This window comes from Akebia trifoliata, chromosome 8, assembly GCF_017979445.1.
Source record: "Akebia trifoliata isolate Shusen 1 chromosome 8, ASM1797944v1, whole genome shotgun sequence".
Lineage (NCBI taxonomy): Eukaryota > Viridiplantae > Streptophyta > Magnoliopsida > Ranunculales > Lardizabalaceae > Akebia > Akebia trifoliata.
In genome coordinates this window covers 10,654,210-10,726,298 of record NC_141382.1, presented here as the reverse complement: position 1 = coordinate 10,726,298, position 72,089 = coordinate 10,654,210, and the positions used below count along the sequence as shown (strand labels likewise).

General features: G+C 34.7%; 1 protein-coding gene, 1 long non-coding RNA gene and 2 pseudogenes across 12 annotated transcripts; 2 read left to right on the top strand and 2 right to left on the bottom strand.

The window, feature by feature from the left end:
- Positions 1 to 34,309: 34,309 nt before the first annotated feature.
- LOC147396061 (anamorsin homolog) lies at positions 34,310 to 36,144 on the bottom strand (annotated as a pseudogene).
- Positions 36,145 to 44,879: 8,735 nt separating this feature from the next.
- Positions 44,880 to 51,741, bottom strand: LOC147396060 (uncharacterized). 2 transcript variants are annotated; one of them, XR_015180764.1, is made up of 6 exons: positions 51,667 to 51,741; positions 47,721 to 47,855; positions 46,172 to 46,441; positions 45,664 to 46,072; positions 45,087 to 45,564; positions 44,880 to 44,983 (listed from the first exon to the last, which is right to left on the bottom strand). It is a non-coding gene; the product is annotated as an uncharacterized LOC147396060 (long non-coding RNA). The 2 variants fall into 2 exon arrangements; XR_015180763.1 differs by having other exon boundaries at positions 45,664 to 46,441.
- A 688-nt stretch (positions 51,742 to 52,429) lies between these two features.
- LOC147396059 (cytochrome P450 CYP749A22 pseudogene) lies at positions 52,430 to 53,576 on the top strand (annotated as a pseudogene). Its single transcript, XR_015180770.1, has 3 exons — positions 52,430 to 52,659; positions 52,907 to 53,320; positions 53,378 to 53,576. The product of XR_015180770.1 is annotated as a cytochrome P450 CYP749A22 pseudogene (transcript).
- A 10,757-nt stretch (positions 53,577 to 64,333) lies between these two features.
- On the top strand, positions 64,334 to 70,778 carry LOC147396058 (cyanidin 3-O-glucoside 7-O-glucosyltransferase (acyl-glucose)-like). Of its 9 annotated transcripts, none has more exons than XR_015181220.1 (9): positions 64,335 to 64,762; positions 65,933 to 66,091; positions 66,712 to 66,830; positions 67,652 to 68,435; positions 68,529 to 68,614; positions 68,714 to 68,755; positions 68,858 to 69,050; positions 69,283 to 70,165; positions 70,257 to 70,776. XR_015181220.1 is itself a non-coding variant. In XM_086452907.1 (6 exons), exons 3-6 carry the CDS (start codon positions 69,022 to 69,024, stop codon positions 70,318 to 70,320), a joined length of 270 nt encoding a protein of 89 aa, XP_086309033.1. In that variant the 5' UTR covers positions 68,006 to 68,435; positions 68,529 to 68,614; positions 68,714 to 69,021; the 3' UTR covers positions 70,321 to 70,774. The 9 variants fall into 9 exon arrangements, 1 of the variants encoding a protein (XP_086309033.1); XR_015181221.1 differs by having other exon boundaries at positions 68,851 to 69,050; XR_015181219.1 differs by having other exon boundaries at positions 67,652 to 68,303; positions 68,353 to 68,435; positions 68,714 to 69,050; positions 70,257 to 70,775.
- The last annotated feature ends 1,311 nt before the right edge of the window (positions 70,779 to 72,089 follow it).

The following is a 72,089-nucleotide window of genomic DNA, read 5'->3' as shown; positions in this document are numbered from 1 at the left end:
GGGGAAGAATGAAAAGACTCACCTTGTCGATTAAAGGAATTGTAGACGAAAGAATGAAGCTCGTCCCTTAGTGTGCTTTCCCACCGACCAATTAGCTTTATTGGGAACAAGAACCACTCATTGTCCGAGTTGGGAGTTTGAACAAAGACGGCTTCCCTCTCCTTTTAGTTAGATAGAAGAAGCCTTTTTTGTTGGGGGCACCTCTTCAAGGCAAATTATGCCCTAATATCAGGGAGCCCAAGTTGAAAAACTTCTTCAAGCCAGCCATTCATTTGCTTGAAAGCATGGATGAGGCGGAAGAAGTTCTTGTTCATTTGGCCAGGGGCCCTCTGATAGAAGTTCAACACTTCCCGAGTTAACCTACTTAGAGGGACTCGGAAGCTAGCCTTAAGTTACCCCCAGTATACCATGGTGATACCTGGGGAAAAACCTTGGGAAGACGTGGGTTCATCCGTGTAGGACGTACCCATGTCGTTAGGGATAGCATAGGTCTCCCTATCCTTATTCAATTGAGGGCGTGTCGGAGAATAAGATTTCCTCCTAGCCATGGCAAAGGAAAAAAAGAAAAAAAACAAAAGATTTTGAGAGGAGAGGAGAGGGGGTCTTGACCTCTAACCTTGAAGGATAAAACTAATGGGGAGAGCTTGAGGAGTTTGTGAGTACCTTGCTAATGCTGAGCTATGGGAAGTGTAGGAGCAGAGAACGGGAGAGAAAATAAAGGAGTAGAGAGATAACAAAGAGTAAAAAGATAAAAAGGGAAAGTGAGGGGGAACAAAGTATATATAGGCTTAAGAAGCCTTGAGATGCGTAATCGAATCAAAGGCAAGGATGCTATCGAAGAATGAAGCAATAATAAAGGCGACAACGAATTAAATGACATAAAAAACAAGGTGAAATGTATGAACACGCGTGTAGAACTAGCCAACCTCAGAATGCCACTTGTGAACAGTGCATAAATGCGCCGCATAACGAAACAGTCGAAAACATGCATCACGAGGGCAATAATTACATATGTCATTCTTGAAATTTGTACGATCGAACATTTGAAATTTACGTAATTAATGAGCGAGTCAGACGAAACAACCAACTAGAGATAGCCACATGTCAACAGTACATAATCTCGAGGTCCCGGATCAAGATCCAAAACCTCGAGAGGGGATACAGTGGAGGGTATTTCTCGGAGTGATTGACACATGGCAATCTTAGAAAATTTTGCGATCAATTCTCCGAGTCGAGTGAAGAATACACCGAGCTGCATCTAAGCTGACCTTCGCACGCACTCTATAAGAATAAGACAAATGCCTGTGAAACCTGTTAGGTCAGATGTGGCATCTCCACATTAGACTAATCAGATGTGACAACTCTACATCTGACAGATCAAATGTGACAACCCAACCTGATAAATCGGCTAAAACTGCTCCTATCCTAAGAGGTCAAGTGTAGCAACTGCTACAGCTGACAGATCAGGGAGCATGCGCAACGACTTTGATATAAATCATTGAAAGGATCCTAAGAAGTCCACGAGCCAAGAACTCTATAAATACCAGATTGCAACTCACACTAAAGGTTAGAAAAAATCTTCCATGAGAACATTTTATTAGCTTGGCACTAATTTCTACCTTGATCATCGGAGTGGTCCTGTTGCAGGCCATCCACCGAGCTGGAAATTCTTAAAGAGGATTTCGAGGTAGAGCGAAAAAGTGCATCTACAAATGTCATCTAAAAAGAGAATGTGTAAGATATGATTGTCAACCTAGCTAAAGGTTTGGCTAGAAATTGTATGGCTATTTATATTTATAAATTATTGAACATCAATTATCAACTTGTTTTTATATCTTCCCTTACTAGATAAAAATGTTTCATGGGAACCTCGTGGAGAGAGTTGCTTGATTTGCCCTTCTCCACTTGATGAGATGCCAAATTCAAAAAATTGCTCTAAAATAGTAGCTCACTCGGTCGAATAAGATTTTGTAAGAAAGTCGGCTTGGGATACGTGATCAATATTGTTGTATCTCAAGATAATTTTACATGATCTTAGAGATAATTACCATTTGACCTTAAAATATGTACCATCCTATTTGTTATATCTCTTTGGTATGTACACATCTCAAAGTATATTGTATTCAACCAAGATTAAGTGCATGATGCAACAATGTATCATCGATAAAGACCCCAAGCTATAGTCTTGGACCCAAGAGAAAGAGAGAGAGAGAGAGAGAGAGAGAGAGAGAGAGAGAGAGAGAGAGAGAGAGAGTTACAAGGAAAATATAGTTGAACATAACTAATTACATAAGGCAACAAAGTCTTATACCAAATATTTTGGGGATTATATTTTATGACTAATGGATAATGCTAATGATCAAGACCTCATGGGAATCTTAGCATTTTTCAACACACTTTTTTTTTCATTATACCCCTACCTAATTTTTTTTAGTGGAAAATATGAGTGTGTATTGGTCTTTTACATAATAAATGCTTGTTTGCATTGATTGCCAAAATATTTATCTCAAGCAAGAGATTTAATTCTAAAGAATAATGCCCTTAATATTAATATGTTAAAAGACAAGTATTCACTATGTAAAAATACTTATATACCTTATCTTTTTCATTAAAAGATAAAATTGGTAGGGTATTATTGAAAAAAAAATTTGATGGAGAATGCTAACATCCCCATAAGGTCTTGAACGTTAGCATTCCTAGTATATAATACAAGATACATAATTACAATAGAGCCATACATATTAATAAAACTTTGGAAGTTGTTTCTTTTGACAATAATCTACAATCAAGATACCACCATACTTTTGGGCTGCATGTTTGCAATCTATTCCATCTATTGGGGAGGAGGAGGAGGCCTCCCTTTGCGTAACTCGTTGACCAGAGCGAATACTTCCTTCCCCACTGTTACAAGGTTTACCATTCAAAGCTCACTACTCAAATCAATATTAGTAGGCTTCGTTTTGGATACAGATTCAACAGAGGCCTGAACCCTTATTTATATACTTAGTCCAACAACCTCACTAATAACTTAAACCTTTGGGCTTAGCTTTTGTTACACAACTCCCCCTCTGTATATTTGCTTCTTTCGGGTTGGTTTGTGCCTCGATCATAATCAAATCACAGAAAATATACTTTTCTTATCAGGACCAAATACGTCAGATCATGGAAAGCTTTTTTGTAATTTACATTAGATACTATATGCCCCTCACTTTCCACACAATTTGGACAAGTGGAGATATCATATATATCATCAAAGAACACATTCCAACTACATCCTTTTTCTTTTTTTCTTTTTTTCTTTTCTTGAATTGGACCTCTCTTGATGAGAATCAAGTACAACTGAAAAAATATCTGCCACTAGTAAATATTTTGGTGCTCAAGATTCTGAAGATTGTAATAAGGTGTATTGTGATATTATTACATGGTTTATATATATATACTAGTGGATGCCCATGCCTACGCCATGAGTCATTTCGTGCATTTGTTCCTTACACGTTGAATGTTTCTTACACGTAAAAAATTTAATTAAATCTATAAAATGTCAAATCCAATTAAATCAAGCAATTAACAATCAAAAATGAAATCCCTCTAGATTTCTTGTGCATGTATTCCTTACGCTATAAAATATTGAGTCATTTTGGTTAACAATATTTCAAATCTTACAAAGGATCGTTGGCCCACATGGAATGCCACATTGGATATCCCAAACCACAATCCTCTAGATATCATAGAAAAAAAAAATCAGATTTGAAAGAAAATAAAATATAAAAAAATCAGATTTTAATCTTGAACCAAGGTTTTGAACTATAAGGCCAAATAACTCTTAAATTCAATGGCCGAGATTTAGACGTGTCCCCATAACACATTTCAAAGATAATTATCTCGAGTATAAATTTCAACCGTACGATTTTGTGTTTAAATGGTTAACTCCATACTTATTAAATATATTAATTTTTACTATAATTATATAATACACGTATAAAGCAAATGCTGCATATTTTTTGTTTATAAAAATTTTTGACCTAATTTTAGATTGGAATTTTGCAACCCAAAATCGAATAGAACTTGATTTTTCATGAAACTAATTTTTTTCGTATTCTGAAGGAAAATGATGGACTGCCTACATTGGACACTGCATTTGACTGCCAAATATACGATTTTTTAAACTTGTATCTTGAGGAAAGAAATCTATGGTTACGTAAGGACAGTGTTGAACACAATGTCTACTGCAGGCAGTGTATCACTACTCTATTTTGAATTGCTTACAAGGGTGGAAACATCTGCTCTAGACATATGTTATAGCAAATCATAAGGTTTGGACCCAACCTCGTACACAATACCTGTCGAGATTTGAGGTTTGGAGCATTGCTTAAGAGCAACTCCAACGCAAATAGGCATAATTGTGGATATTTTATTGTAGAGAGCACCTATGCCTATTCAAGGGATATGCACTCCAACGGTACGAGCCAGAATTGCTCTTCAAAGATATTTTAATATTTGTTTTAGGTTTCCAAAAAATTCAACTACAATAAATTGGCTCAGAAGTGCCATGGTTTTTACCCAACAACAAGTAGAGAGAGAGAAAGCCACTCTCTTCTTTTGCCTCTCCCACTTTCTCTATCTCCACAAAAATTTGAAGTAACGAGCCAGAGCCCCAAATGCGTTGGAGTCCCCCTTTGAGGCTCTGACTCTTCAAAAAGGCCATTGGGAGGGGATGCCTACCAAGAGCTCGACTGCATTTGAGTTGCTCTAAGAAAATGTTCCATTTTAAAAGTACAATTATTTAATTTGAAATTTAAAATTTCATTTTTTTTTCTTCAATTTCCTTTTTGAAATACATTGACATGCTTGGGCCAACAAGAGTACCCCCTCCCCCACAATCAGGGGATGTAGCGCATCGTGTTGTTCCTTTCAAGGGCCATCATTAAAACAAAAAACATTCATTGTATGTAAATCCACAATGCCACCAAAGAGAATATGTATGATATGATCGTCAACATAGCTAAAGGTTTGGCTACCAATTGCATGGCTATTTATACTCACAATTTTTAATATCAATTACCAACATGTTTTTATCTCTTCCCTTGCTAGATAAAAATGTTTACTTGTGGGAACCGTTGTAGAGAAAGCTCCTTTATTTGCACCTCTCCACTTGATGAGATACCAATTTTCAAAAAATTGGTCTAAAATGATGGTTCGCTCTATGCTGTGTTAGATATATCAGATTTAGTGAGAAAATCGGGTCTGGATATGTGATCAATATTGTTGTAAGTGAGACTTACAAGGAAAATATAGCTGATCTAATCTAATTACATTAGGCAACAACAACTACAACAAAGCCTTATCCCAAAGATTTGGGGACATTATTTTTTCAAAAATACTGCCCAATCACATGTTTGAAATATTTGCCAATGCTTATATGTACCATTTTTGTATGTAATTAGTTTTACCAAAATGATTATCAATATTAAATTGAATTTATCTTTATGCTTTCACTTTGAAATGGGGTCATTATAAAAAATAAATAAAAAAACCTAATTTAAATATTATTTATCAAAAAAGTAACAATTCTTGGAAATTTATCGAAAGGAACCTATTTCGGCACTTAAACAGCTGAAAATTTTTATTTTATTTTTTTAATCCAAATTTTTAGCACTTAAACCGCCAAAGATTTTTTAATTTTTTTAATCCAAATTTTCGGCACTAAAACCGCCAAAGTTTTTTAAATTATTTTTTTAATCAAACTTTTCAACACTTAAAATACCGAAATTTTGGTTTTTTTCTTCCATTTTTCCTCTTCCTCTTCTTCTCTTCTAGTTTTGTATTATTTTTTTTCTTCTTCTTCTTCTCCCACGTACGCTCCATGGGCTCTTTCGAAAATTTAGTTTTTTCCTCCATTTTTCCAAAGGTACTTTGTTTATTTTTATTTTTATTTTGCTAGATCATGATTTTGATCAACATCAAGATTAAGATTTTAATAAAATGATCTCAAGATCATGATCTCAATATCAAGATTAAAATTTTAATAAAATGATCTCGTAATAAAGATCATGATTTAGATCAAGATTTTAATAAAATGATCTTGATCTGATCTATATCTAGATCTCGATCTTGATATAGATCAAGATTTAAATAAAATAATCTCGAGATCATGATCTCAATATCAAGACCAAAATTTTAATAAAATGATCTTGAAATCAATATCGTGGTCTTGATCTTGATTTTGATTAAGATCTCGGATCAAAATTTTAATAAAATGCATCGATTTTAGGTTTTGAAAAATTTTCAATTACAATAAATTGGGTTAGAAGTGCCATAGTTTTTTCCTATCAATAAGTAGAGAGAGAGAAAGTCACTCTCTTCTTTTGCCTCTCCCACTTTCTCTCTCTCCAAAATATTTGAAGTAACGAGCCAGAGCCTGAGTGTGTTGAAGTCCCCCCTTGAGACTCTGACTCTTCAAAAAGGACATTGAGAGGGGATGCCTACCACGAGCTTGAGTGCGATGGAGTTGCTCTAAGAAAATGTTCCATTTTAAAAGTACAATTATTGAATTTGAAATTTCAATATATTTTTATTTTCAATTTCCTTTTTGAAAAACTTTGACATGCTTCGGCCAATAAGAGTATCCCCCTCCCCCACAATCAAGGGACGAAACGCATCATGTTGTTCCTTTCAAGGGCCACCATTATACCAAAAAACATTCATTGTACGTAAATCCACAACGCCACCTAAAAGAGAATATGTATGATATGATCATCAACCTAGCTAAAGGTTTGGCTACCGATTGCATGGCTATTTATACTACACATTTTTTAATATCAATTACCAACATGTTTTTATCTCTTCCCTTGCTAGATAAAAATGTTCACTCGTGGGAACCATTGTAGAGAAAGCTCCATGTTTTGCCCCTCTCCACCACCTTTTTGCATAACTCGTCGACCAGAGCGAACGCTTCCTTCCCCACTTTTACAAGGTCTGCCATTCTAAACTAATAACTCAACCCAGTATTAATTAGTAGCCTTTGTTTTGGTTACAAATTCAAGAGAGGCCTCAAGCCTTATTTATATACTAAACCTCCCACCACCCTTTTTTTTCTTTTAATTATTTAATAAACTGCAATTATTTTCCATGTATGTATATTCTTCTATATCTCTAGTTGGATGAGGCAAGGTCTCTCCTTATCCCGTATACCTCTATCTCTCATGTTTTTTTTTTCTCATCTTGCATAGTTTGCTACTTGGATAGTTGGGGTGTCAAAAGATGGTCAATTTGAACATCCTTTTTCTTTTCTTTTCATTTTCTTCTTGGTGCCATGTTGGGACTGAATATAGTCTGACCCGTTGTGGAGTACATTTTGACAACATTATTAAGCCAAAGCAGAAACTGAATCCACAGCAGCTGAAGGTAAACAATCAACCTGCTCTCGTTTAGTACTGCACTACATTTTGACAACATTATTAATCCCTTTTAAGTTATGGATCGAGTTAGGTCCAATGAATATATAGGTCCTGGCTCAAGTTTGGGAGCCAGGTCCTTCAGTGTTCATCGTCCACAAATAAGTCCAAATACTTGCAGACCGGTTGGCTTTTTATTTAGCCCGACCTTACCATTAGACAGATTGAATTTTGGCATGGATTTTGAAGGTTGATTAACATCAGGTAGGGCTTAACAAGAGTTGGATTTTATCCGAAATTCGAGTAATTCGAATATGAATTTTGTGGGTTTAGTCCCTTTAAGTATATCTGAAATAAAAATAGGCCGGAAATGGGTTGAAGTCCTTTGAGCCGAGTCAGATCCGGATCCATCCCTATATCCACCAAGATCTAAATGATATTTTACTTTGTAAATTCTATTTTTATATTTTTCAAAATATTTTTCTTCAATCAACAAGTGTGGGCACAGTGGTCAATGCCTCTCTCCAAAAAAAGAATAGATTTTGAGTTCAAGTCACTTTTTGGCCAATTTAACTATTTTCCTTGAAATAACTTTTAAGTGTTTAAAATTAGTCAACCCGAATCAATTAATTCGGTCAAGTCAAATCTGGATATGGGTTTAGTGAATGCAAAATGGTTCGGATATGGTTTGAATTAGTTGGATCCAAATATGGATTCAAATAAAAACTTTGAATATGGATATACACATATCCAACCTGAAACCGGCTAGTTTTAAGCCCTACCATCAGGCCATACCCCTAGTGGATTGTTCAACAATAACACTAGCAACATAGGTTTGTTCCATTTAATTGTGCAAGTTTTCAAAAATGGGTGGGCTCCTAATTTTCCCTGTTGCATGATGGGAAACTTCAATGGTATCGGAGCTTGTAACCCATAAGGATAGACCCATCCCAAAACGTGTGGGGATACCCTGTGATAGTGAATAGAAAAAAAAAAAAAAAACTATTGTCTGTCTATGACTCAATCTCATTTGTGATATTTACATGGCTTGCTAGATTGTTCGAAAAGAAAAACATTATCCTGATTTAGAAAAGTTTTCTGACTGTACCTCCTTGTGGCATCCAATACCAGGATTGAGTGCCACATGGATGTAGATAACATTTCAGGATAAAAAAAGAAGAAAAGCTATTTTTCACTGTTGGATTTCAATTTTAATTTGGGAGTTTAGTGACTATCATTTTCAAAATGCCTAATATCAGTTTAATATGGGAGTTTAGTGACTATCTTTTAAAGTGTTGCTTTTCCCAAGACAAACTAATGGTCATGGGAATTACCCAATGCTCGAACTATTGCTTTTGCATGAATGCCCCCGAAAACGAAAGCCACCTATTCCTTGGGTGCGACTATGCCTTCGAGCTGTGGCAGAGATTGTTAAGGAGAAACAACATCAACCACCTAGACAGAGACTAGGACTCTGAGGTAGAATGGCTGAGTAACCACATCAAAGGGAACTCCATAAGCTCTCTCGTTAAAAAGCTTGTTTTTAATGCATTCATATATACATATGGCTGGAAAGATGCAAAAGAATCTTCAAGAATAGCTTCCTCCCCTCAAATATGTTGGAAAACTTCATCGTTAGAGATGTCATCTTTAAAATCAAAAGCACGGACATAGCCACTAAAGACAACGCTACCACTAAAAAACACCGTGAGATGCAAATGGATTAAGCCTCTTCAAGGCGAATGTATACTCAACATTGATGGTTCCTTTAGAGGCAATGTGGGAAGAGAAGGAGCTATAATTAGAGATGACCAAGGACGAACAATAAGAGCCTTGGTAGAAATCACCTATGGGGAATCAGTTTTGTTCCATGAGCTTCAAGCGATCCTAAAAGGTTTGAACATTGCAGATACCTTTCACATTAGATCCCTGAATGTTAGAGCGGACTCAAAAACAACTATCGACTGCATCAATGGCATCAACAAGACCCCTTGGTAAGAAGAGAGGTTGGTCAAAGCCATTAAGTTAAAGCCTCATTGTTCCAAAAGATTGACTTCTCCTTCTGCTTTAGAGAGACAAATCAAGCCGCGGATTTCCTAACTAGTTACCTTACTACCCCTGGTAGAGTTAGGTTGGATCATCTAAGCCTCCCTACTAGTCTCAAGAACATCATATGTAAGGATGCATGTGAGCACGGCTATGAAAGAATGTAAGGGCCTTCTTTTTCTGGTTGGGGGTCTGCTAACCCTCTCATCCCCCTTAATTTTCAAAAAAATAATATAAAATAAAATAAATATTGATTGGGATCTTTTGACTCATGAAAAAACTCATATGTAAAAATTAAGAGGACAACACGAGTGCTTTTTGGCTCACAGTCCAACAACCATTTGATATGTGGTGCAAATGACATCAGCAATAAGAGAGAAATTTTCTCTCCTGGCCATGATGCAAAATCGAAATTTCCTAATCCAATTATCTTGTGGCATTCAAAAACATGATCCGATTCCACAAGGTTCTAGAGGACAAAATTCTACGAAGTTAAAAAAAAAACTAAAGAAAAAATTTTATTTTTCATTGTTGAATTTTAATTTTAAGTTTGAGTACTTGGTAGATGTTCATTTTCAATTCCATGGATCAAGCTTGAAAAACTTTTTTTTTGTTGTGACTATGAGTGTTTTCATAAAATTTAGAAGGGTGTGGTATTAGATTGACAATGTGCTAATCCATGTGGTCTTAATGACTCATTTTAAATCTTAAAATTGAAATTTGTGGGCAGAGGATGACGTGCTTATAGGAGAGAGAAATTTTCTCTGCATTGCTGATGTCATTTATGCCACATGTCAAACCATTTAGGAAAGAATCGCGATAATTTGACTATCCCACGTGGCAAACTCAATCGACTACCCTAACATGACAAGTTCAGGAATCGTAGATCTGTGTTCCTTCAGATACACGATTGCACTTCCCCATAAAAAGTGTATCTCAAGAAACGCAGATCTACGATTCCCAAGCTTGCCACGTCAGGTAGTCGATTGAATATGCCATGTGGGGTAGTCATTATCATGACTCTTCAGGAGAACACTAGCCTCCACACGATTTAGGTTTTCCATCAACCAAACGGTAGAGATGCTTGGAATTCTCAAGAAAACAAATATTCCTAGTCATTTATTTGTCTAATGAACCTCAAACATTGGGGCTAAAGAAGTCCAAAATAAAATTCAGATCAAATATACGAAATCAATATGTTACATCTCCCTAGAATAAGATTACTATTCCTTATGTTACATTAAACTCAACTTCGAATTAAATTTTCAAAAAGATTATCCACACTCCTGTCTCCTCTTGCTCTTAATTTCCTTCTTGCTTAAGCTAAGTACAATATTTCTAATGTTCTTGAAAGGGATAGAGGTCAAGATGGCTTAAAAGTAGATTATTCATCTTTTTATAACATCATCTTTTGATATTATCACGAGTCGCGATAAAATGACGTCATTGACGTGGTATGCACAAAACCATAGATCTTTTTGTTTGGGATACACAAGGAAAAGATCTATGGAAGTCCATATGCCATGTCAACTGTGTCAGTTTTAGCAAGTCAATTTATTCTTATTCTATTATCATAGATGATATCTCATTTTCACGTCATGCCAATGATGCCATCATTTAAGATTGAAAATATTATAAAGTACAATAAATATATTTTACCAAGGAATTATTTTTTCAAAAATACTGCCCAATCACATGTTTGAAATATTTGCCAATAAGAATATATACCATTTTTGTATGTATTTAGTTTTACCAAAAATGGTTATCAATATTAAATTGAATTTATCTTTATACTTTCATTTTTGAAATAGGGGTAATTATAAAAAAGACCTGATTTAAATATTATTTATGAAAAAAGTAACAATTCTTGTAAATTTGTCAAAACGAACCTATTTCGACACTTAAACCGCCGAAATTTTTTATTTTATTTTTTTAATCCTAATTTTCGGCACTAAAACCGTCGAAGTTTTTTAAATTATTTTTTTTCAATCCAACTTTTCGGCACTTAAAGCGCCAAAATTTTGGTTTTTCCTTCCATTTTTCCTTTTCCTCTTCTTCTCTTCTGGTTCTATTTTTTTTTCTTTTTCTTCTTCTCCTACGTATGTTCCCCGAGCTCTTCCAAAAATTTAGTTTTTTCCTCCATTTTTCCAAAGGTACTTTGTTTTTTTATTTTTTGCTTGACCATGATATTAATCCGAAACTAGATCAAATCATGATCTTGATCAACATCAAGATTAAGATTTAAATAAAATGATCTCGATATCAAGATCAAACTTTTAATAAAATGATCTTGAAATCAAGATCATGATCTAGATTTAGAACTCAATCTTGATCTAAATCAAATTTAAATAAAATGATCCCGAGATCATGATCTTGATCGAGATCTCGGATCAAGATTTTAATAAAATGATATAGAAATCAAAATCATGATCTTGATCTATATCTAGATCTCAATTTCGATATAGATCAACATTTTAATAAAATGATCTCGAGATCATGATCTCGATATCAAGTTCAAAATTTTAATAAAATAATCTCAAGATCAAGATCTAGATCATGATCATGAATTTGAGATCAAGATTATTATTATGATTATGATTAAGATAAATAAATTAATTCATAAAATAAGCATTTAAATATTGTATTTATATTAAAAAAATATTATAATAAATGATAGTTAATGATGGGCGTATTCTTGGAGGTTCGACTAGTGATGTTATAACCGGTTGTCAAAGTCATATATCGGGTGATATTTGAATGAGATAGGCTAGAATTTTTATTTAAAAATTAATATTTCAAATTGATTAGAATTATATAATTGTTTAATAATTAATTTTATAATTATGCAGATTAACTACAAGTATTATTTATGAGTGCGATATTATTCGTAATTTTTTAGAGATTGGGACATTAGTTGTTCACGAGAGACCCTTGCTACTACTACTGATTTTGAGCATTACCAACGCATCCAGTGGTTGCATCATAATTCATGTATTTACTATGCATTAGTTGAGAGATTTTAACCACAAACTTCCACGTTCCATCTTCCACTTAGAGAGATGTCCATCACATTAAAGGATACTTTGCATTATCTAGGACTGAGAATCGACGGGTATCCTATTGTTGTGTCACGTACAATGAGAAATGAGTATCCCAATCTTATCTATAAGTGTCTTGAAAGTCTACCTTCTACTGATGGAAGCTCTCCTTACAATTATGTTAGCCTTACGTGACTATGTGATATATTAAGGAGATTGTCATATAGAGAGATGTTTATAGATGAGGTAAAATTTAATTTATTATTATTATAAATATATATTATTAATATTTTACATTTATATCAAGTACATTAATATATCCGTTACATCCTGTTATGTTTGGGGGGGGGGGGTTTGTCGTTTTTATATTTTTGTATTATTCTCTTAGTAAATTTATAAGGAACAAGGTGAAGCGGCCATTGAAACTTATTGGATGTACACCGTTATTACAAGTATAGGCACACGAACGATTACCAGTAGGTATGCCCTTACTTGCTACTAACAATTTTTCATTCTTTCGAGCATGTAGATGGATGATGCATAATAGAACATATATTGGTGATCCGCATCATAATATATTACCATACTGAACCGAGCTAGATTTTCTTTTTTCCTCTATGGTAAATATAAACACTTTTAATTTATAAATTTCATTAAAATGTTATTATCAGCCCGTAATCTAAGTCTATACAGATCTTGTGTAATATTTTTACACACTGTATTATATCATCTTACGGATCGATGTATGCGACAGTTCAGTTTACAACGACTTATCCCGGGTCATGTCCAACTATGAGTTATAATGAAAAAGAGATGAACAATACAACCAATAGTAATGATAGATTGGGATAAAAAAAATTTAGATTTCACGTACATGGTCAATTATGCCAAAACTTGTAAGGTAATTTTAAAAATTAAAGTTCAAGTATGTCAATTATGTTAATTATGTTAAGATTTACATGATAATTTTAAAAAAATTCAACTAATTGGCCATCTGAGGAGTTCTAGAGATGGTATAGTTGCCCTCAAATGCATAATCCGATACTGCATTTTCTTAAATCATGATATATGTCTTGTGATTATACGGATGATTTGTACGCATTACACAAATAGAGATGTTATAATGTGGTAAGTTATAACATTAATTTTAATAATTTGATATTTTAAATAAAAATATATATCTAACATATCAATTTATTTTTCAAGCCAGTGTTCTTAATACTTTGAATCCTTAGATCCGTGAGATGGATATTCATGGACAAGTCATAAATCAATTGAAAGCTACCGTCGCAACCCTGACATTGCTACCACTTTTGTCTATTCAGATACCTATACTGGATGAGCCAATATATAAAGTTTCACAATGTCGGCATTGTCGACGTGAGTCTAAACTTGAGTTGGTACTAGAACCTTAGGATGAAGATAAAGATGAGGAGGAGTGGTGATGAAGAGTTTGAAAAAAAAAAACAAGATGAGGAGCCTTAAGAATAATAGGATAATAAGATTGGATATCACACACAGATCAATCAAGGTGATTATACTCCAGTAGATGTTGATCAAGATAAGGAAATGGTGCATTCAAATCTTGTGATAACTTATTTTTCATTTTTGTTGGTCCCCTTATGGTGTATCACATAAATTTCAATATTTATTTATGATATTATCCAATTATATATTTCAATATTTTATCTCTTAATTAATTCTAATTTTTTTTTATAATTAATTTCAATATAAATTTTAGCTATTTTTTCTAAAAGTTTACAAAATAAATCTGATTTATAAATTATTTTGAAATTTGTCTGAAAATTTTGAATATGAAAAAAATGAAATGATGAAGAAAATTTTTTATCGATGGCAAATATTATTCCTTTTTGTTTATCTGAAATAAATAAAATTTTGTTAAAATCATAAAGTCTAAGTGATATTTCAAAATAATTTAAAAATTATTCTTAAGTATCTTTATTTTCTTGTTTAACTATTGCATATGCAAGTTGAAAATACCATAATTTTAGTCGTAAATAACCGCAGCACGTAATATGCCTTGATATTTATCTTTTAAAAATGCATCATCTAATTCTACAATTGGTAAGCATCTATTTTTAAAACCATCTATACATACAAAAATATAAAAATACGTTGAAAATAACTATTTAGATTAATCTTAAGAAAACAATAACTTCCCAGATTTGTTTCTAAAATAGCTTGACAATGATATTCAAAAAATTTATATGATTCAACTTTACAATCATGTCTTTCATGATTGTTTTTTTTTTCTTGTTTTCCAAACTTTTATATATGTGATATATACATTATATTCATTTCTAATATGAGTTACTATATAATGGGGAGAATAAAATTGATTATTCTTTATGCGAGTTAATATTCTATCCTTTATCCAGATACTACTAGCTTTAAGATGACGTCGTTAGTCCATTCTATCATACATGTGTGGATTGTGTTAAATTTATATAACAAATAAATCATTATTTATAATTTTTTGGCATATATACACCAATCACAATTTGGAACATCGTATTTAACTATAACTTTTTTTATTATTAATAAGATATTTTATAGAAAAATTATTTGTAATAGCGAAAAAATTATTTGTTCTTTTAATTCAATTGGATTACTGAAAATTTTACCAATATAAATATCGAATATATTTTCATCATCATCGGATAACGAACTCAAATTGTTCTCAATAAATCCATTCACATCCTTATCAGAATCATTTTGTGTTACAACATTAGGTTGAGTTATACGGTATACAACATTATGATCTATATCAATGTTTTAATATTGATTCGATGAGCTAGGCCCACCTTGACCATAATTTGATTGATATGTTACATTAATTTTATGTTATATCACAAAAATAATTATACTTTAGAAATTTTCATTATCTAAATTGATAACTAACTTTATTGAAAATTGTCGTTGAATATAACTGATTGAAGGAATAAAAGCTTTTAACTCTGCATATGTAATTGTTAATGAAATCAATAAAAATTGTGTATTTCTACCAATATACGTGATACCTTCAACGTAACCGTTATATCGACAAATAATTACTCTTGAAGATATTAGATGTAATTGTGAGAGAATGAAAATAGTGAAGATTATGAAAGAATCAAAATAGTGAGAATTGTGAAATATATATATATATATATATATACATATAGTCCAATGGTAAAATAACGATGGAAAAACAATGGTTAAATAATGATTGAAAAAATAAAAAAATAATTTTAAAAAATTCAGCACTTAAACCGTCAAAAATTTGGATTAAAAAAATTCAATAGTTTAAGTGTCGAAATAGGTTCCTTTCGATAAATTTATAAAAATTGTTACTTTTTTTTATACATAATATGTAAATTAGGTTTTTTTTTTTTAAACTTTATATAATTACCCCTTTTGAAATTTCATACTAATAAATTATTTTTTTTATAGAAGAATCCATACAATTGAATTTACCTTCAGTCCTATCACTAACCTACAATAAATCTTATGCCCTATTAGTTCTTTCATAATTTTGTAAACAAACATGGGTAAATTCTCAATTAATTACAGCAATTATCATATATTATCAAATTGTTACCAATATTATTGTATTATCAAAACGTTATTGTATTTCTCGTTTGTGGCCAAAATGCCTTCAAAAGTGAGTTGACATAAAATTGATCGATTCACTCATGAACAGGTCTAGCTAGTTGCTAGTGATAGTACGACCAAGGCTCAAAATCCATTTTTTATCTTCATCTACAAGTTTCCTCTTCTTCTTTATTTCTCTCCATTATAATAATTTTCTTCTTCCATCTTCATTCTTCATTCTTCATCATTCTCTTTCGTGTAAGGAAGGAATAAATGTCATTTTGATTTTCATATCATCTATTCTTCAAATTTATCTTCCTCTTCAAGCATTTGAGAAAAAGGATTAAAAGGTGATGAGAAATTTCATTTTGATTTTCATCCATCTAAGGAAATGGAGTAAAGTTTCATTTCATCCATTCATTAACATATTTATGTTGGAAAAAGCTTCTTTCTGTGCAATATGTGATTTTCTTCCAAATATAAATATTACATTCTCAATATCAACTTCATAAAGTTTCCTTCTATTGATTGCATCTCTTTTTACTTTTCTGTCTTCACTACTTTGATCTCAAGCTTTCAACATTCTTCTTATTCATAACCATCGAATATCATTAAAATCAAATTGTCATGCAATTGCAAATATGCATAATAAAGTTGAAAAACATATGTAGAAACGTTGACAAAAATGCTTTAGAGGTTGAAAAATGTTAATAAAGACGCTGATAGATCTGTAACATTCCCCTTTAGCAAGTTTTCCTCAATACGAATTTTTGGTAAAAATGAATAGTACCATGCATTATATCAACAAACCATACACAATATCAATAATTTTCCTAGTATCAATTTTTCACAAATATGCATATAACTATGCATAAATTCAACAAACCATATTGAAAATCAATAAGTTTCTCAATGTCAATTTTCTAAATAATATTTTTGTCATAAGTCAAGATGATTACAATTAAATTACCATGAGATTACAAATATGCAGAATTAGGTTGACAAAAATTTGACAAATATGCATATTTATGCATTAACTTGACAAACAATACACAATCCCAATTGTTGATACACTATCATGTTTATCTTTTGTGAGAAAACATACTTTAATTTTTTTTCTACTAGAAAATAAAAGGCCCTTACATTCTTTCATAGATGTGCCCCCAAGCATCCTTACATATGATGGTCTTGAGATTACTAGGGAGGCTTAGAGGATCCAACCTAATGCTACCAGGGGTAGTAAGGTAACTAGCTAAGAAATCCACAGCTTGATTTGTCTCTCTAAAACAGAAGGAGAAGTCAATCTTGTGGAATAATGAGGTTTTAGCTTTGATGGCTCTGAGCAGCTTCTCTTCTTTTCAAGGGGTCTTGTTTAGGCCATTTTTAAAATAATATTTTTATCAGAAATTAATATGATCACAATAAAATTCTTGAAAAAATATTCAAAGTTGTTAAAATGGTAAATCTGTCAATGTAACATATATAATTATCAACTGTATTAATATATTTGCCAACATAACCAATACATTTGTCAATAACGCGTTATATATTTGTCAACTATTCTTTGTAAAGTTGACAAAATAACGTTAAATGTTTGTTAACATAAACTATATATCTATTAGTCAACTTTACTTTTACTTTGATCAACATAATCTTTGTTGAAAAATCGGATTGTCAAGCTTGTATGTACTTTGTAAATTATAAATTCTGTCTTTATAATTTGATAAATTTATCAATTATTTGTTAAGAAATTTGGATTTGGAGTCCGAATTTAGACAAGAATATAACTACCAACGAGGTATTCAATCAAGCCCTAATCGAAACCAAAAGGATTTTACAAGGAATTAGAAAAGATATGTTTAAAAAAGAAGAAGATGAACAACAAGTATTAGGGCTTAAAAAAAAAAGATTTTTCTTCATATAATTTAAATTAGGATTTAAACACCTTGCCAATTGATTTCAAATAATGAAGATGGTTATTGATAAGGTCCCAATTATTCGATTTTGGGACCATAATTACACTATGATTGTCATTGTATACATGCTAGTTCCTCTAAATAATAATGAATTAGATTAAAATCCCAAATTAAAGTAGCTAATGAAAATTTGTTGCTAATTTCAGGTGAAAAGGTACATTCGGAAACCAACAAAAGATGTAATAATTACTGTTACAACATGCTAGCAAAAAGGAAGCAACCAACCAAAGCTGAGCTGAAAAGGGTGCCACGTCACCGCGCCGCAGCTAGCCCTTGGTACTTTATAGTGATCTCGAGGAATTTTTTCTCGAGATTTGTACAAAATGTTCCAGACACTTCAGTGGTTGTAACTGAATGGTTCTTTCGAAGCAAATCATCCGGAAAATCAACCCAATGATTCGATTACGAATGTTATAAATTGGAGGGTTGATTTCAAAGAAAGTCCTTCTCTTCTTCTGTAATTTTTCATTTCTCTTTGTAATTCTCTGTAATTTTCTCTAGTTTCTTAGGGCCCGTGTGGATACAGGAGCCAGAAGTACTTAAAGCATAAGTACTTCCAGAAGTATTTTTTGAAGTACTGTTTAAAGTAGTTGGATATGTGTTGTACGTTTGGATGTAGGATCTGAGAAGTACTGGCAAAAGTACTTCTCACAGAGTTTTGTGTTTGGAAACTATTCTGAATTTTGTTAAAATGACCAAAATACCCTTATATGTAATAATTACTGTTTTTAACATTATAACTCAACAACTTATGCTAGAAAAAGTAACAGTTACTGTTTTTATTAAATAAAAACATTATAACATCATTTTAAACTCAAAATATACTTTTTTTTATTTTTTAAAAATCGACAGAATCTCCCCTAAATATTGGATATATGAAAAGTAAAACTTGTATAAAAACATGACAGCTATCATATAATAAAACCTGTATCATCATACATAAAATCATATGTAGTAATTACACCAACATATGTAAAATGAAAAGAAAACATTCATAAACAAAATATACATATGATCGTCATACCAATAAATAAAGATGTTCATATAGTAGAAACATACAAGTCATTATCTCAAGTTTTTGGTCGATCTTTCCATGTATTTTAGTCGAAAAATGTTGAAAATTGAAAATGGGTGGGTTTTACGAGAGTAGAATTCACTACTTATTTAAAAAGTGGTGAACTCAACAGTAAATAAAAACTGTCGAGTTCGACAAAAAATAAAAAATGTTAAACTCGACTATAAATAGTGGTGAGTCCGACAGTAAAAATTATGAACTCAACACTAAATAAAAAAAGCGTCGAGTTCAACAATAAATAAAAAGTAGTGAACTCGACAATAAAGAAAAAAGTAGTGAGTTCGCTAATAATGAGGGGCCATTAAGAAATAAAAAATTTACTAAATGTCCAATCAAGCTAACATGCAAAACCTAGAAACTATTTAGAAATTAATCCCTCCACCAAGGTCCTTCAATGGGAGAAGCTATTGGTACATGCCTGTGCCTTCCCTTTGTGCGTATGTGTGCATGGTGTGTATTTTACCTTGAAAAATGAAACTTAGCACCCACTTACAACTAGCAAGTTTTATACTCAGATCCATTATTATAGTTATTTGTGCTTCTTAGTTGGTTCTTATATTTCTCATTCCTTGAAAGATGATCCAACAGAATGGACGTGATCTTGGGTTCTATATTGTATGAAAGAACCCCTAATTTGTTTTTGTCTCCCAATGTCTCTGCTTGCAGACCTCTGGGATGATAAATAATTCATCATAGACTACCCCGGTGTTGTTCCCATTACCGCAGCTCGGGTAAGTGCTACTGCCTACATGAGTCAAACACTAAAGATCTTTCCGTTAGTTTCATTTCCCATGTTTCAAGAATGATCGGATGCAATTTCTATTTTCTGAAGGGAGATGAGCTGAAGAAGCTGATTGGAGCTCCTTACTACACCGAGTGTAGCTCAAAAACACAGTAGGTATCTACGATCTATGTATCTCCTCGTGTTCTTTTATGGAAAGTTGTGATGCAACTTCTTTTTACTGACGGGGTTTATGAAACCTCATGTCATTGTAGAATATGAAAGCAGTATTTGATGCAGCCATAAAAGTGGTGCAACAACCGCCCTAGCTAAAGAAGAAGAAGAAGAGAAATGCACAAAAGGGCTGTCCATTTTGTGATGAAGGAAGGAAAAGATGTGAACAGAAAACATAATCTACTAGCTATTTGCCTTGTGTCCCTCCTCACTCCTCTCGAGGAAGCAACGGGCCTTGGTTTAGTCTCAAACTGCATAAGGGAGTTCCGCAAAATCTTTTTTGTAGGCTTTAGATTTGGTTGTTGTACCGACTGATGCATGTTGGATTTATGATTTTATCTCATGTATCAACCAGATTAACATTACTTGCAATGACATGGTCACATTCATATTTTGGGTGCTTATGTGGAGATACAAGTGCTGGATTCTAGACTATCTGGGTTTCAATTTTTTGGAACAGCTAATTTGTCGATCAAATTGGTTGAGTTTAAAATGATGCCTTTCTGGTCTTAGTTTTTTCTAAATAGCATGAACTTTGATCATTATTTATGCAATATGAATGCTGCTACACAATCCAATTTTGAGTCATCTCAATTCTAAAGGATTTGAATATATTGATGGTAGATCATCCTTGAATATTTCCAAAATTGGTGGTTCAAGGGGGTGAGACTTCTATTTATTTACTTTTTAAATCCAAGGTAGCATGTCAAATACACTACATTTGCCAAGGAAATAGGTTAAAAAACATAAATAATTGGACTTAAGCCATTGCCCATTAGCTAGTCAGCCATTCAAAACAAAAACAAGTTCAAGGTCATCTTGCTGACTTCATATGTCTCAAGAAATTTTACTCTTATCTGGGTCAAAAAGCAAACGGTTCAAAGGAGGATTTGAAAGCTCTAACATCAATTAGGCGATCCTCGAGATGAGAAGGCGGTGGTTGCCTCATATTTGTTAATTCGTCTATGATAACTTGGGAGACTGGGAGAGGTCAGGTTCAGATCTTAATGTGATGGAATGAAAAAGGCCATTATGGAGCTTCCATTATCCACTACAGCAATCAAATCCCAACCAAGAACATTTTCTTAGTTTTATCAATACAAAGGTTCAAGAACAATACAAAGTAATCAGTATTTGCAAGAATGTACAGAGGAGACCTCAAAGTTGCATTCAAGGCATATATTTGGAGCTCTGAAGATGCTGCAAATCTAAGGCACCACATTACTATGTGAAGAAGCTACAGCAGGATACACAGGATCCCTCCTTGGGTCATGAGGCATTCAACATAGACCTTATCTATATTTAGTCCCAAATCAACACGTTTTAGTCCCAAAATGTATATGGTACAGAGATCTACAAGTTTTAGCTGACAGGGAGAACATAAACTGAAGATACTCAAAAAAAAAAAAAAAAAAAGGGGGCCTAGGTTCCAGACCATAAAACTGTCTGTAGTTGGTGAAAAGGTGACACAGGAAATCACTCCTGCTTGTTAAGGGATTCATTTGCTTCTGTTAGAGTTTTAGGGTTTGGGAAAGAGAAACCCAAATCTATTGTGTTGCTGGAATGAAGCCAGACTCCTTTCTTTCTCTTCGAGGGCTCAAACGAGAGACGACTTTATCTCTGTCGAGTTCCAAATGAGCTCTCTCTGTCGAAGTTCTGTGAAGGTTCTCTCGAGGGTTCTGTGGAACGAGAAGAGTCTGTTTTGATCTGTCTCTGTTTCGTATGGTTGGGGTAAAAGAAAAACGATAAAATCTTGAGGGTAAAATTGGAATCGCACGAAAATATTTGACGGAAAAACTGCTCTCCGCAAAAACGAAATTGAAAAGTACCAATTTAGGTATTTCTCATAAAAATACTATTTTGACTCTTTTCAAAAGTTGCTCTTTCAAAGCATTGAATATCCAAACGATAGAGTAAGTGCTTTTGACTCCTTGTAGGAGTCAGAAGCACTTAGAGAAGTCAATCCAAACAAGCCCTTAGTTTTTTTAGAGAGAACTCTTGAGTGGAGTGAGAACACCAAGAGTGATCCAATCTTTTGTTCTTATTGTAACTCTTTTGGAGAGCCATTAAAGAAGGATTAAAGTGCAGCATCATTTTCTTTACCTATCTTCTCCTTTCTTTATTAATTTCTACAACTTTAATTCTTACGATGATTGGCTAAATTCTTATTAAAGAAGTTAAGAAAGCCAAGACAAAATTCATCCCTCTAATGTAGTTTTAGATTCTTACTTTGCTTACATGTTTATTATTCAGAAAACTCTCCTCTGATTAAGGTAATCTAGCTTATATTTCTGATTCAACTTTGATAGTCATTACTTAGATAAGTTCAAGAATGGCTATGCTTTGTGAAGAATCAGAATATAAGTTGGGTAATCTCAATCAGATTAGGATTTTCATGAATAGTTTTTGATTACTTTCAAAGATTTAATTGCTCCACCTTCCGATCCATGAGCATTGACTTGCTCCATGGATTGAGTCATTTTCAGAATTAATCTACATTATGGATGATTTGCAAAGGCTTGATTGACTTCTCTAATCCCTCTATTTTAGATTTTCAATTTCTATTTTCTATTTTGATTTCAAATTACAAGTTGATTTCCATCTTATTTGTGCAACAAATATGTTCTTAAAGAATCTGTTTTCTAACTCTGTTTTGGCATTTAAATCCAAATGAGCATTTGAATCCCAACTGTCCCTGTGGAATGAATTCGACTTACCCAAAGTCCATATCTTAATCTCTCTTTTTGAAATCTACACAGCAAGTTTTACAATTGATCAAAATGGCATCGCTGCCGGGGACAGCGAGTTGATTCATTTTTCAATTCGAAAAGAATCCGAAACAGAACTGAAACTTGTTTTGCTTGAAAGAAAAGCTAAACGAACGGAAAAAAAAATTTAAAAAAATTTCATTACAATCCTTAGGATATCAGAAACCATTTCCAATTTGAAAAATCGATTTTCATCCAAATTTCACCGCTCAGCGGTAGTCCCCTAGTGCTCCGCGGTTACGTGGCAATACTTTTTGCTGATTTTTGTTGAAAACATCTCTAACATCATGGACATATTGATTTTTTCCTTAGCATTCTGATTTGAATAATTTTGTTATTTTCAGGTGAAGGACTCGACAGAAGTTGACGAAAGGCGACACGTAGAACTTTTATCCACTGAATTGGTTCTCTCACCAAGAGGATCAGCAACTTCGAATTTTCTTTGCATTTTATTTTTCTTAGAAAACAACTTGTATTAGGAACTTGAATTTGTATTAAATTTGTAATTTCATCCGAGAGGACTCGGATTGTAATAGATTTAGGGATGGACGATAGTGGGACGAAACTATCTCAGCCCTTCAGGTTCGTACACCAAATTTGGTGTTGGTGGCCCGAGTCGACTCAACTCGATCATCCCTCGTCAAGAACGGGAGGTAAATTTTGAAACACTCACGCATCTTTCGCTAGTGAGTTTTTGTATTACTTTTGAGTGACTAATCTGTACACCTTGGATTCGCACATAGTAATAAGGGCACCCTTACGAGGATGGCACCATAAGATAAGAATCGGATTTCATTACCGATATCTTGCCCTTCTAGGAAAATCAAATTCACAGTCATTTAATTAATTAAAATTTGGTTAGACTGGACTCTAGATTCCATCGAGCTCAATAAGCAAAGCTAATCAAAAGTTGCACCAACTGCACTTCTTGATCGTGAACAGTGCCTAAACGCAATCCTGCCCTGTAGTACTACGTGTATTCGGGGGATAGACACACATCTATTTTAGACGAGAGGTGACTTAAGAGTCCCCTTGCTCAACATTGTGTGCCACCTCTCCCCTGGGAATTAAACTGGTTATTGCGATTTCAGAGATTTGGGTTGGAAGCTTTGATTAAACCTTTGAACCAGTTAGGAGCTGTCTAGTCATAGGCACCCAGTTCTCACGTGTGAATTTCTCCCTCTTATTGTGTGCAATTTGGTAGTATATGTTAAGTAGGAGATCGCAGAAAAATCCAATTGTATTTGATCCAGAGATCACATGGTCTCATCCACTACCTAAGGTTAGACGCGAAGTCAATACCGTTCTCACTCCACCAGTCCCAAAAATGGATTCACATCCACTTCCACCTCATCACATCTAGGAGGATCAACGAACTCTCAATGAGTTGTTCGCACCTATTACTGCCAACCCTCCGTCGTGTATAGCTTTACCTACTGCAAATGTGACACAATTTGAAATAAGGGCAGCCACCATCAACATGCTGCTCAAATTCCACGATTTTGAGAGCGAACAACAGTACAATCACCACAATAAATTCTTAACCTTATGCCAAACATTCAAAATTGGTCACCTCGACGATGAGAATGTCAAGCTTAGGTTATTCCCTCTCTCTTTCGAAGACCATGCTGTGGCTTGGTTAAATTCCTTGGCCTCCAACTCTATCACTACGTGGGATGAGTTGTCGAGAAAATTCATAGCCAAATTCTTTCCAATGGCAAAAACGGAACAATTCAAAAATGTCATTCGGAACTTCAAGGGAAGATCGGATGAAGAGTTCTCCCAGACTTGGAAAATGTTCAATGACCTTCTTGTCAAGTGTCTGCATCATGGGATAGATAAAGCCCAATTAGTTAATTTCTTTTATCGTGGTCTCCCAACAGCCTAACGTATTCTTCTCGAGTCTATGCATCAAGGTAAATTCATGAATCAAACTCCTAATCAAGCATATGAATTCTTAGTCGAGTTGGCTGAGAATGCTCGAAATTGGAGTACAAACTTAGGGGATTTCGATAGAGGAGATTTAAGAGCCAAGAAGCGAGGCATGTATGAGGTTAAGTCCGATCCCGATCTTAAGAATGTCATGACTAGCCTTGTGAGTAGCTTATAGAGTCTCAATAAAAAGTTCGACACTTTCAGTGTCAAATCCAATTTCCAAGAAGCCACTTCAATTCTATAAGTCGCCACAGAGACATTTTCATCGTGTCAACTGTGTGAGAACTTTTGTCATTCTACAGAGAATTGTCCCACCTTGACTACTTAGCAGTCAGAGCAAGCCAATGTTGTTGGAAATTACAGCACGTATAGGAAACCCACTCCTAACTCCTATAGTCAGACGTACCATCCCGATAATAGGTTTCACCCCAATTTTTCATATCAACAAAGTGAACCTATCCAATCAGGAGGTCCTCCAGGGTTTCAGAAAAATTTCAATCGTCAAACTCGTGCCAGTGCGAACCTATCTTTGGTTTCGCAACCATCCTATTCTTCACCTCAAAATTCTGATCAACGGGCGATCGTTGTCGACCATATAACCAATTACTCTCCTCCTATTGCTCAAACAAACTCAGCATTAGAATCAATGATGGCTGAGATATTAAAGCAACAACAGCAACTCATACAGCAACAAATTCAAACTACCTAGAGCCAGTCTCAGACCAACTAGGTCACTGCACAGGTAATTAAAAATTTAGAGGTTCAGATGGGTCAGTAAGCTTCATCCATAGGAGAGAAAAACAAATATCAGTTTCCCAGTCAAACTGTGCCTTATCCAGCAGGAACTGTTCCAAGAGGACAATATGAAATCAATAGTCAGGCAAGTCCCTCTAATTCTGTTCAAGCCGTACACACCTTACGATCTGGTAAATTGGTGGACAATAAAGTTGAAATGCATGATGATGTTCTAACCAAAGAAACAACCTCTAGTGCACCTTCCATAGAAAAAGAAGTCCAGTCCAAGGAAACACCACCTCCTCTCGAGAGTCGAGTGATCATTCCCAAAGCTCTGTTCCCTCATAGACTTATAGATAACTAAAAGAGAAAATAATTGGAAGGAATTTTAGAAGTGTTCAAAAATGTTTGAATCAATATTCCCTTCCTTGACGCAATTCGTCAAATTCCCTCATATGCCAAATTTCTCAAAGATCTTACCACAGTGAAGCGAAAAACTCATGTACCAAGAGAGGCCGTAATGACAACCCAATCTTCTTGTCTGATTCAACAGACAATTGTTCCAAAATTCAAGGACCCAGGATGTCCTACAATTTCTGTGCACATTGGAGATACGATGATTGAGAAATGTCTATTAGATCTTGGGACTAGTGTGAATCTTCTTCCTTTCTCAGTCTACCAGCAATTAGGTTTAGGTGAATTTAAACCTACGGATATAACTCTAAGTCTAGCAGATAGATCAGTGAAGATTCCCAAGGGAATAGTGGAGGATGTGATCATCAAGGTGAAAGATTTCTACTTTCCTGCCGACTTCGTAGTTCTTGACACTGAACCTGTCATTAACCCAAATTTTCATGTTCTAGTCATCTTAGGAAGACTTTTCTTAGCCACTTTCCATGCAGTCATCAAGTGTCGCAATGGTATCATGAACCTAGCATTTGAGGACATGAAGGTCAAAATGAATGTCTTCCAAATAAGTTTCAATCTACTGACATTGATGATTTGGAAGAAGTCAACATGATCGACACCCTGGTCAGTAGTACTTTTGAGAAAGCGGAGAACAAGGATCCGCTAGAAGAATATTTTGGCCAATTCGACCTTGAGTTCGATACTGAGAAATCTATTAGGGAGGTGAACTCGCTTCTTGAATCCGTCTCTATGATAGATTGGCAGCCAAAAATCCAAAGTCTTTCCACTCTCTCGTCATCCCCAGTAGTTGAAGAAAATCCAAAGCTTGAGTTAAAGCAATTGCCTGATACGCTGAAATACATATTTTTAGGTAATGCTGAGACCTTTCCTGTCATTATCTCTCCTACTCTTGAAAAATCACAAGAAAATCGATTACTTGACGTTTTGCACGAAAATCGAGAAGTTATTGGTTAGACCATAGCTGATATAAAAGGCATTAGTCCTTCTGTGGTCATACATCAGATTCATCTTGAGGAAAATTTCAAATCATCGAGAGAACCATAGAGGCAACTCAATCCGGTATTACAAGAAGTAGTCCGAAGAGAGGTCATCAAACATTTAGATGCGAGTATTATATACCAAATCTCTGATAGTAAATGGGTCAGTCTAATTCAAGTTGTCCCTAAGAAATCAGGTGTCACAGTTGTGACCAATATGGATAATGAACTGATACCTACTCATATCCAAACTGGATGGAGAGTTTGTATAGACTACCGAAAGTTAAATACGATGACACGTAATGATCACTTCCCTCTTCCATTCATCGATCAGATGCTCGAATGTTTAGTCGGTCATGCTTATTATTATTTTCTTGATGGATATTCGGGATACAACCAGATCCCAATTGCTCTTGAAGACCAAGAAAAGACAATGTTTACCTGTCTATTTGGGACCTTCGCCTATCGACGTATGCCCTTTGGGCTATGTAATGCTCCTGCCACCTTTCAAAGGTGCATGTTGAGTATATTTTCTGATATGGTCGAAGACTTTCTTGAAGTCTTCATGGATGATTTTTCTTAGTCTGATTTTCAGGATGTGCCCTATCTATGAAGTAAACTTTGGATTGAACATTCAATAGACCACATATACATCAATTAAAAGAGGTATAAACTACTGCACAAAAATACAGCAATTAACCCTCCAACACCACACACACACACACACACACACACACACACACACACACACACACAAATACATCAATTAAAAGAGGTATAAACTACTGCACATAATCATATATACAAATAAAAAATAAATGTGAAAATGTAATGACAAGTAGGAAATCACCAGTATGCCTTGTGGCTATAGGAAAGTGGACAAGGCATAAATCTAGATAGTCTAACAAAAATGCTTTAAACTAGCCTTGGTGGTAATCAAAAGGTCCTCTATTTTCACAAGGCCAAACTGAAATCCTTTAGCAAGTGCTTCAACTTCTACTTCGTTATGGTAATCAATTGTAAGTAGCAATAGTTTATCAGATTTGTTACTTCCTGCAGAATACTCAAAATGTAAATGGAAGAAAGAAAATTATAAAACTATTGGATCAAAGGATCATCCATGCCCCAAGCTTCCTACACTTCATTGTCTATAGCAGCTTCATTACAGCAAGTGTATTTTTGAATAGAACTTGTGATAGTTCATTGAGTTAAAAAAATATATATAGAGCTAACATATTGGATGATTAGGTACATATGTCATGTTCTTTACTGATTTTTCCTATTACAATACATATTTGATTCACATTGCATTTGATGATTGATAGAGAGGTGAATGATAGCTATGATGTAGTACTAGAACTAAAGTACATATGATGAGATGGAGTACTTTAGTCTCCATTTCTTTGTTTGATAAGGCATTTTTTAGTGCCTCTCATCACATATGCTGCCAACATAGTCAAGTAAAAAGGAAATACAATTACAAATATGCTCTCTAGATATAATATGGATATACTGTTTATTTGGTCCTCTATATTACATAATATCTCAGCACTACAACACTCAGATGTCCTCTCTGATCAATATTTGGCACACCAACACACAAACACCACAAATTGATCTAAAATAAACTTCAAAAAAAAGAAATTAAATATGACATGTCTCCAACACACAAACACCACAAATTGATCTAAAATAAACTTTCGATTCCCAAACATAACTGGGGATGAAACTATAAATGTGCAAGACTATAGTCTAAAAACCAATAATTCAAATCAATTCCACTTTATCTAATCAAACTTCCCTACAAGGCTCGCTCTAACCAAACATATTGACCATTTATGATATAAAACTCCATAACCAAACTCCATCTTATTGTTAAAAACAAGGGATCTAATTGCAGCTTGCAACATAACCAAACAAAACCCTAAAACATGCTTTAACATTGAAGAAAACATTTGAAACCCTAAATTAATTAAGGAAAATCAGAGATTCAATAAAAAATTTTAACATACCTGAAGATTCGATCACAAACCAAGCAAAGGGAGGGAGATCGAACAAATCACTAAAACCTTTGATCAAACTCCGATCGATTCTGCCCTAAAACTTGCAAATCAAAATCTAATTGCAAATCGAAATGCGATCAAAATCATAGATTTTGTAGTGAGAGATCGAGCGTAGGTCTTTCGATCAAACTCCGATTGATTTACCTTCTAGATTGAAACTTAGAAGAAGAAGACTTGAAACTTATTGAAATTCGGATAGCGTCGAGTAAGAGAGAGATAGATTCGAGAGAGAGAGAGAGAGAGAGAGAGAGAGAGAGAGAGAGAGAGAGAGTGAGTGAGTGACAGACAGATTCGAGAGAGAGTGAGAAGAGCGACGGATTCGACAGAGAGAACGAGAGTGAGAGTGAGATACAATCAGAGAGAGAGAGACGGTCTGAAAACAAAACTTTTTTTGTTAGAGTGGCTATTGGCACCCCAAATTTTTACTTATTTCGTTGAAACGACGCTTAAACGACAGTTAAAAACTGTCGCAATTAACGACGGCCTTTAGCAGTCATTTTTGGCGCAATTGGGGCGTCACCAAAAACGCAATATGACGTAGTGATATAAACTTATGAGTCGTGATAATCTGACGTTCTTTTTTAAATGCTCCCTTCACAGAACCATACAAAATCATAAATATCTGTTTTTATGTATCGCAATAAATCTACGATTCTATGAAGGGAGTGTACAAAAAAGAGTATCAGATCATCACGATTCTAAACCTATACCATAGGGAGGGCCTAATAAGGCTTACAAAGTGGTTTCTCGGTATGGTAATAGTAATCTACGAACAAGGTACCACCTTACATTTGGGCTGCCTGAGACAAACCAATGGCTTCTTTTCTAGGTGGAATATGTGATCAAAGTTAGAAAGGTTGAGAAGGCCACACCTTCCGTCACTCCTCTACCATACCCAAGCCTTCCATCCTCACCCTTACAAGCTCAGCCATTCTACACATACCAATAACTCAAACTTTGGGCTTAGTTTTTTTTGGTACACAAATCGTCTTTTTCACGTCACTTATCTGATATTCTTTCGGGTTGGTTTGTGTCTTTATCATAATCAGATCACAGAAAATATTTTTTTTGCTAGTCAAGGACGAATAATTCTGATCATGGAAAGTTTTCTGTGATTTATATTAGATACCATATGCTCTTAACTTTGAACACAATTTGGACAAGTGGAGAGAATATCATCAAGGAACATTCCAACTATATCCTTTTTTCTTTTTTTGATCGGACCTCTCTTGACAAGAATTGACATGCTTCATCCAACAAGAGTATCCCCCTCCCCCATAATCGGGGGATGTAGCGCGTCGTGTTATTTCTTTCAAGGGCCACCATTAAAACCAAAACATTCATTGTAAATCCACAATACCACCTAAAAGAGAATGTGAATGATATGATTGTCAATCTAGCTAAAGGTTTGGCCAGTAATTACTTGGCTATCTATACCATAAATTCTTGATCAAGAGTTACCAAGCTACTTTTATCTCTTCCCTTATTAGATAAAAATGTTCGCTAATGTGAACCTCGTGGAGAGAGTAGGTTCCTTGATGTGCCCATCTCCACTTGAAGAAATACCAATTTTCAAAAAATTGATCAAAAATAGAGGTTTGCTCAATTTTGTAAGAAAGTTAGCTCGGGATATGTGATCAATATTATTGTTCGTTCTAACGTCAAGATAACCCTACAGGACCTTAGAGATAATTACTGTTTGACCTTAGAATATGTACCATCGAATTTGGTATATCTCTTAGATATACACAGTTACACACATCTCAAAGTATCTCGTATTCAACCAAGATTAAGTGTATGACACAATATTTTATCAACGATTAACACCCCAAACTATAGTCTTATAACACAGTTACACACATCTCAAAGTATCTAGTATTCAACCAAGATTAAGTGTATGACACAATATTTTATCAACGATTAACAAGCCGAACTATAGTCTTGTAAGAGAGAGACAGGTTTACAAGGTAAATGTCTTGATCATATTAACATAGTTGCGTTAGGAAACAAAGCCCTATCCCCAAGATTTGGGGACAATAGTTTATATATAATACAAGATACATAATATTGCAATAGAGCCTTAATTAATATAAGGCTTTGGAATTGATTTCTTTGGACGATAATCTACAATCAACAAACCACCATACATTTGGGCTGCCTGATAGCAATCTATTGCTTCTATTCTTGGTGGAATTTTTGGTGGAAAGTGATAGAGTTGAGGACGGGGAGGAGGGAGAGGAGGCCTCCTTCTGCGTGACTCATCGATCAGAGCGAACCCTTCCTTCCCCACTTTTTTAAGGTCTGCCATTCTAAGCTATTAACTCAAACCAGTAATTGTAGGCTTTGTTTTGGTTACAGAAGCAAGAATGGCCTTACTTCTTTATATACTTAGTCCTACAACCTCCCCATCACCTTTTCTAAATTATGAAGAAAAAAAATTCAATTATTTTGGCTTTCGGTGGCCTTTTTTCCATGCATGTATATTCTCTATCTCATTTGAAGTGGCAAGACCTCATCTTATCCTAGTCTCTCTCTCTCTCTCTCTCTCTCACACACACACACACACACACATACCCATTGTCTCATTTTGCATAATATCCAACTTGGATTGGTGGGGTTTCAAAGAAAGGTCAATGTGTTCAGCCAATTTCTGTTTTTGTTTTTGACCTTTTGTGGTACCCTTGGGGCTATCTCTGGGCAGGTTTTAGTTTGTAGACCAGATTTGAATACTATTAGTAGGTCCGTTAAGTTATTGGATTGAATTAGACCCAACTAATATTTAGGACTGAGGCCAAGATTGGGAGTTAGGTAAATCCGATTGCCTGTCGCATAAAAAGGTCCAAATACCTGCAGACGAGGGCTTGTTCCATCTAGTCGCATGTTTAAAATAGGGTGGCCTCTTGACTTACTCTATTGCATGTTGATAAACTTCCACGAGATGAGAGGTGCAACCCCCCTTAAGAATGAGTTAGGCCCTTGGGCCTCTACATGATATCAAAGCAAATAACCATAGGAATGTAGGACATGTTACACGTGAGAGGGAGTGTGAGTGATAGTCTCACGTCACCTAGGTAATATGACCTTGGACTATCTATAAACCTGGGGCAATACTCACCTTACAAGCCAGTTTTATGAGGATGAGTTAAGCCCATGAGCTTCTACAAGGGATTAGTCTCATACCAATAGGTGTTTGGATGTCCTGTGATGTCAAAAAAAAAAATAAATAAATAAATAAAAATCGAGCCATCTGCATTTTAAACCATTGGTAGCTCTTCAAGCAATTGAGGAAGAAAGTCGATACTTCCTCAATTGCCCATGACATTGAGTTGTTCAAGATCCACATGACTAGCCACTAGCCAGATATTTTTAGAAGAAGAATGTTTTCCTGAATCTAAATTAGTTAGGGAAGCTTCTTGACAAGATCGGATGTCACAAGAATGTAGACAAAATTTTAAGAATTTTCAAAAAAAAAAAATATTAGAATATTATTATTCACCGTTAGATTTTTAAATTTGGGGTTTAGTAGTCATTCATTTTCAAAGCTTTGGATAAAGTCAAAGAAAAGGTTTTTTTTTTTTTTTTAATCTGCTTTTTGTCATAAACTCTAGAGGGTGGGGTGTTATTACATGGCCCATCCCCAAATAAGGTTTCAAACCTTATTAAGGTAGCCATGTTAACCTCACTCTTTTGAAAATCTCTAATCTAAATATGAGTTGGGATTTGGTGACTAATGAAATATGATTAAATAAATAAAAGGAAAACATTAAAATGAGATGAGATGAGATGCTTGGGATTTTCAAGAAAAAAATGAATCCCTATAAATGTTGGATTAATCCTTAGAAGAACAGTACTAAACAACTCTAGGAAACATGTGCTTTTCCTCATATCTTAAAAGTCCATTTGACAAAGAGCCTCAACCATTATTTGAGATTAGAAAAGTCTTCAGCAAAATCTTGATCGAATGAATGAAATCCAATTATAGGTCACATCTCTTACGAATAAAATTTAGAATCCTTGTGCTACGTTGAACTTGACCTTGAATTAGATTTTTAGAAAGATTATAATTATATCACTCACCTTTTCCTAATTATTTCCTTCTTTCCTAAGCTAAGGACTTTTGCTATTTCAAGGGATTATCAAAGACATGTTTCCTTGATTTGCATCTCTCCATGTGAAATGATGCCAGCATCTTCAAACTTCAAAGATGCTTAAAGTAGATTACTCAACCTTTACAGCATGACGATGACATCATAATGTGATGTCATCATTAAATTTTGTAAGTTTGTGAGTACCCTTCCTATATCGTATCTTATATGTTGTCTTCTTAATTTAAATAATGATTTTCTGAATCCCCCACCACCCGCTCACATATCCCCCTACGCTCCCATTACAGAATCGTAGATCATTTGTCTCGGGATACATAGAATCATCAATCATTTCTTATATATCTCGAGGCAAATGAACTACAATTCTATGATGGGGGCATATGTCAAGGGAAAGAGGGGGAGGGGGAGGGGGAGGGGGAGTTTAGATTATCACAACTCTTTAATGAAATCTGTCTTAATATAAAAGGGGTGTCAATGGCTTGTTTCCATAGGAAAAAAAACCTAGACCTATTAATTTTTCGGGAAGGGGTCCTGTATAAGTTTTTGGTTTGTAGCGGGATTGTGTGGTTGTAAAATTTCCACTTTAACAAGATTTTAAAATTCCACCATTAGACATTGGGGGAACAGTGACCCTCCATTTTAAAAGCTTCAATCGATTTGTACAAAAAATTTAAAAAAAAAAATCATTTTTTTAAAATCAAATCTAAGCAATCAACACTAGACGATTGTATTGTACTTTTTCTTGAACATTGTCATCTCTCCTAGGGTAAGAGTGCTATAGGAAACATAAGTTATAGAGGATCCGCGCCCTAATTTTTCTGGATTATAGTTATAGTTTTTTTTATCAGTATGGTTATTATCATTCTAGTTCTGAAATCTATGGAATCTGAATCAAAATCATGAAAAAAAATCTATTTTAAAATGGTTTCAAGTCTTGATTTTTATCGATTTTGATACACAATCAATTGGTTCCAAGAGACTCAACTCTAATCGGTTCCAATGAAAAGAGATCCAAAACCACTTTAACGGTCTGGTTTGAGTTAAATGGGTTACCCTTGACACCCCAAGTTATAAAGGATGATATAGACATACCCTTCAATGTTTTGGTAAATATCTAAGATAGCAACCTAGTTTTAATTTGATGACAAAACTATCCCTTGAACATTGTCTTCTCTAATAGACTAACGAAAAATAATCAGAACACTCTTATCTTCCATTCTAGCTTCTCAAAAATCCATTATCTCCAAGCTCTATGATAAGTTTTTTTGACCTATCAATGATAGAACTTACATTCCCACAAGCAGATTGAGGGTTATTGAGTAGGTCAACAGTTAGCCCCAGCTTCTGCACTTTCTCCTCTTCCTCAGCTCGTCCACAAGTGCAATTTTTGCACGCTTTCCTCGTATAGTTCCAACTTCGCAATCACCCACTGCACAGATAATATACATTTCCTGATGAAGGACCATATATTAACCAAGAAATAAGATTAACTGGTGCCAATTGCGGTTTCTTCAAATCTTCTTCCATTAAAAGACTATCTTCTTCGTCAATCAGATCAAAATCGCCATCAATCTGAACTTTGAGCAAACTTGTTGCCCTCCTCTTGACGGGAAACGATGAATTAATCTTCCATGAAGATTTATTGGCCTTAACCTGTGGGAATTAGGGAAACAAGAGTACATAAAGGTGGAAGTTTTTAATATAACAACATTGAGGGGCATAGAGAAATATTCTCTCTCTCTCTCTCTCTCTCTCTCTCTCTCTCTCCCTGATAACTAATAAAAAAGAGAGAAAGACATGCAAACAAAAGCAAATAGAATGGAAGGGAGGAAGCAAAACTCACTGTGGAGGATTTGATATCTTCTGGTGATACTAATGGTTTCAGGTCAAGAACTTGCACTTCCAGGAATCCTGCCATCAGTAATTTTCGCTTGAGAGTATAGATTGGCTGCACTCTAGTTAATCTTCCCACAAATTTAGATTTAAGATTACAGTACTGTTATATATTCCACTCCCATTACCTTATCTGTGTTCTCTGTAGCAGGCCGAGGTGTCTGAACTAGAACTAGCCCACCAGGTTTCAACACTCTAGAGATCTATTCAAGCAACTGATCACCAGACAATTCATGCGCTTTCAAGTTCGAGATGACAATATCCACTGAGGAAGACTCAATAGGCAATTGTTCTGTTGTTTGTACATCAAGTCCAACCTCAAATTAAATAGATTATAACCAAATATGAATATTCAAAAAAGTTGGTGATCATGCACGACTCAGTAGGCAGTTGTTATGAGGATCATCATAAATGACGGCATTTGAAGAGAAACCTGCATGTCCCACTGATCTTTTACATATTTTTCCAGAAGTAATTCTAGGTACGTATACCCCCCAAAAAGTTATTCCCTTTTTTGTGTGCACGTCTGAAGAACGATCAAAAAGTGATTTTTGAAAAAGAAAGGGACCTGCAGAAACTCATTTGTAATAAGATTATTTCACTACAAAATTCTCTTTCATATCCACAATTTGTTATTGTGGGGATCCTATTGGGGTTCTTGTTCACTATGAAGTAGAAGATCGGAATTAGGAAATGAGGTGATCCAAATTCATCTTGACTATCCAAGAATTTTCATGTTTGAATCATTTTTTTTTTTCCTCTTTTTTCTTTTTTTATCGAAAACATCATGAATGCTTAGAAGACAAGATCATCATATGGAAAACATACAACAGCTTGCCAAACAAGGGCAAACATGCAAAAGTCTTGATTTACTTTAACGCATTGTACGCTTCTTGTAATGAGTAATGACTTGTTTACTAGCCAGAAATGTTTAAATCAAGATCCCAATGAAATATTTTTCTATGAAGATTAGTATAAAATAATGAATACATTAGGTTTCATGAAATGATGAAGAAAAGATTAGTTAGAGAAGAAGCTTGCGTGATGATTAGGGGATCATTTTGTTCAACTCCTTTATCTCCTAGCTCCTTGATTGCAATTAGGATTGCACTGATAGGCACGACCGCATGATCTGTAAGCGCCACTATACTTCCCTTCATCTTAATGCTTTCCTACAAAAAGCCGTTAACTCCTGATGCTTCAGCCAAAAAGTATGTTGTAGTATTAAAAATTATATAAAAAGACCCAATCCCATAGTTAAAAAATGTATTTCATACATTAGATGATAAAATAACACTTAAAAATGCTATAAAAAAATATATAAAAAAATCATTAATTAAGGACTTTTTAAAAATTCAAATATTTTTCAAAAACTTCACGATTTTTTGGAAAAAAAAATGCAACTTAATCAACTATTAAAATCATAGTTTAATTGTAATTTTTTAGAAAATCGCATATTTTTGTCACTATGTTGAACAACCACCACAAGGTCACAGGTGATGTTTATCCTAGCTCGATGGAAGTTTGTCCTCTACATTTTTTTCCAATAAAATGATAGCATTCTCCATCACATTTTTTTTCAATAATATCTCTACTTATTTTGTCGTTTAGTAAAAAAGACAAGGGTATGTTGGTCTTTTACATAACAATTTCTTTTTTTTAATTAATAAATGCTTAATGCATTGAGTTTTTGGATTTTAATTTTTTATTTGCATTAAAGACTTTGACAATTAATGCAAACAAACATTTATTATGTAAAATTTCAACATACCTTGAGGGTAGGATCTGGGTGGGATAAAACAAAAACCAAATCAATATAGACTTTGTGGCCAAATCTGACCGGTTGATAACCATGCAAGGGAATATTAATGGAAGACCCAATTTCTTACTAACCATCGTCTATGGGCTCAACGAGAGATAGGAAAGGAAAAGTTGGATAGAGCTGGAATGTATTGCCGCCAACACCAACATTCCTTAGCTAGTGATGGGAGATTTCAATGTCATAACTAACGCTGGAGAGAAGGCAGGAGGAAGTAGAGTATCTAATATTGATGTCAAAGACTTAGTGGAGAGCTTATAAAAGGCAAGCCTTATGGACCTAAAGGCTAGAGGATGCCAACTCACTTGGTGCAATCAACAAGGTGACAGAAGAATCATGTCCAAGCTTGACAAAGTGCTAACCAACATCTATTGTCTAGAGATCTTTAACTGCCCCGAAGCTAAATTCCTTCATCAGGAGATCTCTTGCCACAGTCTCATGTCTGTCACCATGGGGGAGGAAAACAATAGTAGACTGAGGCTTTTTAGATTTTACAACTTTTGGGTAGCTGACAAGAGGTTCCTCAACCTGGTGAAGACCAGTTGCAATAAACCAGTAAGAAGAAATCATATGTACAAGGTTGTCTTGAAGCTTAAAAAACTTAAAGCCACTTTGAAGGCTTGGAGTACGCAACACTTTGGAGAGGACAAGAGGAAAGCTGAACACACTTTCCAAAAGCTAGAAGACATTCAACGAGCCACCAAGAGCAAACTCTCAATAGGAACCTTGCTGCCAAGGAAAAGAGACTTGCTCATAAATACTACGAGATTGCTAGAAAATAAGAAGCATCCACAAAACTGCAGTCTAGAATAAAATGGTTGAAGCTAGAAGATTCCAACACCCCATTTTTTCACAAATCGTTGATTGCTAGAAGAGCAAGAAATAGGATTACCTCCTTTCAAAACAGTAATGGAGCATGAGTAGACAAGGAAGAAGACCTCAAAAAGGAAATCCTTTGGTTCTATAAAATCTGTAGGGAACATGCCCGAGGAATGACATCATGGAGCAAGAAGTTCACCTCAAGGAGCTAAAAGATGTTGAAGCCAATCAGCTTAGTCTCCCAATTGAAGAGAATGAAATCATGTTGACTTTTTTCTCTATGGATGGAGATAAGGCTCCTGGGCTAGATGGCTTTACTACAACCTTCTTCTAGAAAACTTGGATTATGACAAAGGATGATATAGTAGTTGTTGTCAAATTCTACTTTCAGAAAGGTAAGTTGGTCAAAGAGATTAATGCCACTTCCATCACCTTCATCCCCAAAACAAATAAATCAACTACCATAGATGAATTCAGACCCATAGCCCTATGCAATATTCTCTACAAGTGTATATCAAAGATCTTAGCCAATAGGATAAAGAACACCTTAAACCATCTTATCAATCCCTTCCAATCAACCTTCATCGGAGGTAGATCCATTAGAGCCAACATCATGTTGTCCCATGAATTGGTCAGAAACTTCCCCAGAGTCAGAGGTACTCCAAAACATGTAGTCAAGATAGACCTCAAAAAGGTGTATGACTCCATCTCCTAGGAAGCCATTTTTTATTGCATGGAAAAAATGAAATTTCCAGGTACTTTCATTGATTGGGTTTGGGGCTGCATTTCCTTTCCAATGTACTTCATCTCCATTAATGGAAACCTAAAGGGTTATTTTGCTGGTAGAAGAAGTATTTGCCAAAGATACCCCATTTCTCCGTACATGCTCCTGCTAGTAATGGAATTGTTTCTACTAAGCTCATGAAGCTCACCAGGGAGGGCAGACTGGAGCTGATGTCTAATTGCAAGAACCTCCAAATCAACTACTTGGTGTTCGCGGATGATCTCATGATATTTTTAAAAGGAAATCAAACGTAAGTCGAAGCTGTTAAAAAAGCCTTGGATTTGTTTGAAGGGTCATAAGGCTCCAAATGAACGTCAAAAAGAGTAACATTTTTTGCTCAGGCATTAAGGACAGAGGAAAAAAAAAAGACATTATCAAAACCTTGCACATAACTAAAAGGGCCATACTTATAAGATACCTGGGAATTCCTCTTATTTCTACTCGGTTGAATTTGCAGATTGTCAGACCCTCATAACTAAGACCACCAACATGATCCAATCATGGAAGACCAGATTTTTATCTATAACTGGGAGGATGGAGCTGATCAAATCAGTCATTAGCAACATGCAAACCTTCTGGACTAGTGTTCTTATGCTTCCTATAAATGTTTTAAAGGGAATCCAAAGCATTTGTGCAAAATTCCTATGGACAGGCCCAAATATGGGGAAAATGATGCATGGCATCAATTGGCGCAAAATTACTAGAGACAAGTATGAAGGAGGCTTAGGGATAAAAGACGTGGAAATCTATAACAAAATCGGCATTGCAAGACAAGTCTAGGACTTAATGTCCAATAGAATTTGAACGACAAATCTGGGACTTAATGTCCAATAGAAACAACATTTGGGTCAATTGGATCCAAAAGATGCCTCCTGGATGTAGAAGAAGATCCTTCAAGCTAGGAGAACCATCCAACATCTCATGACCCATAGAATTGGATATGGGAGAGACTCTTTTATATGGCATGACCCATGAAGACCCGAATGAGTTTTGTTGAACAACTTGCAACAGGTTACTAGAGTCAAGAATTCATAGAGAGGCTAAAGTAAGTGATCTAATCAAGCAAAATACTTGGAATCTTCCACTTTAATTTTCCACTGCAATTGGGGGGATGTGACACCAGATCAGATCTTTGGACCTTGATGTCACTTTTAAGGACAAGGTAGGTTGGATGCTTGCGCCCAAAGGTTTCTTCACTTTGAAATCAGCCTATGAGGTTATGTGTCAGCCCAGCACCCAAGTCAGTTGGCATCATCTAGTATGGTTCCCAAATAACATAAAGATGCACAACACAACTACGTGGATGGGGTTATGAAAAGGCCTCAAGACTCAGAATAAGTTGCTGGCGAGAGGCAACATTCAACATTCAATATGTTGTTTTTACAGAACGGATATCGAAGATGAAGCCCATCTTTTCTTAGCATGCAACTATGCCTATGAGATCTGGCAGAATACTTAGGAGGTCTAACATGAGCCATACAAATATAGACTAGAGTGTAAACATTGAATGGATGTGCATAAATGTTAAAGGAAAGAATCTCATTGCCACAGTCAAGAAACTAGCTTTCAATGCTTTTATCTACTATATCTGGTTCAACAAGTGAAGACGACTATTCAAAAACAACTACATCCCTCCAAACCTTCTTGAAGCTATCATAGTTCGGGACATGTAGCTAAGGATTCAAAGTGTTGATCCGTCGGTAGAAGACAATGCCTCATCAAGAACTTTTATGAGCTCATGAAACCTACAACCTAGGGTTGAGATGAAAACTTCTATTAATTGCAAATAGGTCAAGCCTCCAGAAGACTTCCACGTGTTAAACTTAGATGGCTCTTTAAAAGATAATGTTATAGGAGAAGGTGTCATTATAAGGGACAATAGAGGTATAACGATCAATGCTCTTGTAGAAAATACTAAAGGAAGATCAATCATTTTTCACGAACTTCAACCTATCCTAAAAGGAGTGAACATGGCTACCTCCCCTAATATTAGATCCATGAAGGTTAGAGCTGATTCCATAGTTGTCATAGACTGCATTAATGGAATAGCTAATGTTCCTTGAAGAGAAGAAATAACCATCCAAACGATCAATACAGGAGCAACACACTTCCGAAGGATAGAGTTCTCCTTCTACTATAGGGAAAGTAATCAAGTAGCTGACTTCCTAGCATCTCTTCTTAACAAGCCAGGGAAATGATTTTAGATCCTATGAACTTACCTAGAAAGCTACAAAGTATTGTAAGTAAGGATACGATTGGGCATGCCTATAACACAATGTAGTCTTATTTTTTCTGGTTGGGGGTCTGCCAAACCCCCACTTAATCTGCAAAAAAACAATTTTAACATACCTGTCTTTTTCACTAGAAGACAAAAGAAGCAAGGATTTTATTGGGAAAAAATGTGAAAAATTTTAATGTCTCCATGCAGTCTTGGACGTTAGAATTCTAATATATAATGTAATGAAATTCAATTGTAGGTCCCTATTTACTACAATTTTGTGAAGGATAAATATCCCTTCATGTTATATTGTTGAGGGGATATAAACCTCTTATTTAACTATAGTTCTCAAAGAGCTCACTTTATTGCCTTTTCACTTCACCCCTATAACTTTACAATATTTCATTTTTTACCTCTTTAATTCACTTTTAATTTAAAAAAAAAATAAAAAATTACTAACACCTCTCCAAGTTTTTTTCACTTTTACCCCCTTTGCCCCAAAGAGGATACCCGTGTTGTAGGCATGGGCAAACCTTAGTATATACTAAAACACAACTAAGTTGTTACAATCTTGTATTTTTTTGAGTTGGGGATAAATGTCTCATCAGCTATAATTTTGTGGTTGGATAAATGTCTCATCGACCAACACCACACATTTTTATCTTTCCTCTTCACTTTCTCTTAATTCTTTTATATCTCTTCCTTAACCCATTTTATTTATTTATTTTTTTTATCTTTTTACCTCAAAGAAATTTAATAATGGTAGGACCCACAATTTTGTGGGAAACAAATCCAATTAGGATAAATCTTTCATCAAGTTATAGTTTTATGGGATTCACTTTATTCTTCATCATCTCTAACTTTACTATATTTTCTATTTACCCTTTTTATCCATTTTATTATTTTTCATCTTTTACTTTTTTAACTTTTTTTCCACTTTTACCCCCCTTAACTCGACTTTAGGGCCAAAGTACTAGATTTGTGTAGGGGGATAAGCTTCCTATCAAACAATAGTTTTGTGGAACTCACTTAATTTTCTTTGCTCTTCATTGTTTACTCTAACTTCATTCAATTTCCACTTTTACTCATTTTTCAGCTAGAATGTTCAAAAGGAAATCTCAAACAAATCAAGAATTAGTTTTCTCGACTTTAGGAATTCTCCTTTTTTGGTGTAAAATCTATGAAGAGTTCAAAGTGGTGTTCTTTAAGGATTTTGTTTTCCGTTGGGATAGTATTTGTAATTTTTTAGAGTTATAGCACACTCCTTTCATTTATGTTTTTTTTTTATTTAGTTGGTCATCTCGACCTTCCCATTCTTTTGTAATTTCCTTTTTTTCCCTTTATTTATTAAAAAAAAAGTATTTTTGCCTATTATGTCTTCTAGTGAAAAAGACATATATGTTGGTATTTTACATAACAAATGCAAGTTTGCACTAATTTTCAAAGCATTCAATGCAAACAAGATATTTAAATCCAAAAACTAAATGCACTAAGCATTTATTATATAAAAAAACAAGGAATTATTATATAAAATATCAACATACCTTGTCTTTTTCACTAAAAGACATAATAGTAGAGATATTATTGGGAAAAAATGATGCAATAGAGAATATATATATAATAAAACACAACTATTGGACTCACTTTTTTGGAGGACAAACTTTCATTCAACTAGGATAAACATCCTATCCAACTACAATTTTTTTGGAGCCCACTTTATTGCCTTGTCCAAACTTTGTTACAATGTATTGAAGTCAATTTTTGCTAATGCATCACATAAGACTCAGTTCAAGGGCATTTTATCAATTTGAAAACACATAAGGGCATCTCAAATATTCTCCAAAATACATGCCTAGCACACCCCTGTTTGTGTTTGACATGCATACACAGCCTTCTCATCGAGTGTGAAAATGTATAGCAAACAAAGGCGATCACCATCTTCAACCTATATTGGTCAACAACTATTACTAATTTATTTGACAAAAATTTTCTATGAGATTTTTAAAATGACCTAAATACCCTCATCTTCAACCTTACCATAAAAAAAGCCCTTTACTTTTCCCTATAATCAATATTTTTAGATTTTCTTCAACTTACCCAAGTAAATCTTCAACCTCCAGAGAAAAACCTTTTATTTTTTACAAAAATCATCATCTCCAAGTATCTAATCTTTGCGATAAATCTATTTTAAAGATGTTTGATTTTGAGGGGAAAAAATTCATAGTTTTTGGCTACGGGGAATCAGATATTATTCGATTTGATTAGTATCTGTTAACATCACTATTTAAAAAGTCTCTTCTTTTCCACCTTCCCAGAAGAATTGAAGTAACATCATTCTTTATTGTTTAATTCTTTTGTTTTTTTTTTTTTTTTTAATTTCTTCTAATTTTCTACAAAACCTAAATGTAAAGGTTTCAAGAGCTCTGTTGTCAAAAGTTGCACCTAGGCCCCACTTTGGAGGATAATTTGTAGGAATCGGGTTCCTAACATTATCCAAGCTGCAATTACACATGCCATACAATAAAAATCAGATGAAACCAATTCCCTATTGAACCTGATTTACTTATGATAAAACATTTTGTTGTCAAATATTTTTTATTTTCTTATGAATCAAATCCTACTATAAATGGTCTTTAAACCTTGTTATTGCAAGTGAAACCAAAAGAGGGTATTGTTTTTGTTGATTGAGGGAATCTTGCCCGTTGTTATATGCGAAATCATTCGATCTAGTCTCATTTTAATGCTTTTTAACTTTTTAATCTTTTATTTATGATGATTTATTTAGGTGATAGTGAAGGTTCAAGTCAAACTGTGGAGTTGGACGTCCAACCAAAATTAAAACAACTTAAAAGGGGCCTGCAAGGAGATGATATATGGTCTGACAGAATACAATAATCTTTTTGTTCCCTATTTTCTCTACAAATATCTTCTTTATGTTGCTAATTTTGAAAACTTGAATGTTTTCATTTCATACTCATCCTAGTTTAGCAATTTTTGTAAATATTCTTTTTCCTCTTTTAGACCTTAGCTGTTCTATAATAGTGGTTAATCCTAAACTCTATGAACCTTATGTTTCTCCATGACCATGGTTTAAAATATCGGAATGTATCATCCGATGCCGTATCAATTTTTTCATTAACCGAAACATTCAATCAATACGATATTTTAAACCATCTCCATGACATCATTTTTTTTTGGGTAAGTTGTTCCCTCCAACTTCACATGGCTTTATTATTTGAATGGTGCTTCTGTTACCTAGCCTACCAACACATCTGCCAAGTTGCTGCTCATTGTGTACTCTACCGGGTCTGTATAACATCTTCATACTTACACATATGGAATACTTTCAGAGAAAGGGAAGGTCTTTCCTTATTCTCTTTGGCCAAAGTAGATCATAAACTATATCAAGTATTGTTTTATATTTAAGTTTCTCATCTCTCTATTTTGGTTTATTCATAAACTTTAGGAAATCAGCACTTGTTATTGAATAGAGCTTCATAAACTTTTAAGGTAAAAAAGTAAAAATACCTAATATTTTACTTTTATAGCATCTAAAGGAGAGAGTTGAACTATGATTTTGAAACAGCACTTTTTTTCTTCTGATATTGCGGGATGATTTTTATGTTTATCACATTTTTTTGTTGCACTTAACACTTGTAGATAGAGCTTCACTACAAAATTTTAGGTTTTTAGCGGGGTCAAAAACCGTCGCAAAAACCAAAAAACCGCCGCTATTAGTAATAGTGACGGCCACGTGTAACGCCACTATAGGCGGTGTGGCTAAAGGCCATATGAGCCCTATAGTGGCGGTCCAAAACCGCTGCTAAAAGATTGTATAACCGTCGCTATAGTTATGAGTGGATCTTATAGTGACGGTCAAAAACCGCCGCTAATATATTGTATTACCGTCGCTATAGATATAACTGAGTCCTATAGTGACGGTCCGAAACCGCCGCTAATAGTGTATTACTGTCGCTATAGATATGAGTAAGATCTATCGTGATGGTTAAAAACCGCCGCAAATTAATTTTTTACCATAGCTATAAATACAATTTTGAATGCTTTATAGTGGTGGTAATGGCCACCGCTAATAAGATTTATTTGTTTATTTTTTTTTTAATTTCTTTTATTTTAAAATTATTTGTAATTAAATACCTATTTTTATACAACCTGTCAATTAAACTCAATTACTTAGTAAATCAAATTAGTTAAGAGACAAGTACAACAAAATGATAAGTCGATTGAATTAAAAGCCAATGCTTATAAATCCATGTTTATCACCCAAAAAACAAAAGCTATCTATTATGGTTGTTGTTGTGGACACTGATCATTGTCGGGTTGATTGTGCTGCTCATCAACCTACAATTCATACACATTTATCAAATTAGTCATATAAATAAATATTTATTTATTAATAAAATATTTTAAAACACAACATATTCTATTATCGATGAGAATTTACCTTTCTCATTAGAGTAATGATCAATTCGTTGAGTCTCTCCACCTCAGCATCTCTCACAATTTGTTGTTGCTCTAGAGACTCTAATTTCTTCTTCAACCTATGTACCTCAGCAGAATCGCTAGAGGAATTTTCGAAATATGATGCAAATAATTTGCTAGGAGTCGGTCCCAGGCCGACACCACGAACACGACCATGTCTATCAGGACCCAAGACTTGAGATAATACATCATTTCGACCTGTAATATCTTGAGAGTCTTCTAGTAATAAACTCAAAAGTTCTTTTATCTTGTCCTGCAAAATATTTTAAAAATTCTTAGTATCTTCAAATTCAGATATTAACATAATTGATTAATGCTTGATGAAAATTATCTAAAATTAAACTTACAATCTTCTCCGCCATGACCAAATCATTGGGCTTGTGTGTCATGAAAAATAAGATTGCTCGACTTGGCTCAGTATTCGTTGAACTCTTTAATTTCTATGAGCATCACATTAAGACAATGACAATAAGATTAGTTTATAATATAAATAATTGGGCACGGAATTGATAGACAACATAATAAATATATATATATACCTCATCATATCTAATACAAGCTATACTCTTCGTCCCAATCGTATGGGTCATTGTCTGTTGAGCACGATTTGCCTTATTTCTATAACTTCGAGACTGTACATTAAATAATTTGTGAGAAGTTAAATATATGAGATATAGAGTACCTTATAATTTGTTTGCAACTTTTTAAAACTCAATATGTATAAATTTCAAATATAAAATGTACCTGTCCCTCCTCCGAATTCCAAAAGGCTACGAGAGAATACCATTGAGCCTCCAAAATATAGGATGGACGATTGGCACATCGAATTGCATCATCTTTGTATTTATCATAGAATTTAATTTTCAACTTACATTTATGATCCCTCCACTTCTTGCCGATAGATTGTAACACAACTTGTTTAAGTGTGGGCGGGATGTCAAATTTGGCCTGTATCAAAAATCAATTGAAAATTGAAAATTATGGAATCAAAATTGTTCAATGCTAAACTCATAAATTATCTAATATTATATTATAATTAATTTATACCAATGTTGTCTACCATGCATTTTCCTTCATTGATTCTGGCATTGCATGCCAATCAAGCATGTCAAGGGGAAACATATGGCCATCGCGGGCCAATATACCCAAGTATCTTTGGAGCTTAGCCACATGCTTCCCCACAGGTTGTCCATGGCTATCTCGCATTATTTCAAACCTTTCTCCTGACTTTAGATTCTGTAATGAGAGGCATCGAGTGCGGCCTCTTTTTCTTTTCGACTTTGTCCTCTCACCAAATGAACTTTGTCTAGGTTCCATCTGCAAATGTAAAGTACAACAGAAAAATGAATTATTTATTCAGATAATTATGTTTTATGTACTAATTGTGGAAAAGCATATACAAGAAGTTATGCTTTATTTACTACTAAAACAATTTAGATTCACTAACACCTCATACAAGGACTGGCATTAATTTCCTGCATATTTGCATGCTTTAAAATCTCATTTACATATTCATTTCCAGCAAAATGAAGCATGATGAACAACTCGAGAATGTCCCACCAGATGTGGATTTTTGCTGTGGAAGCAGTCTACAATGATGATAAAGTTAGTCCCAACTTGGTGTAAAATCAGTCCATAAGTTTGAACAGTGTACCACAACTTAAATGTGGTTAGAAATGTTGCATCACTGAGACAACAAAAAAAGGAACAAAAGATCTCCATTACTTGAATACAAGAATAGAAAGAGAACTTCCATATGGGATTAAGTTTTATCTATCTAATCATGCAGCAGTTAATGAATCATATTTATTTAAATCATGTTTGAACACATAAATATTAAATTATGGTTGAAAACCATAACTATGGAGACCAAGATTTGCATCCAATAAATCAGATCAAACTTGAATTTATTTCAAAATCACATTACTAGCACTTTATGCAATGTGCAGTTTGGGTTTGAACCAAATGAGTTTGACTTAAAAACACCGAGTTCACGTTTTTCAACTCTATATATTACTCTCCATGTGGCATATTTTTGTTCCTTTCCAGCATAACATCCTCTTAGTTCACCACAATAAATTTCTATTGAAGATGACAACTTAGCAAATTGGAGACGTCTTAGGGTCAACTCTCTTAGAACCCAACTTCACCATTACTTTTCAATATATATATATATTTTTGTTCCTTCCTGCTCCCATGTTCCAGATACCAGAAGAATTATCATCTTCATGAATATGAGTTGTATTTCAGGGTTTGTTTCTCAGGATTTTGTTAGACAAACTATACAAGGCTCGAATAAACGTTAAATTTGTAAGGTTTATGAGTGAAATGGGTAGAAGGGTATGTTTAAATGTGTGATGTAGTAGCTCACTTTGACACAATCAGCATTTTATGCCTATCATGGTTTCATGAATGCTTCTCCTTAATACAACTAAGGACAAACAAGAAGAAATTCCAATAGAAATCAAATAATTAGAACTAAAAGTATCATTAGCATTTGTACATTTTGCATACAGTTAGTGTGGTAAATGCTAGAATAATATTCATAGATGGTAGAATTTTCAGTTAATAGACTTTCAATGATTGAGAGATATACCCTTCAAGACCAGGGTTAGAGGGGAAGTATACATTCTTCAAGCCATATCTTTTTGCAGCCAAAGCAGTTGTCTCACCAATGCAGGCTACAACATTGTCCCACCGTTCTGATTCAGAAACAAGATTGACCCAAGCCCTGTTGCAATAGGGTAGATTGAAAAAAAAACAAAAGAAATACCTTGTTAGAAAGGGAAGAAACCATATGATAGTATTTAGGAAAAAGAGAAGGTGAGATTTATGAAACAAGATTGACCCAAACCCAACTTCAATTGCTTCCCCATTTCCCACCTATACCACAGCAGCCATATGTCATAACAGCAGTCACCTGCTGCCATTTCATACCCACAACAACTTCATTTGCGTATACAACTTAGGAATTATTCTAAAGAACTTGCAAGGCATGAAAATTTGTTTGCTAAGCATACCTTAGAAAGTAGAGCTACTACAATTGCGAAAATGCAAGGGATCTCTTTAGCAAGTTGGAAGATAACACGCACAACAATGAAAATCTAAAAATCCTTCAACTGCAATAGATACAATAAACCAAACATCAAGCAATCAAGCTAATTGAAAACCCGTAAGTGAGGATGTGCATCCACTGTTTCTCCAGGCACATCTTCCCTAACCCAACTAACATCGGCATCATCATCTCGTTCCAAAACCCGTAAGTGTTGATTTTTGAATGGTTCATTCTCCCAAATCACATCATCATCTTCAATATATTCGCCATTCATATCAAACAAATCCCTTGGTTTAGTCTTGATCACAATTTGCCAATCTAGTTCAAGTGGATCTTGCACATAGAAAACTTGTTCTGCTTGAGATGCAAACACATACGGTTCATCAGATGGATGAGATCCTTCGAATAATAATCGTGTGAAGTTCACAAGAGTAAATCCAAACTCATCAACCTTAATCCCTCTTCCTTGGGCCCTCACATCAACCCAAACACATTTAAACAATACAAATTTAAGACGTTGAGAATATGTCAACTCGACAATGTCAGTTAAACGCCCATAATACACTAAGTCTCCTGTAGGCCTTGTGTCCTTAGCACTTGCATAGCTTGTAGTATTATAACATGTGAGTCGTTGACTTCCTCACAGTCAATGGTAGAAATTGCTGCATTATAACATGTGAGTCGTGGCTCTTTAGTCCTGATATTTTGCGTTCTCTAATATTGACATGTCTTGCAATATTTGAAGAGTAACCATCTGGAACTTTCACACTCTTCAACACTTTACAAAACAATTCCTTCTCAGTCTTATCCATAGAGAAGCAAGCAGTAGGAAGATAAGCTTTATTTGTGCTAAGTAGCATTCGTGGGTGAAGGGAGTGTCTCACGCCCATATCTACCAAGTCGAGACGAGATTTTAAGTTATCCTTCAACTTTCCTTCAATATTCAACAATGTACCAAGTACATTATCACATACATTCTTCTCAATATGCATCACATCTAGATTGTGTCTCAATAAATTATACTTCCAATAAGGTAACTCAAAGAATATACTCAACTTCTTCCAATTATATGGCATATTATTCTCGTTCGCTTGTCTTGATCTCTTACTACCAATATGTTTACCTAACTTAAAGGTAGTTTCATCGAGTTGATTCAACACATCAAACCCAGACATTGGAATTGGAGCAGATCTGGACTCTACATTGCCATCAAAGGATTTTTTATCACGTCGAAATCTGTGATCAATTGATAAGAATCGACGATGCCCCATGTAACAGTGTTTTCGACCCTTGTACAAGTAACGACTGCATGTGTTCTTGTGACAGTTAGGACATGCAAGCTTCCCTTTCGTACTCCAACCAGACAAGATGGCATAACCTGGGAAATCACTAATGGTCCAAATCAATGCCGCACGCATCAAAAATGTCTCATTCCTTGAGGCATCATAAGTATCTAATCCAGTTTCCCATAAATCTTTTAGTTCTTCTATTAGTGGTCTTAAGTACACATCAATATCATTTCCAGGCCCAAGGGGACCTGGAATAAGCAATGATAGCATCATAGAAGATTGTTTCATACACATCCAAGGTGGCAAGTTGTACGGAATTAGAACCACAGGCCATGTGCTGTGAGTAATACTCATTGTCCGGAATGGATTGAACCCATCACTCGCCAATCCAAGTCTAATATTGCGAGGTTCTAAAGCAAAAGAAGGGTTAATGTTATCAAAATGTTTCCATGCTTTAGAGTCTGCAGGATGCCTCAACATCCCATCCTTAATGCGACCATCATCATGCCATCTCATGACTGAAGCAGTTTTTGATGACATAAACAACCTTTGTAATCTTGGTTTCAACGGAAAATAACGTAAAATCTTGGCAGGGGTTTTCTTTTTATCACCTAGTGAGTCATCTTCCTTCCACCTTGAAACTCCACAAATGTCACAAACATCTTTATTATTAGCCTCCTTCCAATACAACATACAATCGTTGGGGCATGCATGAATTTTGTTGTAGTTGAGCCCTAAATCTGTAATAATTTTCTTAGTTTGGATGAAATTATCTGGCAATGTAAACCTTCCGGGAGTACCTCTCTCAACAAATCAAGCAACATGGTAAATTACTTATTACTCCATCCAGCAAGACATTTTATGTGAAATAATCTCACGATGAATGACAACTTGGTGTGTTTCCTACACCCTGGGTACAATTTCTGTTCAGCATCCTTTACTAACTTGAAGAATTTCTCAGCATCTGCATTCTTACCAATTCTTGTTGTCTGTGTCGAAACGTTAATATCACTAGTTGCGTTGTGCATACCAAACAAATCGTGCAATAAATGTCCCATTTCTTCACCTCTCACATCGGGTTCAATATCCACCACATGCGTATCGGATGAGGATTGTGCTATATCTTCTCCATGAAACCACCATGTAGTATAATTTTTATCAAAACCATCACATATCATATGATCATATGCTGTTTCTTGATCCTTATACAACACGTTATTGCAGTTGGGACATGGGCATTTCAACATCCCGTTGATAGTTGCTCCGTGAGTAATTGCAAACTCAATGAAGCCTTTCACTCCTTCAATGTATTCCTGACTAAGCCTTGACTTAGTGATCCAACTCCTATCCATGAGGTAGCTATGGACAAATACCTAAGGGAAAGAGGTTCCAAATGTATTACTTTAATATACTTTGACACATGGGATACTCAAGCTATATATCTAAACTAAATAGCTCAAGGATCACTATTGAGCAAAATAAATAACAAACACAATAATATTTAAACTGGAAAAAAGATAAAAAAGAACGTGCATTTATAAGAAAGTCTGTTTAAAATACAAATGTCGTTTTAAAATTGAAACAACAGATTTTTAATTCTCTACGTAATAATTGTTAGTTAGCCAAGTTCACACCAAGTCAAATATCCTCAAAGCATGCCTACCTATGTCTGAATTCTGAAAGCATTCAAATCTCAATTAGAAATTCAAATCTCAAAAACGTTCTAAATGTGGTGGTAATCTGTCATAATAAGCATACAGGTAATGAATGATAACTCAATTTGTTAATAATAAAGAAATCCTATCTTTGAAGGTTATCTGAATGTACACTGCCTTACATATAAGAGGATAAGACTACATACAACCATCTTTGCAAAATGAGATCATCAATCAAAATCAGATCTAGTCAATTTAAGTTTTGCTACTAGTCATGAAACCTCGTGTATTAAATGAGCATGAGTGATTGGTCAATATAGAGAAAATTTCCAAGTAGTTAAAATATGCTTTAATCTATCCAAGATACATGAGGAATTTATTTCAATCCCACTCTTGAGGATACACGATTACAACAACTAGTTAGTACATTGGCTAGCATGCCTCATGACACATAAAGAAGACAACATATGTTGGCATGTAATTGATGGATGATCCTTGTTGCGAACATTAGCAAATAAAAAATTAATTAGAAGTAGCTCATACCTCTATCGGCTTCTTCAAACAGATTGTAGCCCTCTCCAAGGCTTCGACATCTTCATCTATCCCCAAATATTCAAATTGGAATCTGCAAGATGGAGAAATAAGTTATTCTGAATTCTGATATACAACCCTCTGTGGTTGTAAAGGGAATAAAAGAGAAGTATTTCAAGGTATTACAGATACGATACATAAAGTTTAATGATTTTAGTAAATCCACCCTTGGAAGATGGAAAAAATAAGTTTTCGTGTTGTTTGGATCTATGTGTATCCATAGATCCAAACAACACTAAAACTGATGCAAGGAAGAAAGGAAGTCTGGTTCATACGAGTAAAGATTATTCAAGAAGCTTTCATGTTAAATTTCACTCTTCCCTAACCCTCATAATCAATCACTAATTAAATTTAAAACATTCATCACTAGAAAATAAGGTGTGGGTCTTGATGGACCCGTGAAATCACTGTTGATGTACAGTCCATTCTGCCTATAGAACACCACCAACAGAATACAAAGCACAACAAACATTTCTTGATTCTCCTTGTGTACCTCTTTTAGACCTCTAGCTTTCATGTTTAATTTCAGTCTTCCCTAACCCCCAAATTGAATATAAGTGTGTAATAATAGTTTTCTAGTATGCAATACATCCCTCATAATCAATCACTTTGTGTGGTGAAGAGAACTTAAAAATCTGCAAAGCTAATTCTGTTTTGTAGTGAAGATGCTCTGAGACAAATGGAAAGAAAGCAGCTTTGGATTAAATGATAGGGAATGGTTCCAGCAATGATATCTAGCGTAGAGACGATGCTAGAGAGTTGGAGAGAACAGGAAACGAAGGAGATTGAAGTATTCAAAGAATTTCAAATTACAACAGCTGATATAATTTCCAGGGCTGCTTGTGGAAGCAGTTACTTAGAAGGACAGAAAATCTTTGAGATGCTCACCAAGCTGGTTGCAATTGCTGCTGCAAATGTATATAAAATAAGACTCCCTATTATTGGGTAAGCTTTCATTTTGGTTTTTTCGAAAATTGATACCACCATTATATATATGACCTATGGTCAACATACTACCCCATTATGAGAGGAACTTTAAATCTCTTTCTAATAAATCCAATTCAATATAAATGTTTTATGACAACACAATTAAACCCTGAAAATTGCAAGGATATTGTGAATATTTACTATCTGTTCAATTTTCTGTTTGTTTGTCTTAACCTCATTTGATCAAAATTCTCATTTTTCATAGAAAGCTTTTGAAAACAAGTGACGACATCAAATCAGAGAAACTTGAGCATGGAATACGAGAATCTGTCATAGAAATAATACGCAGAAGGGAGGAGAAGATAAAGATGGGAGAATTAGATGACTATGGTTGCGATTATCTTGGATTACTTGTAAAGGCAAATCAGGACGGTGATGAAAGCAAGAGAATTTCAATGGATGACATGATTGATGAATGCAAGACATTTTACTTTGCTGGGCATGAAACAACTTCTACTTTACTCACATGGACTGTTCTTCTTCTAGCCCTCAACACAGATTGGCAAGAGAAAGCTAGGATGGAAGTAATGGAGTTATTTGGTTCAGAAAATTTGACTATAGATGTTAATGGTATCGCAAAGTTGAAAATGGTACGCTGTTGAGTCTGTCAAAAGCTAACCTTGCCACCATTGCCAAGCACCCAATTGCCTACTATTCCAACATTGCCCAAGCTAACCTTGCCACCATTGCCAAGCACCCAATTGCCTTCTTTGCCCAACTCTGCATTACCTCCACTCCCTACATTGCCTACAATGCCCACAATTCCAAAGGTCACATTGCCTCCACAGCCTGCAAATCCTTTGCCCACCATACCAATGACATTCCCCACAATTCCAACCATCCTAACCACAATTCCTTCAATCCCTTTCCTCTCCCTTCCCCCTTCAACCACTAGCCCATAAAATGTTCATGTTATATATGTTTAGAATACATTGATGATGCCAGTAGTCTATATTGGAAGGCATTTTACCTATGTTATCTGGTTTCTTTGGTTTTGATTTTCAGTTTAGTTAAATTTATCTATGTGAGTTTGATTGGATAGTTTTTATTTATCAAAAAATAAATAAAAATAAAAATAATTCCCTTTGATTTGTTGTCTATCTTTTGAACTAATAATGGATTGCTATATTCCTTTTTAAAATTTTCTTCTAAATAAGAATGTTTATGATTGTCAAGAAAATGTGATTCACTACAAAAGGATCTTCAGGAAAAAAAATGTTTGCTGGACACAGGCCTGCAGTTTGCCTTTCAAGACAACTGATTACATAGGTGAACCATCTCATGTAAGCAGTTTGCTGTGATGGACAGTCTTTCTGCACCTTTCTTTATAGATAACTTGGCCTAGGCACACTAAGCTTATCATATCAATGATAAGAACACATAGACTCTGATGAGTAGAGGGTCTCTATAAAATAATTGAAAATTTTCATCATTGAACCATTATAAAATCTTTAGGATTGAGTATAAGCACATTGACTTATAAACAAGAGAAAAACAGTGTTGGCAAATTAACTTCATTTGTAGATGCTAACAATTGTAAGTGTTGTAATAAAACACTTAGGTACATTATGTGCTGGTGAAGAATGGAATGAAACTAGAAATGGCAGTAGGCGAGTGGAATGACATCCAAAGCTATTAAGTACAGTGAAAAAAGGTGTTTGTCGAGCTCTCTAAATAGAGAAACACGTGAGAGATGTGGGGATAGAAAAAATAATGTAGAAAGATTTATCTACCTTTGTGTAATTTGATTGAATAAGGTGTATATTAGCAGTAAAAAAATATTTCAACCAAAGTAAATGGGAAAGTTATGAACTAAACTACATTATGTGCTGAAGCGTCTGCATCATTTTGAATTGAGATAAGTAGTTGTTTTTGTTCTTCAATTTTTGTGTAAACGTAGATACATAATCATGAATGTTTAGTTACTTTCACTTTTCATAAGAACACCTAAAGTCCTAAAGGAAGAACCCCGGACAGTAAGCACACTACAAAGCCCCTACACTACCCCCTGCATCAGGAATAAGTGCACTCTAAGCCATGGGGAACTAAGCCCTCTCTACTCAAAAGCCCTCATAATAAACACAATGTTATGACATAATTTGATGCTCTTTAGATTAGAAATTTTTTCCAAAACTACTCAAATTGAAAGGGCTGATCTAAGATATACACTCAAACATCAAGGAAATAAATATGAAGGACAAGGCAAGTGCAGAATACATTTGAAAAAGTCGAGATGGTTGAACGAATAAACTATGGAACTTGTTCTACATGTTTAAATGGTTGAACTATCAAAAAGAATAGAGTATCCACTTTGTTATAGTGTAGAAAATTAGCATCATATATTCCTCATCCCAAATATTTGGAGAAAATATACAGAAAATATAAGAATTCAATCAAAGAAAACTAAACTGAGCTCTTTGATCTTTAATCAAAATCTGAAACATGATTTGGAGGTTTTAATCTTTAAAGGAAAAGCAAATCTAAAATTGATTTGAGCATTTTGATATTTAAATCAATCTATAAACTGGAACAATTGAGATCAGTTTGATCTCCAATAAAACCAAAGTGAAAATCGCCATCTGATCTCAAATCAATCTGATTAAATCGCTATAATCGAATGAGAAGATACAGAGAGAGAGAGAGAGATGAAGAAGACGATACCTATTAGAAAGAATAGATCGATTTCCGCCATTAATACCGAAAACCTTAGAACCCTAGTTGGAGAGGAGAGGAGAAGATACATGGAGTAGAGAGAGTGAGATGATTTCTGCCATACATACATACAGAGAGAGAGAGAGAGATAGAGAGAGAGAGAGAGAGACGATACCTCTTCTACCAAATTTTCGCCATTAGATTCGAAAACCCTACATAGAGAGCAAAGAAGAAGATGTAGAGAGAGCAAAACAGACGTTCAAAGCAAATTTTCGTGCGATGTAGAGAGAGCAGAGAGCTACGTTCAAATCGACGCGCGAAGGATTTTGGGAAATTTTCCGCGGAGAATTGATTTTCTTAAAAAAAAAACGCGAGTTTTAGCGACGGGAATTTTGGCCGTCGCTAAATCATTGTCGCTAAAACCCCGCGATTTTGTAGTGCTTGGACAACGTTCATCTAGTGAAAGGACATAGTCGAAGAGAAAAAAATCCTGCACTTGATGCCTTTCATCACAAAATCAAAAACTAGAAAAAAGGTTTGAAATAATGTGAGATAACCATAGACAGCTTGTAGAGAAGCATGTGTCTAAGCTCCAAAGATACTTGGGTGGATGGTCAATGTTTCCCCTTGACATCCTTGCTTGGCATGCGATGCTAGAATTAGTGAAGGAAAATGCATGGCAAACAACATTGTTATAAATTAATTATAATATAATATTAGACAATTTATGAGTTTAACATTGAACAATAATTTTCAATTAATTATTTGAGGGAAGCCAAATTTGAGATCCCGTCTATGTTTAAACAAGTTGTGTTATAATCTATCAACAAAAAGTGGAGGGATCATAAATGCAAGTTGAAAATCAAATTCAATGATAAATACAAAGATGATGCAATCCAATGTGCCAATCGTCCATCCGATGTTTTGAAGGCTTAATGGTATTCTCTCGTGGCCTTTTGGAATTCAGGTGAGGGGTATGTGCATTTTATGTTTGAAATTTGTACATATTGAATTACGAAAAATTACAAATGAATTATAAGGTACTCTATATCTCATATATTTAACTTCTCATAAATTAATTAATGTACAGTCTCGAAGTCATAGAAATAAGAAAAATTGTGCTCAACAAATAATGACCCATACGGTTGGGACGAAGAGTGTAGCTTATATGAAATATGATGAGGTATTTTTTTTTTTTATATTGTCTATCAATTACGTGCATAACTATTATCTCTATTATAAACTAATTTTGTTGCCATTGCCTTAATGTGATGCATATAGAAATTAAAGAGTTCAACAAATACTAAGTCAAGTCGAACAACCTTATTTCTCATAACACACAAGCCCAAGGATTTGACTATGATGGGGAAGATTGTAATTTTATTTTTACCATAATTTTCATCAAACATTAACCAATAAGCAAAGGGATCAATCTTACTTGTAGATCAGAAATCATCGGTTTCAGAAAACCAAACCAAAAATAATATCGGTCTTTGTAAATAAATAAATAAAATATCTCAACTCTCTTAGTCTTTGGTGATTTATATTAGATGCCATATGCTCCTTACTTTGAACACAATTTGGAAAAGTGGAGAGAACATCATCAAGGAACATTCCAACTACGTCCTTTTTTCTTTTTTTATTGGACCTCTCTTGACAAGAATTGACATGCTTCACCCAATAAGAGTATCCCCCTCCCCCATAATCGGGGATGTAGCATGTCATGTTAATCCTTTCAAGGGCCACCATTAAAACCAAAACATTCGTTGTAAATCCACAATGCCACCTAAAAGAGAATGTGTTTGATATGATTGTCAACCTAGCTAAAGGTTTGGCTAGTAATTGCTTGGCTATTTATACTATAAATTCTTGATCATGAATTACCAAGCTGCTTTTATCTCTTCCCTTACTAGATAAAATGTCCGCTACTGTGAACCATCTTGGTTAGAGTAGGTTCCTTGATTTGCCCATCTCCACTTGAAGAGATACTGATTTTCAAAAAATTGATCAAAAATAGAGGTTTGCTTGATTTTATAAGAAAGTTGGCTCCGGATATGTGATCAATATTGTTGTACATACTAACGTCAAGATAACCCTACAGGACCTTAGAGATAATTACTGTTTGACCTTAATATATGTACCATCGACTTTGGTATATCTCTTAGATATACACAGTTACACACATCTCAAAGTATCTAGAATTCAACCAAGATTAAGTGTATGACACAATATTTTATAAACGATTTACACCCCGAACTATAGTCTTGTAAGAGAGAGAGAGAGAGAGAGAGAGAGAGAGAGGTTTACAAGGTAAATATCTTGATCATATTAACATAATTGCGTTAGGTAACAGAGCCTTGTCCCCGAGATTTGGGGACTACAGTTTATATATAATACAAGGTACATAATATTGCAATAGAGCCTTAATTAATATACGGCTTTGGAATTGATTTCTTTGGACGATAATCTACAATCAACAAACCACCATACATTTGGGCTGCCTGATAGCAATCTATTACTTCTATTCTTGGTGGAATTTTTGGCGGAAAGTGATAGAGTTGAGGACGGGGAGGAGGGGGAGGAGGCCTCCTTCTGCGTGACTCGTCATTCAGAGCAAACCCTTCCTTCCCCACTTTTTCAAGGTCTGTCATTCTAAGCTGATAACTCGAACCAGTAATCGTAGGTTTTGTTTTGGTTACTGAAGCAATAATGGCCTTAACCCATCTTTATATACTTAGTCCTGCAACCTCCCCATCACCTTTTCTAAATTATGAAAAAAAAAATCAATTATTGTCGCTTTCGGTGGCCTTTTTTTCATGCATGTATATTCTTCTCTATCTCATTTGAAGAGGCAAGACCACATCTTATCCTAGTCTCTCTCTCTCTCTCACACACACACATTGTCTCATTTTGCATAATATCCAACTTGGATTGGTGGGGTTTCACAGAATGGTCGACGTGTTCAGCCTATTTCTGTTTTTGTTTTCAACCTTTTGTGGTCCCCTTAGGGCTATCACTGGGCAGGTTTCCCGGTAGACCAGATCTGCACAGTATTGGTAGGCCCATTCAGTTATGGGATCGAATTAGACCAAATTAATATTTAGCACTGGGCTCAAAATTGGGAGTTAGGTCAATCCGATTGCTTGTCGCATTAAAAGGTCCAAATACTTGCAGATAAGGGTTTGTTCCATCTAGTTGCATGCTCAAAATAGGGTGGCCCATTGATTTACTCTATTGCATGTTGGAAAACTTCCATGGGACGAGAGGTGCAACACCCCATAGGATGAGTTAGGCCTTTGGACTCCTAGGTGGTATCAAAGTGAGTAACTATAGGGATGTAGGAGGACACGTTACACATGAGAGGGAGTGTGAGTGATAGTCCCACATCACCTATCACTTGGGTAACATGACCTTAGACTATATATAAACCTGGGGCAATCCTCACCTTACAAGCCGGTTTTGTGATGATGACTTAGGCCCATAGGCTTCTACAAGGGACTAGTCTGGTACTGAAAGGTGTTTGGATATCCTGTGATGTCAAAAAAATAAAAATAAAAAAAGAATCGGCCATGTGCATTCTAAACCATTGGTAGGTCATAAAGCAATTGAGGAAGAAAGTCAATGCTTCCTCAATTGCCCAATACATTGAGATATTCAAGATCCGCTTGGCTAACCAATATTTTTTCAAAGAAGAATGTTTTCCTGGGTCTAAATTAGTTAGGAAAATTTCTTGACATGATCGAATGTCACAAGGACTGTGACATAGATCACAAAATTTTAAGAACTTTAAAAAACATATATTAAAAAGTTATTTTCACCGTTGGATTTTTAAATTTGGGGTTCAGTGGTTATTCATTTTCAAATCTTTGGATCAAGTCAAAGAAAGGTTTTTTTTTTTTTAATCTGATTTATGTCATAAACTCTAGAGGGTTGAGGTGTTATTTGACCAACATGGACCCATCCCCTAATAAGGTTTCAAATCTTATTAAGATAGTCATGTTAACCTAACTCTTTTGAAAAATCTCTAATTTTAATATGAGTTGGGATTTGGTGAGAACTGAAAAAATGACTAAATAAATAAAAGGAAAACCCTAAAATGAGATGAGATGAGATGAGATGAGAAGATTGAGAGGCTTGGGAGTTTCAAGAAAAACTGAATCCCTATAAAAGTTGGATTAATCCTTAGAAGAACAGTACTAAACAACTCTAGAAAACATGTGCTTTTCCTCATATCTTAACCTTCTGTTTGACAGAGAGCCTCAACCGCGATTTGAGATCAGAAAAATCTTCAATAAAATCTTGATCGAATGGATAAAATCCAATTATATGTCACATCACTTTGGAATAAAATTTAGAATCCTTGCGTTACGTTGAACTCGACCTTGAATTAGATTTTTAGAAATATTATAATTATATCACTCTACCTTTTCCTAACTATTTCCTTCTTGCCTAAGCTAAGGACCTTTTTATTAATGTTCTTTCAGGGGATTCTCAAAGACATGTTTCCTTGATTTGCATCTCTCCATGTGAAATGATGCCAGCATCCTCAAACTTCAAAGATGCTCAAAGCAGATTACTCATCTTTACGCCATGACGATGACATCATAATAATGATGCCATCATTCAAATCTTGTCTTATATGTTGTGTTCTTAATTTGACGAAGAATAATGATTTTCTCAACCCCCATCACCCTTTGGCATGCGCTCTCATCACAAAACAGCAGATCATTTCCCTTGAGATGCATAGAATCATCAATCTTTTTATTATGTATCGTGATGCAAATGAGCTACAGTTCTGTGATGAGATGTATGTCGGGGAACGTTAAATTATCACAACTCCTTGACGAAATCTCTTTTTTCATATAAAAGGGGGTTTCAATGGGTCGTTTTCAAAGGGGGGAAAAAATACCAAGACCTATTAATTTTTGGGGAAAGGGTCCTCTATAAGTATTTTATTTGTAGCGGGATAGTGTGGTTGTAAAACTGCCACAATAACGAGATTTTAAAATTCCACCGTTAGACATTGGGAGAATTGAGACCATCCATTTTAAAAGCTTCGATCGAACTGTAAAAAAAATTAAAAATTAAAAATTGAATTTAAACCATCAACACTAGACGCTTATATTGTACTTTTTCTTGAAAACTGTCATCTCTCCTATGGAGAGAGTTCTACATGAAACATGGGCTACAGAGGATCCGCTCCCTAATTTTTCTCGATTATGGTTATAGTTTTTCTTTTTTTATCAATATGGTTATGTTTATTATAATTCTCGTTCTCAAATCTATGGAATTTGAATCAAAATCATGAAAAAATATATTTTAAAATGTTTTGATTCTTGATTTTTATCAATTTGCACTCACAATCAATTCGTTCCAAGCGACTCAACTCTAATCGGTTCCAATAAAAAGAGATCCAAAACCACTTTAGCAGTCTGGTTTCGTTTAAATGGGTTACCATTGACACCCCTAGGTATAAAGGATGATATAGACATACCCTTGAATGTTTTGGTAAATATTTAAGATACCATCCTAGTTTCAAATTAATGACATATCTATCCCTTGAACATTGTCTTCTCTAATAGACTAATGAAAAATAATCGGAGTACTCTTATCTTCCATTCTAGCCTCTCAAAAATCCATTATCTTCAAGCTGTATGATAAGTTTTTTTAATCTATCCATGATAGAATTTACATTCCCACAAGCATATTGAAGATTATCCATCAAGCTTCTGCACTTTCTCCTCTTCCTTAGCTAGTCCAAATGTGCACGCTTTCCTCGTATAGTTCCAACTTCACAATCACCCACTGCACCAAGATAATATACATTTCATGATGAAGGACCATATATTAACCAGGAAATTAGATTAATTGGTGACAATTGCGGTTTCTTCAAATCTTCTTCCATTAAAAGACTATCTTATTCCTCAATCAGATCAAAATCGCCATCAATCTGAACTTTGAGCAAACTTTTTGCCCTCCTCTTGATGGGAAACGATGAATTAATCTTCCATGAGATTTATTAGCCTTAACCAGTGGGAATTAGGGAAACAAGAGTACATAAAGGTGGAAGTTTTTAATATAACAACATTGAGGGGCATAGAGAAATATTCTCTCTCTTTCTCTCTCTCTCTCTCTCTCTCTCTCCCTGATTACTAATAAAAAAGAGAGAAAGAAATGCAAACAAAAGCAAATAGAATGGAAGGGAGGAAGCAAAACTCACTGTGAAGGACTTGATATCTTCTAGTGATACTAAAGGTTTCAGGTCAAGAACTTGCACTTCCAAGAATCCTACTAGCAGTAATTTTCACTTGAGAGTATAGATTGGCTGCACTCTAGTTAATCTTCTTACAAATTTAAATTTAAGATTACAGTACTGTTATATATTCCACACCCATTACCTTATCTGTGTTCTCTGTAGTAGGCTGAGGTGTCTGAACAAGAACTAACTGTTTGTCAAAATACTGTGAAGATATTACATGGATCTAGGATTTGATCTTGAACAAACACTAGAATAATCGAATCTAAAAGCAATAATTGTAAAATACCTGAATTCGCTTTTCCGATTATCCGCGAAGAATACATTGATCTTGATCTACGAAGAATAGGTGCACTACCCCAACTCAACCTACACTTTTGGTGATGGGAACCTCTATCTCAATAATAGAATAATATGTGTGTAGAGAGGGGGGAACGACCACCTATTTATAAAGAAGGATATTAGATTTTCTACCCATCGTAGAATTCTAGTATTAGGTGAATACCACTTAAATTTTTATAGGATGTCCACTAACCAATCATATTTGATGTTGGAAACCAATGCTAGACCACTAGCATGATTTCAAATTTTATTCTTAATGTTTTGAACAAATTACAATCCAGTATTTATATAAAATTTGTATATGTGAAAAGGCCACAAAAATAATTTTGATAATGAAAATATGTAATAATAAAAATAATTATAACAATCTCCCACTTGGCTTTCACATATACCTTTTGTTTAAAACGACTCTATAGCTTGTTACCTTTTGAATAATCGAGTGCACTCTTTTGAAAAATAATTATTCAAAACAATTCAGATAATCTTTAACTGTCACCTTTATTCAAAGATACCACTAATGATGGATCATGGATGTAACAAAGTGCTCATTTGTCGGTCCTAAGATAATTTCATAGTCTTAAAACTAGTACCATCAATGAATTTCAGGAGTTTACCTTTACGTGAACTTTCTATGTGGTATTAGAGCAATGTACACTCTTCAATGTAGTTTGTATGTACATTTCCTAGGTGTTCAGCTTCATACTCATCGTATGTCATTCTGATATCTTACTAGCAATTAACTATGTGATATTCCATCACCTTTCTATCCAGAATAAAGACTTCATCAACATGATGCCAAGTCATGTCTAGTCTAAGTATTTCTTCAACACTTTATGAGTACATCTACTCATAGGCAAAAAATAACATGCGTACACAATAATACATAAATGATGACTAGTTATAACCAATTCCTTTAAGTAGTAATAAATAGTTTATCAAGAGTATCAATAAATCAAAACAAGTATAAAATAAATTCAATACTCAAATAACATGATAACTCCCATACGAGTTACATGTTCCTTGAAAAACTTTAGCGGGAGTCCCTTTTGTAAGAGAGTTACATATCATATTGTCAGAATCTATCTTGGTAATCTCAATCAATCCTTCACAAATATTTTCACATACTAAAAAGTACTTTATTTCGATGTGCTTATTTCCCCTAGTCACTCTTTCATTCTTGGCAAAATCAAAAGTAGCCTTGTTATCACAATAGATAACAATAGTTTTATCAATGGAATCCACAATCTTTAATTCATTGATAAACATTGATGGTAATCAAAGAGTATTCATGAGAATCCCAAACTTAAACAAGATTAGCTGACTTAAACTTCAATTCTTCACATAGCATGATTGTTCTTGAGCTTATCTAAGTAACAATCATCTAAGCTTGATTTGAATGTATAAGTTTACTAATCTTGTTCTAAGAGGAATTTCAGAATTAACACATAAAGCAGAAAGAAATAATTTAAAACAACATAAGTTGGATGAAATTGCTCCGGCATTCTTGACCTCTCTACGGAGAGTCTAGCTGATCATCGCAAGATTCATATTGCAGAAATTAATAAAAGAGCAAAGAACATGGGTGAAAAAGATGATGGTCGATCTATAATCCTTATTTATAGCTCTCCAAAAAATTACAAAGATAAAGAATTGAGCACTCTTGATGTTCTCACTGCACTCAAGAACTCTCTCAATAGAAAATTACAGAGAATTAAAGAGAGAAAAAATCAAAAATTAGAGAAGAAGAGAGCAAAGAGAAGACCCCTTCTCTAAAATCAACCCTCCAATTTATAACATTCGTATTCGGGTAATCGGATCAACTTTTCGGATTATTCGCTTCGAACGACCCATTCAGTTACAACCACCGAAGCAATTGGAAGCTTCTGTGCAAATCTCGAGGATAAATTCCTCGAGATGACCGCGGCGCGGTTATACCTAACTGCGGCACGGTGACGTGACGCCCAAAATCCTTGAGATTTTGTTGGATGCTTCCTTTTTGCTCGCATGTTGTAATAGTAATTGTTATTTCTTTTGTTAGTTTCCGAATATGCCCTTTTCACCTGAAATTAATAACAAACTATTGTTAATCACATTAATTTGGGATTTAATAAAATTTATTATTATTTTAAGGGAACTAGTATTTATACGATGGTAATCTCGGTAGAATTATCACTACGTCATATTACGTTTTTTGCGACTCCATAATTACGTTAAAAACGACTGCTAAAGGCTGTCGTTAATGGCGACAGTTTGCAACAGTCGTTTAGCCGTCGTTTCTTCTCACATACAAGGTATTCCTTGTATCAGCAACACTATATTATCTCTCTCTCACTCTTCTCTGCCTCTCTCAAATTTATCGATCACTCTCTCTCACTCTCTCTTTCACGTTTTTTGGTGCATTTTTCCGTTGTTTTTCTCCGATTTTCGACTAGTTCTTCGCCTGTAAATTGATTGACACACTTTTTCTTTCTGACTTGGTCAATCGAGAATGCTTGGAGAAAGAAGCCAAGATCATCAATCTCGTAAGGGGAAACCCAAACGTTCTTCAGATCATTAACGTTTCCGAAGACGAGGATTATCTCCATATCGAGCTTTGTTAGTCGTTCGATCTCTACGATCGCATCTCCAAAAGGATCTATGGGAGAGATATTTGAGGCGAATCTACGGGAGAGATTTTTGAGGCGGTTCTCTGTGTGAATCTTCAGTTTCCAACTCGGATGTTTCATTCTGTGTCTTCGTCGGCAAAAGATCTTTTGCGGAGGATGCTCTGTAAGGATGTTTTGAGGAGATTCTCAGCAGAACAAGTTCTTAGTAAGTGATTCTTGATGAAACCTTATTTACTCTGTTTAAATCTCCTTAAATGCCTTGCGTGAGAGTCTTTGAAAGAGATTTCTCAATTTCTTTGCCAGTTTTTAGGGTTTTGATCACTATTTTACTCTTATAATTCAAGGTTTTTAAATTATTTTTTGTTTGATTCTTTAAATTTTCCCTATTTTAGATTTGCAGTTGTTTTTACGTCCTTTTTCTCTGCATTTATATTTGCCAATTTTTAGGATTTTGATCTCTATTTCTCTGTATTTTGTATGAGTTGTATGTGTTCTTGTATTAATTTCTCCATTTTCTCTACATTAATTTCTCTTCTTTATTAACTGTGAGTGTACTCTAGGTTCTCAGAAAGGTTAGTTTGAGCTGTTGAAGTCTTGAAGATGTTGTTTTGTATTTATACATAGAAGTGTATGCAGATTTGTCTCAGTGATAGACCACGCAATTCTAGTGTTTATCTCTCTTGTTGTTTTAAGTATTATAGATCAAAACATATGTTTTCTTCAACCATATTCTAAGTTGGTTAAAAGGCCACTTTTTTATGAGTACTGTGGGATCAAAACCAGTTCATTATTGTTCATAGTTCTGGCCATAAGATAACATCCTTGGTTCTTGGTTTTTTTTATTCAAGAGGTTCTGTTCTTTCTATTTCCAGTATAGAAAAAAATTTAGAATAATGCAGGATAGTTGATGATTTAAATTGTCCTTTTGAACCCAAAAAAAGAAAGACATGGAGTCCAACATCAGGTATTTGATAAGTGCCTTTGAGAACTCTACAATGAATGATTTAAATTGTCCTTTTGATGATGAAGACAGGAAAATTTCAATGAATGTAGTTAGTGTAGTGTGACTAGGGTCAAGATAATCTTTTGTTCTGTTCAAGGCTTCTTGCATTTCCTAGTAATAATTATTGCTGACTTCACATTGATACTTTTTTCTTTCCATATGATGCTTAAGTGGTTCTTTCATAGGCCTGTATTAGATTCTGTCTATCCTGTCTCATTTTCAGACAGCCTCTTGTTTGTTTAACTCTTCTAGGGAACTCTATGCCTTCTACTTCTTACATTAATTCAGGTAGCTACTTCAGGGTTTTTGTGTGTGTGTGTGTGTGTGTGTGTTGCATCTTCTTGATTGTTTTCATGTTGTTATAACTAGCAGAGTGAATGTGATGGCAAAGTTCCTCCTTATTTGAAGAAAAAATTGGCTAGAATATTCGATAAAGAGAGAACTTGGAGAGAGCGACTCTGGAAAAATGGCATTGTCAAATCATCACCAATATCTCCTCGGAAGCATCCTGAGTATGTTGGTATTGAAGAGGTAAGAGTCATGCATACCTATCTCTTATGGCCCTTTCTCCATTATTGAGATAATGATGTTGAGATGATACCTAGTTAACCCCTTGTTACTTTTGTAGGATCCAACATGCATTATATGCTAGCAATATTTATATCTTTGATTAGTTTAGTGAGGATTAACTTTGTAGCTACGATTTTTAGTTTCTTTCACCTTCTAATCTTTTTTTTTTTGTTGTTGAAATTTTACTATTTCTTCTATTTGAAGTCGATCTGTCAGATCTTGTTAACTACAAATACGGTTGTATTGAGGGATAGAACTAGAATATCAGAGAAAAAAAAATATATTTGATCTCATTTAAACTAGATGTACTTTTCTTTTCTCTTTTTTATTGACTTCCCTGTAACATAGGCTGGGAATGTTAGATGGCTCATGTGGAACAAAACCGGTACATGTTAGACTTTGTGATTCATACCTGAGTTACAGAGTTTGAAATGAAATTATATGATCTTCACATATGGGTATGCTAATGCATAAACTTAGTTCATCGTGATATTTACAAAATTAACACTACGTCATAATGCGGTTTTTGTGACGCCACAATTGCGTAAAATAGAAATATTAAATATGAGAATGTTTTATAGGTCCCTTGTGAAGCATGGATCAAGAAAGGTGATCCCAAAGAAGTTATCTGCCATGAGGTGAAGCGTGTTCAACTAGATCTTCGGGTTGTGGGAAGTCGCGGTCATGGCCCTTTCCAAAGGTATGCCAAGTCTTGGTTATATGGACATTCATTTTTGTTGTGCTCATTCTCGTCTTCATTGATGATGGTTTACTCTCAAAATGTTGGTGTCTGGGTGATGGAGGAATGACTATGGGTCTAATTTGCTTTGCATGCAAGTTTACCCACGTTGATTCCTTGGTTAAGGCATTGCAATTGTACAAGGGATAAACCCTTGGAAGTCCCAAGACATCTAAGAATCTGAAAACTTCATAAAATTGTAGGAATTTACCCCAAATTGAGGAAATTCTTGTTGAGTTTGTCTACTATTTGTGGTCCAATTTTCAGATTATGAATCAACCAAAGAATTGGGTATTATCCCCAACCTTGTTTCACTGATCTGATACTTAGTTGGGTTCCTTAATGGTGTATTTCTTGAGATGCAATCATACTTCATTCCACAATTTAATTTGTAATGGCCACTTTTGTACTGAATAATCTTAAATGCACTATTAACTGAAAATTTGTGTGGCAGGCTGGCAGCTTTGTACGTTGTATTTGATACATAGTTATTGACATTTCCCAGATGTGGTACACCGATCTGGATAATCACTGACCATGGCATGCAATGTCTACTAGAGAAACGTTGGGTTCATAATTATATGAACCTGAGACTATGACATTGTTTCCTTTGCTACTTAACCCCCCTCTGTTCTTAAGTTCCGAATCATGCCTGGTTTTGGTTTGCAATAGGGTATTTGCCTGACTAGGTGTTTGCTTTTGGAATTTTCTCATGTTGAATTATATTAATCATTATGTATAATACTTGAGTTCATTTCTGCCTTTTTTTTCTTGTTCAATAGAAACAGGCAAGGATGGGAAAGATGATGCAGAGGCCATTCCCATATTTGGTGGAGAGGCAAATGTTACTTCCAATAGGCTTCAAGGGGTTACTATGGCTTCTGCTGGTATTACAGGGAAATCTGTAGGAACTGTACCTTCTCATCTGGGTATCAAACTCACAACCGATGAGCATTAACTGCTTATTTGTCCGAAATTGCAGTTGAAGCCTAACACCTCGGGGTTAGCTACTAATATGTAGAAGATGTAAGAGTGAGCACCTGGAGAGAGAAAGAGAGAGGTGAAATAAGAAAATTAAATTTTTTTTTTTAATTATAAATTCAGAAGACATCTTGATGCCGAGATAAGCCAATGGGCATTATATGCATCACAAGTTTTGTTTGTTATATTAAGAATTTATATTTGTTGTATGAGCTCTTTACTTTATCTCGTTATGTGCTTCATCTAGTAGCTTACATGCCTAGATGAATGAAAGGGAGGTTACTTTATTGGAATGCTCTCTTACCCTTTGAATTGCAGCTTGGGAATCATGGTTCAAATCTGACGGAGGAAGAACTTGAGACCCATACAATATCTGCCTGGAAAGAGGGAAAATTGCATCTTGACAGACAAACTAATGGGCATGGAAGAGCATTTCCGAGGCGTCTAGTCCATGTAAGTGGCTCTTGTGGTGCAGTTCCAACCTTCTCCAACATCATTGAAGGATAAACGTGGGCTCCCTGAATTCAAGATGGCTGCACTAAAGTGCTTCCAAATCTTCACTATGAATGGGCAAGAGAAAAATAGGTGATACACTGATTCTTCCTTCTCTCCACACAATATCAGTATATATTGGTTTGGTTTCAAAAACAAAATATTTGATATGGATTTTGTGGGCAGTTTGATTGGAAAAGTGGCTGCAGATCATAATCATAAATGGATATATAAGGAGTTTCTTGTCTGCATGGCATAACACAGGAGACATAGTAAGCAAGTCTTTGCTATATGAACATAAGTTTGTGATTTTTTATGTTTCAAATTTAATTATTGAGAATCTATACTTATTCTGTCCTGTTAATTTTCAGCATCCAAGGACATGGGAAGCTTAGTTTCAGTCTGGTATAAAGGTTCATATACAAACATAAATTCTCTCTTTGCAATTATCATGCAAACTTATGAGATTTAAGAATTCATCCCCTCATTTGTTTGTCTAATCCTATAGACTATAGGTTTGATTGCAGTTAGAGAAGGTGTTGTTCAATTAGGGGCAGTTCACAAGGTTCTCTCTCACACACACACACACGCACACACAGGAATACTCAATGCAAAGCTACAGAGGCAGAAAAGAAGAAAAGGAAGAAAGCCAACAAATCATCCTCAATAGAAGCTATGGATGCCAATGTCTGGTGTTGAATTAGATGAGTAATTTTCTTTACCTGTCTCTTGTTATTGTTGTGCTTTACTCTTTGTTTATGAGCAATTGAATTTTCATTTTGTGGTGGGTTCAATGTTTAGAACATTTTAAATTGTAATTCATTTTGATAGGATTATAAATTTCATGTTTTTATCCCTTTTTTTAGTATCCTAGTTAGTAATGTATGATTATAGGTGATGTGTGTTTTGTTTAGTCTTTAATGGTGTGGTGTGTGGGCAGGCCAATGTGGGCAAGGGACTCTCTGAATTCTTGGGACTCCACAACTCTGCTTTTCTTCCCGCCTCTAGAAAAGTCTCCAGACCTCAGCGGTGAGTTTACTAATTTTCAGAGTTTTCTAATTGGGTTCAGTTAATTATATGAACTTGTATTCTTTGCATCACACGTGGTTATTGCATATGTTTTGCTTACTAATGAGTAATTTTAGGTTACATTTGACAATTAAATGTGTACTATTGAAATAATGGATAATATGTATCTTGATTCGCTGCCCTTGCTCGGTGAGCAATTCAAATGAATGCCAATAAATTTGACAAAATTGTTCATGACAGGTTGTCACTTATTTAGTTTCTTATGAAGTTTTTTTACTTTTGTTTCTGTTTATTTATTCACTTAATGATACAAAACTCTATTGATGACAATTAAAATTTTGATGGATAGGGCCTTTATTTACATTGGCCACAGAAGTTATTGAGTTAAGAAGAAGCTCAAGTATAAGGAGTTTTTGATTAAGTCAACTAGCACAAAATCTATAGGCCAATCCATTTTCTTTCTCTTAAAGGGATGGATCCATCTTGACATATGGACTTCTGCCGAGCTATATGATTGAGTGATATCGTCCATGAACGAGATATTTCTCAAAAGTTAGTCATTCCATTTTATCTCATTGTTGAATCAAACGATTCAAATAAATCGGACAACTCAATCTCATTCATGGACGAGACGTCAAAGCACAAGTTTTAAAACCATGAGAGGCCTTTATTATTGGCTGCATTTTCAATTTATTGGAACTTGTAGGAGTTGAACCACATGTTACTATCTTCCACTTGGACCTCCCTCAAATACTTGAAGATGAACATGGAGGATGGCTGAGCCCCAAAATAATGTAATTTTACACCCTTTCCTTTGTAGCATCTCTTTTATTATTTGCATATAAGATTTCATGTGACATGGGTTGGATTTGTTTTCTGGTTCAGTGGGGATTTTACAGAATATGCAGATGTGTGTTTTAGAGAGTTTGGTGATAGGGTCTCCCACTGAACCACTATCAATGTGCCCAATGCTGTGTTTTTATCAACCATTGGCGACCCAACATTTCCACCTTCGATTTGCTCACATCGGGCTGGCTATCTCGGCTGCAGGCCTGGCAATGACTTTGTGGACCCCTACTAGGAATGCATCATAGTTTGCTAGCACACTCATCAGCTACTAATGTGTACAGAGAAAAAGATCAAGTGAGTTCTTTGGCTTGTATTTAGGGCAAAGTTGATAGGCCCCCCACCTTGGAGATCTTGTCCAAAGTAATATCCCACTTCTTGATCTTGACCATATATACTATATCAAGTGAGTTCTTTGGCTTGTATTGTTTCATTTTATCTTCTAAAATTAGATAATTTACAGCAGGTGATTCTGAAAATAGTTAGATTTATGAAAGTTGAAGACAAGGGGTATTTGGATCTTTTCATGTTGTTAGTTGGGGTTTAGGTCATCAATATCAAAACATAGGGGTATCTCCAATATTCAGCAACATGTGAAGGGGGCAGGTGTAAAATAAAATTTTTTTTTTTTTTAAATACCCTATAGCGACGGTCGGGAACCGTCGCTATATCCCTATTTTACAGTCATTTTTTTCCGACTGTCTTGGACAGTCGTTTTTTCCGACTGTTTTGGACAGTTGTTTTAAAAAAACCACTCCTTTTAAAACGACTATTTTTCCGACTGCAGGGGCAATCGTTTTTTTTTTAAACGACTGTCTTGGACAGTCGTTTTTGATGCTTTATGACGTAGTGTATGGTCCCAAAGTGAGATTATTGGGACCTTATCACAACCCTAAACCTCAATTTTGCTATTCCCGAGCAAAACTTAAATGTAAACAACTCCTCTTTCGTGAGGTTCACGACTGCATTTAGCTTATGCAATAAGCCCTTAAACCCCTAGGTTACCTCTAGTGGACGAGTTTGACTCGTGAGGGTTTGTAGTGAATATACCCACAAAATTCTAACATTTTAAAAGATAACAACTTCAAAATTATTGTATATAATGCCATCACACCAATTTTCAAAAATCCAGTCAAAGGTCTATTTGAGCATAAATTCTTTTTATTCCTCATTTTCAGAAATATCTTGAGTGTGAGCACAAGATTTTCTGATTGTAACATAAATTTTTCGGAACAAGGTTTCCCTTCTTAACCACTAAAATGTTTGGGTCTGCCTAAATTCTAACTCGAAACTGAGCCTCCTGTTTGGGATTGTGAGAAGTATGGATGTTCACTTTAATACCTCTAAGGGATTTTATCTGTGATATTCCAGTGTACTCACGTTTTTACCATTGACGGCTTTCACCCTACTGAACTATTTGGTCTCATTGGATTCTTTTCACAATTTGCACTTTTTCAGTTCTAATATTCACGTCTTTCTGCTTTTCTTTTCAATTTTTTCATCCTTTATCAGTTTTCTGATATTCTTTTTCAAAAAGCAGGTAGCCCTTTTCAAGGTACCCAGTCTAATCATATGGTTGCTGTAAAAAATATCAACTACAGTTCTGTTTTTCTTCTATTCAGCCAACCAAAGGACAAGGAGGTCAAAGTTCAGTATTTTTCAAGCTTTCCCTCTCAATCTAGACAGCGAAGAAGACAACTCTTAATCCAAAATAAATTTTTCACTACAATCAGAAGTGACGTGAATTTTGTTTTTCAAAATATCTTGTTTTTGAGGAATAAGAATTTATAAACAAATTGGATATGAGCCTGGTTTTAAAAATTCGTATGATGACAGTACATATAAACATCTTGATGAAGGTATTTTACAAAT

What these genes read in the sequence shown, in the direction of transcription:
- LOC147396058 (XM_086452907.1), top strand. Translation starts at nt 69,022, where the DNA reads ATGCCAATGTCTGGTGTTGAATTAGATGA. An exon ending in TCTGGTGTTGAATTAGATGA is followed by an intron (nt 69,051 to 69,282) that starts GTAATTTTCTTT and finishes GTGTGTGGGCAG; the next exon opens with GCCAATGTGGGCAAGGGACT. An exon ending in AAAGTCTCCAGACCTCAGCG is followed by an intron (nt 69,372 to 70,077) that starts GTGAGTTTACTA and finishes TGGAACTTGTAG; the next exon opens with GAGTTGAACCACATGTTACT.